Source organism: Mytilus californianus, unplaced genomic scaffold (assembly GCF_021869535.1).
Source record: "Mytilus californianus isolate M0D057914Y unplaced genomic scaffold, xbMytCali1.0.p SCAF_5, whole genome shotgun sequence".
In the NCBI taxonomy this organism is placed as follows: domain Eukaryota; kingdom Metazoa; phylum Mollusca; class Bivalvia; order Mytilida; family Mytilidae; genus Mytilus; species Mytilus californianus.
Genome location: NW_026262701.1, coordinates 12,168,250 through 12,230,301, shown reverse-complemented (window position 1 = coordinate 12,230,301; position 62,052 = coordinate 12,168,250). Strand labels below are relative to the sequence as shown.

Here is a 62,052-nt window from a genome sequence, read left to right as displayed (position 1 = left end):
GTATAAGCCTGTATCAACACATTTTGTATCTTTGAATGCCTAAATATAATTTACACCGGCAACAACGTAACGCGTGTTAACAGGGTCTACACAGAACACAGTACAATCACACAGGATACCCTTGATTTTTTTATATGTACAATATTGCTTTTTCCAAAAGTACAGACACGGATCATTATAATAAACTTTGTAATGCTCGTAAAAGAAGTTGGAAGATACAAAAGGAATATTCAAACTCATAAATCGATAATAAACTGACAAAATTGCAAAAAAGACGAAAGACGACTAAACGACAAACAACAGTATACAAAACACAATTTAGAAAACTAAAGACTGACTTGAATTATTTGGGTTTTTTTTTCAAAATACTACGGAATTTAGATTAACTTAGCTTTATTTGGAAAAAACCTTTCGGAATTTTGGATCCTCAAAACTCTTCAACTTCGTACTTTATTTTGCCTTTTTAAGTTTTTGATTCGAGCGTCACAGATGAGTCTTTTGAAAACGAAACGCGCGTCTGGCGTACACAATATCTATCCTGGTATCTTTGATGTGTTTATTTGTAATGATCACCAAATAATCAAGACGGGGAAAATGTGGTACAAGTTAGTAAAACACGAAGAAGCAATAGTCAGCACTAACAATTACACTAACTCATTTGAATCCATAGATTCATTGGTAATGTAATGTACATGTACGTGAATGAATATATCTTTGTGGTCAGCTACTGCAAAATTGTTACGGAATAATTAAACATACATTTTATAACAAATTTCTGATTCTTTTAACCATTTAAATCTGCTTGTCAACAATCTATAGTTTTTTTTTAATGACAGTTCGCATCATTGAGAATTTACTATACTACTAACGTCCCCAAAAGAAGTAAGGCTAATCTACTAGACATGAAGTATTCAGTTTGCGAACACTGCACTATTAATTTCTTAAGCCTGAATTTCGTTGAAAATAACTTCCAAAAAATCGCCGTTTTGGCTATTTGGGTTGTTTATGTCACCATTTCATAAGACAAGCTCTACTATAATGGTTCAAGTTCACTTTCTCAAATGTTTCGTCAAGTCGAGACACGTTCCGCCTTGTGAGGAGCGAAAGTGATGCAACAAAATAATACGCTGAAGAATAATAGCACAGAGCTAATTTAGATTTGATTTATCGGACATCTTCACGCCAAGCTCTGCAATAAACGTGACACTTTTATAAATAATTTTAACAGCAATATACTATTATCAGCTGCATATGGAGTGAATGTTTGATGAACCAATGGTTTGTCAGAGAGCATATTATCTTATATCTCAAAAATGTATTCTGCAGCTGCCAAAACTAAAATAAAACAATATTGAATGCCGGCGACACAAAAGACTATTGAGGTATTCTATATGGTAATTTTTTTCATACAACTATGAAGAAGAGGTTAATTGGCTGTTTTTGGTTTTTGAGATTGTTTTGTGTTTCCTTATAAGATGTTTACATAATTTGGTTGTGACCTATTTATAGTCGTTTACAAAAAATGTTAATGTGCAGTTTAGAATTCAATGAAACAATCGTAGATAGTGATGGAATGATTATAACTTTCTTTTTGACTAACATAATAAATAAATTCCAGAATGATCATTATCTACGATGCGTAATTTAAACTTCTATCGTGTTCTATAAGTTTCCAAGGCAACTATAAATACAGATACCGAGTTAGACTTTAAAAGAAATATAGAAGATCTCTGGAGTTGTTGTATACGTTGACAGCATACTAGTTTGTGAACTTATTGGATATTCGGCATTTCTATTTGTATAATATTTCTTGTAAAATTGTATAAACAAACTAGTTAAATTTATCATTGTTTTTTTGTGTGTTTGTTGGCTAAATTTAAAGGTGATTTATGGCCGTATCAGGGGTGAATATATACGCATGTTCGTTTTTCAGATTTTTGTCATGGCGTTGTTAGTTTATTATTGACTTATGAGTTTGAATGTCCCTATTTGTCTCTCTTTTTCAATAATCGCCGATTGTTTGGAAAGATTTTCCGAAAACAAGTCGACATGTTTCTACATTGATCTTTCATAAAACACATTGCATTTCATTATGTTTGTTTTACTTATTCTTTGATATGAAATTAAGCATTACACGTCGATTAAATGAAATTCTGAATTTTTCTCATGATAATTCATTCAAATTTATATAATTTTCCTAATAACTTAACAAATGCAACGTGTGGAGAAGGATCTACCTTCCAGAGTTACTAAGTCTTTAGTTTTCTATGTCATGTTTTGTAGACTGTGTGGAGAAGGATCTACCTTCCAGAGTTACTAAGTCTTTAGTTTTCTATGTAATGTTTTGTAGACTGTGTGGAGAAGGATCTACCTTCCAGAGTTACTAAGTCTTTAGTTTTCTATGTAATAGTTTGTAGACTGTGTGGAGAAGGATCTACCTTCCAGAGTTACTAAGTCTTTAGTTTTCTATGTAATGTTTTGTAGACTGTGTGGAGAAGGATCTACCTTCCAGAGTTACTAAGTCTTTAGTTTTCTATGTAATGTTTTGTAGACTGTGTGGAGAAGGATCTACCTTCCAGAGTTACTAAGTCTTTAGTTTTCTATGTAATGTTTTGTAGACTGTGTGGAGAAGGATCTACCTTCCAGAGTTACTAAGTCTTTAGTTTTCTATGTAATAGTTTGTAGACTGTGTGGAGAAGGATCTACCTTCCAGAGTTACTAAGTCTTTAGTTTTCTATGTAATGTTTTGTAGACTGTGTGGAGAAGGATCTACCTTCCAGAGTTACTAAGTCTTTAGTTTTCTATGTAATAGTTTGTAGACTGTGTGGAGAAGGATCTACCTTCCAGAGTTACTAAGTCTTTAGTTTTCTATGTAATAGTTTGTAGACTGTGTGGAGAAGGATCTACCTTCCAGGGAAAACGGTACTATTACATTTTCCCAGCATTAGGTTGGTCTTTTGTGTACCCAAGGCAGGTGAAGGAAGTCAACTTAGGAGCGCTGTGATTGGATGTTAGGGTACAATATATTTTTTTATTTATCTATGAATAACTGCAGTGTGTATATTTACAATATAAATTTTGAAACCTATTGAAATATTTTCTAGAGAATTATTCGAAAAGACTTCAAAAATTTCATAAATTTGGTGTAAAATGACGGTGGGCATGGATAACATTAACAAGCTCCATTGGAAGTTGGTCATGATACTATTTGGCTTCAATTTTCAAAACAGAATAATAAAGTACTAACACCACACATAACTGTTTTATCGGGGTTTTTATTATAAAAAGTGGTAAATTTAGAAAATGTTAGTATTGTCGCCTATGGCAGAATAAATAGTACCGTTTTCCCTATACCGAAGATAGCAAGGGAAATCAAAATCAATCCGACTTCAGTTAAAGTATACTATTTTGAAGCTTTTGGTTAGTACATTTGATTTTTATCACAAAGAATAGAATTTTTTCACTGAGAACAATACTGTGTTGAGAAAAGTGCTGAGTCATCATAATAAGTCAAATTCATGGGTACTGATATAAAACTTTATTCTAGGATTTCAATATTAACTATATTGTATAAAATGCACCAAGCTATAGTTCTTTTGTATTTGTTTTCACCTTTCGCAATGATTAATTCAATTGGAAACACCAGAATTCAAGTCGCGACAAATATTTTTAACTGAAATATTTGCCTTTTTTGCTGTGTAATTCCCTAAATGTATCACTTGGGTATTTCTGTAGACATAATCTATTCAAATGGGAAATTGTCTGGTTAAGTTTGTACTGTTTATGGAGTAAGGCAACATTTGGTCATACTAGAAGCATTTTCAGTGTTAAAATTGTCCATCTAAGAAAAAAAGAGGCCCTCTTGAGGCTAAATTTAGATAGAAATTATACTCTCCTGTGTAAAGAATTGGTCATATTCTTGGCAATTCATGCAGCAAATAATTCAATAGTGCTTCATTTTATAGTTTCTATCTTTTATTATATCAGGCATATATAATTTTTCATTATCTACTGTTTGAAAGGACTTTTGTTGGAAATTAATACTCCCAAGGGACATAATTCAGCTTTTTCATAGATTAATACAGGCAACAAAGGCAACTTTACAGCTGAGTATTTTGCATATTTAATGTTGAAAGTGTCTAATATCTTTGTTCTCATCATCTCAAGACAGAATAATGGATTTTATAACAAGCTCTGAAATTTTGAACCACAATATGGCATATACTAAAGCATGGAATGGAGATTAGTATGAAAAATCTTGAGTTTGTGCTTATGTTGTAAATTTTGGATGAAATGAATACAAATTGAATGGAACTGTTATTTTTATCTGTTTAAATGGAACTGTTTATTATTCTTTTTAAATAAGATAAGATATGATTGGATACAGGTTGTTTATTAAGCCTTATCTGAAAGAAGTAGAGAAAGAGGTAAACCAGCATGTAGGGGTGGGGACATTAAATGATCCATGTTTCTTTAAGTAATGGGAACATACAAGTATTTATTATAGCCAAGGTTTTCACAATAACCCAGTATTGCATTAATGGTGTCAAAAGAATTCTTTATATCTTTATGTCACAGTATAGGGAAAACGGTACTATTACATTTTCCCAGCATTAGGTTGGTCTTTTGTGTACCCAAGGCAGGTGAAGGAAGTCAACTTAGGAGCGCTGTGATTGGATGTTAGGGTACAATATATTTTTTTATTTATCTATGAATAACTGCAGTGTGTATATTTACAATATAAATTTTGAAACCTATTGAAATATTTTCTAGAGAATTATTCGAAAAGACTTCAAAAATTTCATAAATTTGGTGTAAAATGACGGTGGGCATGGATAACATTAACAAGCTCCATTGGAAGTTGGTCATGATACTATTTGGCTTCAATTTTCAAAACAGAATAATAAAGTACTAACACCACACATAACTGTTTTATCGGGGTTTTTATTATAAAAAGTGGTAAATTTAGAAAATGTTAGTATTGTCGCCTATGGCAGAATAAATAGTACCGTTTTCCCTCCAGAGTTACTAAGTCTTTAGTTTTCTATGTAATGTTTTGTAGACTGTGTGGAGAAGGATCTACCTTCCAGAGTTACTAAGTCTTTAGTTTTCTATGTAATAGTTTGTAGACTGTTGTTTGTTTGATATTTTTTTTTACATATTTTACCATGGTATGTCAGTCTTTCTTCGACTAATGATTATTAATGTCCCTTTGTGTCTTCAGTTTTTTTAATGTCCCTTTGTGTCTTCAGTTTTTTCAATGTCCCTTTGTGTCTTCAGTTTTTTCAATGTCCCTTTGTGTCTTCAGTTTTTTCAATGTCCCTTTGTGTCTTCAGTTTTTTCAATGTCCCTTTGTGTCTTCTGTTTTTTCAATGTCCCTTTGTGTCTTCAGTTTTTTTCAATATTGTCTAAAAGTTAAAACGTGGATGACGGGAAGCAACTCAATAATTTTACTCCCTTCATTTAAAAATTAATGTAATAATATTATTTTTAGAAATCTCTAATTATGTTTATTGGTAAAAAGAAGAATGATTAATTGTATAGTGAAGATAATACTCGATGATTTAAAAGTATTTTGTTTAAAGTTTTCTACATTAATTATTCCTTTGTACTTTTCACATTTACAGCCTTAGGATTTCAACATTCCATAAGGCAAAAGTATTTCTAAAATTCTCCTTTGCACTTCGAATGATAATTTAAGATTCCTCTAAAAAGGAATTAAAACTATAAGATTAGCAGTCGGTTATTACCATTCATCATTGTTAGACAATAGACTAGTTAACTTACTTCCACAGCTTTTCGACGGAAAGTGAAGTACAAACTCACGGGTGTGAAGGTCATTGTTCGTTTAGAAGGGTAATCCGGGGCGTAAACACTAAGCTTAGCCTACCTCTTATATGTATTGTGTATTTGCGTTATCAAAATTGTCGATAAATATTTAATTGTGATACCGTCTAATATCAAAATAAGAAGATGTGGTATGATTGCCAATGAGACAACTCTCCACAAGAGACCAAATGACATAGAAGTTAACAACTGTAGGTCAACGTACGGTCTTCAACAAAACCCATCCCGCATAGTCAGCAGTGAAAGGCCCCGAAATGACAAATGTAAAACAAATCAAACGTGTAAACTGATTTATGTTAAAAAAAAATGAACGAAATACAAATATGATTTACAGCAACGAACGACAACCACTGATTTACAGGCTCCTGGCTTGGGACAGGCACATACACAAGGTGGCGGGGTTAAACATGTTAGTGTATAGTTTAGTATTATTTTTATTTCATTCTGAGTTCGATTATGCACGAACGACCAACTAGATTTCTTCGATTTTTATATTGTTCATCTAACTATTACTAATAAATATAAAAAGGCCGCTCATTGAGGGGTCTCTTGACAAAATTTCTAACCTCATCCAATATACCCTCTGTTCAGTGGCTTTTTACATTCCCTACCCTTTTAATATCATAAACCACATAAAAAGTAAAATCACAAAAATACTGAGCTCCGAGGAAAATTCAAAAAGGAAAGTCCCTAATCAAATGGCAAAATCAAAAGCTCAAACACATCAAACGAATGGATAACAACTGTCGTATTCCTGACTTGGTACAGGCATTTTCTTATGTAGAAAATGGTGGATTGAACCTGGTTTTATAGCTAGCTAAACCTCTCACTTGTATGACAGTCGCATCAAATTCCATTATATTGACAACGATGCGTGAACAAAACAAACAGACACAATAGGTAAAACACTTTTGATTATTTTTCAATTAGTTTTTGACCTGAATATGCATGAATTATTTTCTAGTGGACGATATAAAAAAAAACAATCAAACAAGTATCGTTAAGTTGGAAGAAAAATACAACAGAAAACAAAATCAAATCCAATGGCTTTGTTTTAAAAATTGCTGTTTTAATTTTCTTTTTAAAAAAAGTATCTCGGTTGGAAACATTCCACACATATTGCCTATTGTATGATAAGAAGTTTTAAAGTTATTTCAGATTGAATTTTTGACATTCTTAACAGATTTTGAACTAGAGTCTCCTAGAAGATTACATATAACATAAAAATTAATTATGAATAATAAAGGTGTTGAAGGCCTCATTGTGACTTTGAGGTGAAGAACAGCAATAAAAGCGCTGTTCCTTTGCTATAAGTGTTTTTTGCTTTGCATATACTGATTTTGTGTCATGGATGGATACCTCATATCATTTCTTTTCTGTTACAATTCAAATCTGTTGGTCACTGGAGTTGTTTTATTGGCAACCAAACCACATATCCATATGTATCTCTTTAATATTGGTACACCAGTCACCACGATATGTATGGATATATTCTTTTTATAACTAACACGTGTATACTCAGGACCAAAAAACTAGTCCTGTTTTAGAAACAAAACTGAAATTATATCACGTTCTACGTTCGTCATAACTAGAATATTACCTTTACAGTTTTTTTCAATTTTTCATAGAGGTACCTGGTTTTTTTTTCAACATATCCACTTTTGTTCATTGTTTTTTTATTTTTACCAGTTTCTTCGTGTTCATTACTTTGAACATGCTACTGGATATAATTATGAAAATGCATGTCAGGTGAAGCATTCCTATCAGGAAATCCGTACCCTTTTACATGAAATTAAACGAAGCATAAAAAGATGGACGTGAAATAGCCAACAAAGAAACATACAACTAAACGTAAAACCAAATTAAAAGCAAACCTTTGTTTTACTAGTAAAATAATCTTTTCAACAAATTTATAAACTATAAAGACAATACCCAACAAGGAAAAAGAAAAAGAAATGACAAAATACAGAAAAAATTGACAAATAATATGAAACATAAACGAATGTCTGATTATGTCAGAAAAAATTTAAAAAACACGACGATTTTTCCACCCTACTTTATTTAACTTTCACATAAATATTGCTTTGTAATCATATCAATAGTTATGACTGGAGCTACAAACGGTTGAAACATGACTTCCACTTTGTTTACAGTAACAATTTGTACGCCTCTGTCCATTATATCCTAAAGCTTCAAATTTTTGTCCTGGGTTTACACAATACCCATCAGCGTCCTGGCACACTGTAAAAGAAATATTATTAAACGTCGAGTTCTGTGATGATTGCTATTTAGATGTTCCCGTTGCTGCATCATATGCATTTCTCGACTCTTACTGTTTGCTTGAATATGTTCTACTTAATGTAAAATAAATTTGAATCAACACAAAAGTTGTATTTACAGAGTTACAAATACCACATACTTTTAAATACTCACAAACATTTTACATTCGGTATCAGCATCAGCCTTATTTGTAAATATGGGGTTTCTCGTGAAAAATTAATATTTTCACTATTCTTATTGTTATGTTGTTAATAGAACTAAAACACTGGAAAAAAATGTTGTGCCTGTATAACTCGTTGTTGTATGTCTTTGTTTATGTGTCTCTGTTTTTCCCTTTTGTCGCCTGTTGTACTGTACAGGATTTTAGGCGATTCCTGTTATCCCTTTTGACGTATGGTCATATTTAATACTTACAATAGCCCACATCATAAGTGAATGAGTTGCCTGACTTTTTACATTTCATCTTCAAACATGTTGTTTTTCCATAGGTTTCAGTCCATTCTGCGCCAACGTCATGACAGTTTGAAGTTGTGTATTCTTTACAACCTTTAATGAAGAACATATATACCTTGTTTATAACGGTTATTCTATTACATAATTATTCGGTATGGTATCCTCAGTAAGAACCTAACGACGTTAATGCAGGTCTACGGTTTAGTGACATTTTAACATGATCATCACCAGGGAATATAAACAGGTCTACGGTTTGGTCACATTTTAACCATGATCATCACCAGGGAATATAAACAGGTCTACGATTTGGTCACATTTTAACCATGATCATCACCAGGGAATATAAACAGGTCTACGGTTTGGTCACATTTTAACCATGATCATCGCAAGGGAATATAAACAACTCACTTACATATCAATGTTTGAGGTGATAGGCATCATGTAGGTATTGTATTGAGGAGGATAAGTATTGTATTGAGGATAGGTATTGTATTGAGGATAGGTATTGTATTGAGGATAGGTATTGTATTGAGGATAAGTATTGTATTGAGGATAGGTATTGTATTGAGGATAAGTATTGTATTGAGGATAGGTATTGTATTGAGGATAAGTATTGTATTGAGGATAGGTATTGTATTGAGGATAAGTATTAAGAGATGGTTTGTTGGTCTCAACGTACATATTGATAATTCCACGAATAACTAAAGCCAAATTCGAAAAAAGTGAAACGTTCATGTGATAATAGATTCTGAATCAATTTATTTCGTTGTTTTTGTTTGTTTGTTTGTTTGGTTCTTTTTTATTATTCACAGAAAAGGATCATTATTATCGTGAGCTCAACTAGTATATTTAATTAAATGTATCTAATTTGTTTATATCTATACCGAGTATAGGAATTTCAGTCTGAACTGGTGAGAAGAGCTGTAAAAAGATATAAAAGCCATTACACTGCTAAAGGTTTTCAATATGTGTATTGACGTGTATTGCAAGCAAGATGCATCTCTTATGTTCGTTTGTAGAATTGTTAATACAAAACATCAGCAGATCAATATGTAAAGCTTTACTGTTTCGTGTGGGCCTCATTGGCACCATTCAATATCTCTGATCACTATGAAGTTAGATAATAACAAGATCTTTATGTCGTGGACTTAATGTACTCTTGGTAAATTGAATTTTCCATTACGATATATATATATAAATGTGATAGTTCTTTTTTCTCATTCGTTAGGAACCAGAAAAATACTATATTTGATAGATTACTAGGACTGTGATGTTGTACATTATAAAAGGAGGATTATTAAGGATAGATATAAGACACAAATCAAATTACTGAACCAGCCCTCAATATAAATCAGAGAAACTCTTCCATAGTTAACAGCAGTAATAACTTAATTATTCGATATCTTTATAAAATCATAAATATAGAGTGCACTGGTAACCAAAACAGCTGAAATACTTACTGAATTATATAGTTTTACTGAAAGGGGTATAATAATAAATAGAGAGACTAGATATCATATTGAGTTACTCGAATATGCTCTACCATAACATAGTAAACCGAAGCCAGTTTTATATCATGCGTCAAGTTTTACGACATGGAATATGATTAAACTGGTAATATTGTCAGATGAAGGAAAAACAAAAACACTTTTAATGATACATTCAAAATGCCATCAATAACTACTACGTATACTATACACGATATATGATTAACTAATATATACTACAGAACAACGTACGTATCCTACACCTACAGTACTTGGATGATAAATTAAAGATTGATCGAGTTTAAAGCCACGTTTAGCACTATTGGCTACATCTTGGCAATCGTTTTTATTGATGAAGAAAACTGGAGTACCCGGAGAAAACTATGGCCTTCGGCAGAAAAACTAGTAATCGTAGTAAAAAAAAATCGAAACACCCACACCTGCTACGTGCAAGGTCGACTTTCAACCACAATGTTTGACAGGCTAGTAATTGCTGTAGATGGACTACATATACACCTTGGCCACCAAGGCACTTCATAAACTAAAAAACAAAACTACAAATAATGTGAACTTTTACTTAAACATGAACTATTTACACGTATAAAAGCTTCAGACATAAGATACAAACTTAACAGAGTAAGAACTAACCAGATATTTTGAAAAGCATTATGTATTATGAGTTGTAGAGGCATGTTTAATGAAATATTGTTTACCGCCTCGGTCGTCTTGTTTAAGCGTGCTCGCCTCAAGTGATGGAGATAGTGGGGTGGATCCCCGGTCAGGTTAATCGAAATACTTTAAAATTGATATTTACTGCTTCTCCGACAAGCACGGATATTTAGGAGAAAGAGCAAAGACTGGTCGGCTCAGAGTTAAAATAGGGTGTCCGGGTAGGGGGACATGTCTTCCTACCGCTGTTACCTTGTGAACTAGCACGTTAAAAATCCGGCATTTGATTTGCCACTAGATGTTAAACAGCCATACGTATATCCATCTAATATTGTTTAAAGAAAAGTGACTTAGAAATGTTAAAGAATAAAACAGTCCATACCTCCTTTGACATATTTGTATGTTGCCATTCGTCTTAATTCATCCCACTGACACTTATATTGTATGCATCCAACATAGTTTGTGTATCCATATTCACGGCATATTCCGTTTACGACACATCCTGAAAGAAAGAGATTAATAACAAATATATGTTATTTTGATAATTGTTTCAAACTAAGCCAGTATCTTTGACAATACCTCTGAGTTTTTAAGACAATCTATTAATTTTGGTATATCCTTTTTGCTTTTATTAAGTTTTCACGAACTTGCATTGCATATTGTGTAGAAAACATGGTATGTGTCTGTATATAATTAAGATATACCTTCCTTTATACCATGCTTATAACTTTTCTTGAAAATGATTGGATGTAAAGAATTACTTCGTCGACAATTTAAATTGAAGGTTAGAACAGAAATCAAGAGATCATTTGTTGGATAATGCAATCAATAGTTTTGTGAATTGAAATTCAGTTACATGAAGATGCATTTTAATTACTTAAAAAAGACAATAGATGGTAAAAATAACACAATATGAATTCGTTTGTCCGAACGGCTTTTCTAGATTTACCCTCATCAGGAACGCTCAAACCATAACAGTTTAAAGCCAGGGAAAATGCATAGAAAACAATAGAAGCTGTATTACAGAAACATTTTATTGGAGACGCTGAAAAAGATAATATTTTAAAAAATACGGACTATTTTTAAATTTCCGTTTTCCTGTAATTTGTGAAAAATAGTGAAAATAGTTTTAATCCTTTTTATGACGTTTAACGTGGCTGAATTGCTGATACCACGACTTATTTATTATTATTATTTATTTAACTATTAAGGTTTCTCGGAATTTTCAAAGTCGAGAAAATATAAAATGTCGTAAATCATTAAATTTTCGTCAGTACTGTTCGTTGAGAACCCTTGGTTGTCAATGAGCAAATATGTGTAACAAATTAATATTTGACGTAAACAGAATATAAATTCACATTTCACAACACTGTAACTAAACAACGGTGAACCACTCTTACAAATACGAAAACTTGTAGAGCATAACTAAAATGTGCTACACACATTAACATCAAATAAAACAATGAATATTGAACACTTGCCACTTGGTGATGTCTTTAGTAGTCGTTTAAAATTATGTGGGCTGCCAGGCGTTTTGGTTACTGTACATTCTACTTGAAAACATGGTCTGCTGGCTAATGGCCACTTCTCGCCATTGTAACGACATATACCATCATGGCGGCAACCTTTTTAGAACGAAAGAAGTCATATATTCTAACAAATCATTGTGTATATTAAAATCAGCTAAGATGCAATTTAATTTACATCAGAATCGATTGACAAAAACTTAAATACCACTTCAAATGGATCAATAGCATAGTTAAATTTTCTGACTGAAGAAATGAAAATTAAGCATTAAACTATTTTTTCTATACCTCTGTATTTAAACATAGGAAAAGAAATATTTTACTTATGTATGTTTATGTAGCCTCATTATTTATATTGTGTCATAACTATTGTATTTCAAAGCATATTTTAATATAGATGAGCATTAAAATAATGAGTATTTCGCTTCGAAGCTAATGTAAGTAACATGGGTATTCTTACCAACTTTTACTGGTCTTTGTACCATATAAATTGTGTTACCACTTCTCTTCTCTCGTTCACATATATAATCAACGCAGGAACTTTCTTCAGTCCAGACTGAGTTCTCATCTTTGCAAACACCATTGACTTTACATCCTGCTTAACAAGTAAGAAATATATTACCGAAACTTTGTATGGAGGGATTAATATATACTAGTATTAAATATAAAAATAAGAAGATGTGTCATGATTTCCAATAAGGCAACTCTCCACAAGAGACCAAATGACACAGACTAAACTCATTTGCACTGTATCTATTCTCATATTATTTAAAGCAATGAATATTTATTATTTTTCAGTAGTATTAATTGTATCTCCGCTCGATTGGAAGATTTTCGGAAAATCAATTTTACAAATCGTAAAAAGTTTAACCCAAATCATTTTTGGGGCTTTTTATCGCACTTTTACCTATCAAAAATGAAGTAAAATGTTTAAAATCTCTTTTTGTTTATATTAGAATCTAACTTTTGTCTGTAAATTTTATTTTGAAATTGAAATTTCCGGACTTATATATTTTAAAACAAATCTACATAATAATCAATGTTTTATATATATATATATATAAGTTATATCTATTAAAAATTTTAATGGTACAACCTCCTCCAACTCTTTCCAACTGTGGAAATTTGCTGTTTGCCTGGCTTTCACATCTATAGAGTGAACAATCCTCTTCTATTTCTTCATTGATGGCAAGGCAATTCCCGTTTTTATCTTTACAGGCTATAAAATAAGTGTAACGTAGAAAAAATTATATCATGATGTGCTTCAATTATGCAGGTGCCTAATGAGAAGCAGGATCTGCTTACCCTACCGGAGCACCTGAAATCACTCCCGGTTTTTGGTTTTCTATGTTGTGTTTTGTATACTGTTGTTTGTAATTTGGTCGTTTTTCGTTTTCTAATGTCGTTGTCATTTTGTCATCAACTTATTAGTTATTCCATATGCATCTTTCGTCCCTCTTATTTAAATGTTCATACCCAAACTCCAATATCCTTTATTGGTTTCTAAGAATGAATGTAGTTCATTAATTTTCTGATTGTGGAACTTATTGGGATTGTTGAAACAAATTCAGTTAAACTTATTCAGAACAAATAGTTTTAGAAGGGTAACATAAAATGCCTTGCAATACCTAACTACATAACGGTACGCAATATTTTGTAATTGTGTGTCCTTATAAGTAATGACAAGTATTTCATTTAGCAATTGCGATTTGAATAACCAGTATTGTCTATTTTTTCAGGAAAAGGTTTCAGTCTGTTGTACATATTCTTAATGTAGATGCCGCATATTATTATATGAGGTATGTTCAATGGTTCTTTATATCAAAATTGTAATAAAACAATCTGAAATCGAAAAGATTTTTATAGCAAACAAATGTGAAATAATATCACAAAATCATGTTCATTCACAAATCAAATTTTTGATATCTCTAATACTTAATTAACCTCACGAAGTGGTTGATATTCAGATTGAAAACCGTCTTGGTTGCATTATATCTTAATAGAATGGATTACAAGGGGACAGAATTGAAATACTTATTTAAAAATATCGAAAAGTATTAACACGGTTAACGTTAGTAGCTGTCATGAATATGCTTTTCCGTTTCATTTTTGCTGTCATTTTCTGCATATTTACGTACTGTTTATTTTAATGAAAAAACTTCATAATTAATTTGTCCTTCTGAATATTTTGATTCGAGAGCCACCCGTTAGTTTGGTGTAGATAAAACGTGAATCTGACGTACTATATTATATGCCTTGTATCTTTATGAGTTTGTATAGTTGTCAATAAGATGGTAATATCAATTAAATGAAAGTTTAAACACCAAACCTGTATCACTTTTTCTCTAAATCAACAAATTTTATACTTGTGAAAGAAACTTGTGATTTTTGTATTTGCCTAATTAACATATTCGTTTGAAATATAATTCTATATATGTACCATCAGCTCAGTAATTCCTGCATCGGAACGGACATGATTCAAAACTAACATTTCTAAAGTGTCCCGTTGATAAATTAAGAAATTACATTGTATTAAAAAATTAAAAAATCTAAGGATTCAACCCCATTGTGCAAAGTTGATCTTCAATGGATTTTGCTATTATTCTATATCCCTTTTGTTCATATAGCTCTTCATGTTTCTACGTACTTATACTTATCTTGACTTTCAAATGTTCAATTCTAGGGATTCTGATGGAGATAATCCAGAAAAGTGCTTCGGACGCTTGAACTTTATAAAGTGTATTCATATATTAGCAGTGTATACTGAAACCTGTTCACCCAATATATTGTAATTGTAAAAATAAAAAGATGTGTTATGATTTTTTTGCCAATGAGACATCTCTACACCAGCGATCAAATGGCATAGAAGTTAACAACTACAGGTCACCGTACGGCCTTCATCAATGAGCAAAACCCATACCGCGTTGTAAGCTATAGTGTCTGTTTAAGAATCCTACCATAAGTAACTGGATTCATTGAAGCATATTGTGCTTTGTCGGTCGTTTTAATACTACACTCATAATCAACACAACCATATTTTCTCCAAGCACCTTCCTCAACACAATCATTTTGAAACCGACATTCTAAAATATAAAAACAACTGATATAAAAAATGTCTTGGTCTTTGTAATTAAAATCCTTGAATGTCAAAAGTTCTGTTAGTTTTTTTTCGATTGTAAAAAAGGAAAACATTGATAATCATTTTGATATGCAAAAAAGTCTTAGGAAACTTACATTAGAGGAAAGTATCCGATATTAACATAAAATAGCTGTTGTATGTAATATCAAAGTAAACCATTTACGAAACTGGATCATTTTGAGGATTTTTGTATGTCCTTTGAATTAATTACCGCCCAATTTAGTTGCCTGTTCTTTTTTAAAGTTAAACTTAAGGTTAATCAAGAAAAAGAAGCTGCAAGCAATGTCATTCTTAGTAAACTCACAACAGAAGAATTGATAATCGCTCACACACAGTAGAGTCTGAAATTTTAAAGCACCGTACTAAATATACAACCAATTCCTCATAAGTAGCCCCCATCATATAAGTCGAATGATTAATTGTAAGGTTCAAATAAAAAAAAATGATAGCATTGCAGCTCTAACAACCACCTCCACTGTACAACTCTAAATTATCATGTGCGTTGATCAAAGTTAATATCAGAATTAGCTATATTTTGACTGCAAAAAATTATATTTGTCACAATAGTTCATTTGGAACATTGCAAGTTTATTTATATGCCCATCAGCTAAGGTACCTTTGCTTTGATGGAAGCATGATTGGTGAAATTGTGATAACCACTAGGTTATAACGCCTCCCTGGATTTTAATCGTGAAAATTGTTCCAGAGGCACATGTTGTTAGCATTGAAGTCATATCACACGTTTTGGGGACTTTTAGCCTCAAACACTTTTATGCGCAAAATGAAAGGTAACACTCTCAGAGATCCAAAAATGATCTATTTACGTAATTACCTTTATATCATACATTATTTTGATTCCATGAACATCCAATCAAAAATTCAAATCTACCTTCTCCGTTCAAACCTTAACAATCTGGAGGCATCAGCCAATACTACACTGTATATGTATTCTGAAGAAGTTTTATACTTCAATTTGCATAAAAAGAACTACGGGTAGTGAAGAAAAAAGGCAATATAAGAAAACGGGTTTATCATACATTTACATATTAATACTGCAATGCAAGGAGATCCTTGCCTCCTTTCGACAAATCCTTTTTTTTCAGTGCATTGGTATGCCTAATTTTGCTATTTTCTTGCCGACATACCAGCATTGCAGAACTCAATTATTGAACTAATTGTTAAAGCATTAAGGGCCTGAATATGCAAGGAATATATTTTTTTTCTGGAAGTTAAGCTAACAACTATCAGTCGATCGCTATATTGTTAATTTGAGAAAATATCATTTCATATATTAAAACATACTTTGTTGTTTTACTTCCTGTTTGAAAACATGACGGAAACCATTCTTGTACCAACGACATGTGTATTCTGTACATCCACTGTTCCAAGTCATGTTAACACCAATGCATTTTCCATTAAACTTACAACCTAGATTCGAATAAAAGATAATCAGTGTATTATATAACAATCAAAAAATATATACATGTTCAGCTTTTTGTATCTATGGTAGAATATTTTTGTTGAAAGGCTTTCTGACCATTTTTTCTGGTTTTATTCTTGTAGATCATTTTTTTCACTCAATATATATTTACATTCAAAGTATAGTTTTAAAAACAACAAAACTATAAAGGTTGACGTTTGCAATAAGGTCATCTCCTTATGTTTTTGTTCACGTCTTTTGTCTTCTAGAAGCGATTAAAAGCTTGACATATTGTATAAAAACTTGTATTTTGTTAAATATTGTATATCAACCTTCAGATGACTGTAGGTTGTTGGTGTCTTAAGGATTGCAATCTCGTTGATGTTTACTCAAAAATTTCTTTTTAGTCATATTATCAAATAGAGAGTTTATCCGGAAATGTTATAATGCTAAAATTATTATGACAACTCATGATTAGATAAGTAATTCTAATGGTATCGTTAAAATAATTCACTTGAATCGTTTTATAGAAATTAAATATCAGTTTCAACAAGTGCAACAACTTGAGAAACAGACACGACAATGTAACATTTAGGGAACTGCATGAACTACATTAGGGACGAATCAAGAGTGTAAATCAACACTCAGTCAAAATGTTATAATCAAAAATAGGAAAATTTACAGTCAGTTTATTTTACTGAAAGCATATTGTTTTCTTAATTTTGGCTGGACGAATCGTTGGCATAATTCCGGCTCACATTGCAACGTCCTATCAAACTGAGTCTAATATGATACATACCCTATTGTGTACTTTTAGTTACTTGTAGTGAATGCATGATGAGATGTTTATTTATGAAACAAAGAAATACAAAATTCTTCGTAAACAGAAAATAATACAATGAAAGAGTTTATGTAATGTTGTTATTTTAGTGTTATATTTAACATTGCAATTAAAGCGGGTGGTTTGGCTAGCCACAAAATCAGGTTCAACCCACCATTTTTTTCTTAAAAGATGTCCTGTACCAAGTCAGGAAAATGGCTATTGTTATCTTATAGCTCGTTTCTGTGTGTGTTGCATTTTAGTGTTTCTGTTGTGTCTTTGTTCTCCTCTTATATTTGATGTGTTTCCCTCAGTTTAAGTTTGTAACCCGGATTTGTTTTTTCTCAATCGATTTATGAATTTCGAACAGCGGTATACTGCTGTTGCCTGTATTTATGTTAAAAGTTTAAAAATCTCTTATCATTAAATACAATTTTGGAAAAAAAATGAAAAAAATGAATTTTTTAAACTGTTTAACACCGCTTCATATATTAAGATACCTCCATCAACGATATTCATGTAAGTAGCCCTCTTATCTATATCAAAGATACACTGTTTTGTGTAACATCCTTCTGTAACTCTGTCTCCAGCCTTATAGCATTTGCCATTGTATGCACATTCTATCAATGATAATAATGGTGTTTTTAGAACAGTTAATCCTCGAAATAAATGTAGTCGCCATTTAAGATATTAGATTTAGTGTTTGTATTTTGATGGTAACAATAAATTAACTCATCGACCAATTTTTTTTATGAATGCTTATTTTTATTTCAATAATTTACGAGTTACCGTTTGTCTTTTGTGTCTTTTATCATTAGGTTATAGTGGTGTTTTTTTTTAATTTCGTTATTTCACTTGCAGTATCTTCTACTTTTCGTTACAATAATTCCTAAATATATTTTTGTCGACTGGCACGCACGACATTCAGTTTGCTGACGTAAAATACCATATAAGTATCAAAATATTAGTAAGATAACATAATAGTATTAAAATATGAAATAAGATAAATATTAGTATTGCAAACTTGAACATTTTAATGACATGTAGCTTCTGACACCCGATGTTAAAAAAATTACAAGATCTATTATAGACATTGATTCCCCGTATAATTATCAATAGTATTCATATAGAAACAAATAAAATCTACAAAATGTTTAATGTACCTCCAGCAACTGTGCTCATATAAGCGACCTTCTTTTCTTTATCAATAATACATTGTTTCGAGGAACATCCTTCCTTCACTTTATCACCAGCTTTATAGCATTTCCCTTTGTAATTGCATTCTGTCAATTAATAACAGTAATGGTAATTTTTTTTGAAGAAACAACAGACACGGCTCCCTCCGCCTCATTTTTAGACTTATACCTCGAATTTGACATACACAGTCATCTCAGTACCAGAATCTATGACAAACGAGACGATTTTAATTTTAAAATTATCAATTTCCCCCACCTTAGTAGCAATATACTAACTTCACCTACATATGGGATATACATTTCCCAACTTATTCGGTATGCAAGAGCTTGCAGCTCCTACTCAGACTTTCTTAAACGTCACCAGTGTCTGAGCAGAAAGTTGATGAACCATGGGTATGTCAAAAAACGTCTCGTCCTTTTTCTTAAAAAGTTCATCGGAAGGTACCAAGACCTTGTTGATAAATATTCCGTATCAACTTCACAAATAATACATGATGGTCTTGAAGTATAGATTCTGCGTACTGACGCTGTTTATCATCTTAATAACGTGTTTAAGTGTTCTTTTATTTATCTTTATTTATATTACTTTTACTGTTTGGTCTGTTTTTGGTGATATACATTTGACGTGACTCTGTACTTTAAACATCCCGCCATTTTGTTATTGTTCTATTATAATTTTTGCATACTTTGAACGACAAAATTATTGTATATCTCTACCTGTGTGACGTTTACATTCTGACGTCAAACACGCGATTCTACGCCGGGGTTAATGTTAAAATTACGATTCGGTCACAGTGCTTAAAATCCCTAGATCCTTTATGAGTTGAATTGGCATACATAAATAAAATACAAAAATAAGTAAGCAATGAACGAGGTTGTTAAATGTGATATTTGCTTTTTTGTGCTTCTTTGTTAAATATTTGTTTGGTTTTGTTGTGATTAAGATTGTGACACGGTGTTAACTGCTGTACCCCTATTTTGACACTTTTACCTATTATGTTTGTTTGTTTTATTCACGCATCGTTGTCAATATAATGGAATATGATGCAACTGTCATACAAGTGAGAGGTTTAGCGCTATAAAACCAGGTTCAATCCACCATTTTCTACATAAGAAAATGCCTGTACCAATTCAGGAATATGATAGTTGTTGTCCATTCGTTTGATGTGTTTGTGCATTTGATTTTGCCATTTGATTAGGGACTTTCCGTTTTGGATTTTCCTCGGAGTTCAGTATTTTTGTGATTTAACTTTTTATCACCAGCTTTATAGCATTTCTCTTTGTAATTGCTTTCTGCAATTAATAACAGTAATGGTAATTTTTGAAGGCCTTTAAGACAAGGTCTTGTCAAATACTTTACATTAGGGAGCTATCATTTAATTTTTATAGGGAAGGGGGGGGGGGCTAGGATGAAATTACAAAAAAAAAGAGTTTTGAGTAAAAAAAAGGCAGGATGAGCAACTTGGCAAAAAAAAAAAGGCAGGATGACAATTTATGTTTCAGGATAGAGATTACAACTAAATAAAAATGCAGGACAAAATTTTTTATCCTAGCCCCCACCCCCCTTATAAAAATCAATTGGTAGCTCCCTTATTTGAACATGAGTTAAATCTTCTTTTACAAAAAAGATGTTCGCAAATATTGTTGGTATAACATGTTGTGATTATCGCGAACAAGACAGAAATGTCAATTCCGACCGTTAAAAAGGTTTCGTAATCTACTTATATCATTGGCATGACAAAGTAATGGACTGTTTATAATAATACTTCATATATAGAAACTAAAGCATTAAAAAAAAAATTGCTTTAATAATTTTTTGAAAGGAGATTTTGTTTCGAAATGTACAGGTTTTGTTGACAAAAAATATAAGGGGATCTTGGAAAGAAAGCATAACATATCTTACATTAAGTGTTCCTTAAAGTATTATTCACTAGGGATTTCGTTATTCAAGTGATATTCTTAAGACGTATGTATAAAATAAGTTAACATTTACAAAGTGTTATCTTTCTCAACTTATGAATATAAAGCATGAAAGCAATCGGAAACGTTCTGTACTGACCACTTGGTATGTTTACTCATCGCACTTACTTTTCCGTTTTTTTTTTCTTATTATTCACTTTTATTGAACAATGCATACTTTTATTTCGAGATGGCACCCAAGGGTGACTGATCTTCCAATCGGCAGTAAAACCCTTGCCAAAGTGGGGGGTCCCTTTACTATGCGGGATGTATGAATACGGAGCCCCGTAGGGTCAGAATGGGGACGTTAAATCCGATGCCTCGTCTTGAAAGAGTTCCACACGCTCTGCACGTTAAGAACCATTGAAACAAATCTTTGGTGGTCCGTAAGTAACCTGTTGCAAGGCTAAATTTCTGTCCCTATCAAATATACCCTCATTTTCTAGTGGCAGTCCAAAATTCCCGACCTTCATCGCGGACAACCCCTATTACAGGCCCTACCTATTGTATGCATGTTGATTTGTTCTCGTCCTGAACATGCATGAAATACTTGCCACTAGACGTTAAGCAAACAATAAGAAGAGGTTAAATGCGAGGTGTGGTGTGTTTGAGTTTGAAGATATTTTAGAAATCAAAATGTCCAAACTAATGCCAAACTGGATCATAAGATGAAACGTTATTCTGTTGGAGAGGTATGTAAATAATTTATCTTAAACGCAAATTTGTCCTCTTCTGTTACGACAGGGGAATTAAGGCGTTTGGGGAAATAACATACCAATTAATACATAGCATGCCGTTATAAGGGATGACAAAGAGACACAAAAGAAGCAGATCAACTAATGTGTTTTATATAAAATGGTTCGCGCTAGGAACAGTTGAAAGAAAACTTGACAATATCAGCGGCAATATTTAAATACGATCCTTTAGCAAAACATCTTTAAGCAATCAACACTTTAAGGACCGAGGTTGAATAATCTAAATCACTCTGAAGATTAGTACAAGCCACTACACATTCACCAATATAGCGCTGCAATGGAGTATAGCAAATGGTGCAGGCTATCAATGATTGCTTGTTCGGTTTTTCGTGGTGGTAACTCTAATAACATCATTGCATTTGTTGCTATGAGTCTTGAAATGATGATGAAAATATGGAACACTATTTAGAATGAATTTTAGATGAATGCATTTGTGATAGCCTCTTTATTTTGTGTCTATTGGAGTTTTAAAATAAGGATGTATAATAATGTAAATGTGAAATAAAACTACAGAACATATTGTCTTTTCTAAATTTTGATTACATTGAAACGTTATCATACATTATTGAGGTATTGATATGGTTATTTTGATTTCTAGTAACCTGATTGGTTGCTTTAAAGATTCAGTGCTGAGTTGTTAGTTTCTTTGTTTGAGTTCGAAGGACTAACGGATTCGAAATGGACAGATATTTATGTCCAGTAGCCATTGAAGTTATTGAGATTTGGTATTGAATAGGTTGAATAAAATTGAAATAGACTTGACATTTTGACAATTTGTAAGCTGTTGTATAGAAATTCGCTGTATGATTTACCATTATGAACATTTGAAACGATTTGTTCTAAAGCAGTAACTACCTTGCTCCACAAGTTGGGTCTTTTACTTTACTGATTAAAAAATATCCTTAACCCTAGCAAAGCGACTTGAGTTTTATGTGAAGCCCAAAAGTCAGCTATTACACGTTCATATGACTGTTGGAAAAGAAAACGTACTTAAACTATATAGTTGATACAACAATGGTCTGTGTTTGCCTTACCTTGCTCAACTGAATCAATGTTGAATGATACAGAAGTCGCTTTCCTTGTCATGGTACATTTTAACCAATGGCAGGCGGCATGGTGCCACACTGCATTAACTGCATGACATTCACCGTCATACTTGCATGCTACAAATAAACCAAGTAACAAGACTAAAATAGTCATTTATATACAGCTGTTCTATTAGCGTTGTATCTACTGAAGTCAAATATTTAGTTTACTGCAAATTTTATTAGCAAATATAATTTCTTGATTAATATTAGATAGATTAACAATTTCAATAAAAAAAGAATTTCAAAAGCATCACTGTATTTGGTGCTAAAAGTTTTTGAAAGTTAGATAAAAATTTGCACCATAGCTATTAACATCGAAAGAACCAGCTATACCGATAGGTCATTCTGGCATAAGGGAGTTTTTCTTATGTATTAGCTGACGGTATGGCTAAATTTAAGAAACACATTTAATATGAAAACAGTGTTCATTGCATAAAACTAATTGTAAACAGGTTTACAGTATGCGACGCTTGGTTATCAATGAGTTCATACAAAAACTAGATGTGGCGGAACGACACGAATGGTCCCGCTCACAAAAATAAGCTTGAAGCCATTTTTAGGAGTGGACATTTTTAAAGTCAAAAGCTTGTAATTTCGGAAAAAATCAGCGCAGCGGAACCAAACGTAAACTCGATCTGTAACTCATCATAGTAGACTCACAAACTAATAAAGCGCATGATACGCCCGTCACCCTTTTATTCCGTCTTCGTGCTTTTAATGAATTTATATGATCAACTAGAAATACTGTGAGCATTCAATTTGCTCAAGAAGACCCCCCCCCCCCCCCCCCCCCCACCCCCGGCCCCCAAAAAAAAGAAAAAACGAAAAAAAGATGCACACACAGTTGTACCCATTGACACAAAACATGAATAATTTGGCATTATTAAGGCTACCTCAAGTTTGACTAAGTTTGCGGCCTCGATTTTTGATCGAATAACATTCTATAACCGTCCAAAGTGTGAAAAATGGACAGTTTTCAACGAATTAAGTTCCATAACACCACAATTTCATATCAGAAATAAGAAATTTATATAAAAAAAGGGGAATAAAATTGAGACTTGAAATGGGGAATATCTTGTTTCAATAGATATAAACAAGTCCCCAAAGTTTCATGAAAACTGCTCAAAGCGTTTATGAATAAAATCCCATAAATCAGAAACTTAATATCTAAAATTTATGATATCGAAAGGGAGCTTACGCCGATAGATATAAACAATTAACCAAATTTTCATGAAAATTGTTCAAAGCATTTTTGTTGCAAGTGTTGACGACGAAAGGACAGACGGACGGACGGATGGACAACGCTATATCATAATACGTCCCGTAATCGGGCGTATAAAAATCAGCTCAATATTTGAAGGCTTTTAAATGAAAAGTCCGTATAACTGTTATTATCACGAAATTTTCGAAGTCAAAACTCGTAATTTCGGCAAAAATCCGCAGAGCAGTATGAAACGTAAACTCGATCTGTAACTCATCTAATAAAATTGAGAATGGAAATGGGGAATGTGTCAAAGAGACAACAACCCGACCATAGAACAAACAACAGCAGAAGGTCACCAACAGGTCTTCAATGCAGCGAGAAATTCCCGCACCCGGAGGCGTCCTTCAGCTGGCCCCTAAACAAATATATATATACTAGTTCAGTGATAATGAACGCCATACTAAACTCCAAATTGTACACAAGAAACTAAAATTAAAAATAATACAAGACTAACAAAGGCTAGAGGCTCCTGACTTGGGACAGGCGCAAAAATGCGGCGGGGTTAAACATGTTTATGAGATCTCAACCCTCCCCCTATACCTCTAGCCAATGTAGAAAAGTAAACGCATAACAATACGCACATTAAAATTCAGTTCAAGAGAAGTCCGAGTCTGATGTCAGAAGATGTAACCAAAGAAAATAAACAAAATGACAATAATACATAAATAACAACAGACTACTAGCAGTTAACTGACATGCCAGCTCCAGACTTCAATTAAACTGATTGAAAGATTATGTCTTCATCATATGAATATCAGGCACAATCCTTCCCGTTAGGGGTTTAGTATCATACAATCATAACATATATGAGAAGAACATAACCCGTGTCATGCCAACAACTGGTTTTTAAATAAATGTGTTTAGTGCCGATGCAAAAAGTAGACTCAAATCCTTAAAATCACCTCAATATGTAATGGCGTTAGGAAAAAAAGTCCGTACGACTGTTCTTTGCGGAATGACGGATAAGGGTAACACTATACGGCCCCGACATAAGTCGGCGGGGCCATAAAAATAAAGATTTTATTGTAACCATGAAAATTTAGAAAGCATTGGTGACTCTTTTTAGATGTAACAATGAACATTTAGGAAGCATTGGTGACTGACTCTTTTAGGTGAAGTCGACAACACAAGTTTGCCATATAAAAAAAATATTAACGTCAAAACAGGAAACGATGAAAACTGGAGAGCCTTTATGATAAAAAAAAAAGAACAAAAAAATGACTGCGAATTTGTAATTTTCCAAAATCAACTTACTAAAGGTCTAGAACATTATAATAGCATCACCGAAGAGACGTTAATTGTCGAAATGTGAATATGGTGCGAAATTGGTACTATTAATGTTATTATTCATTCTTATAATACATCAATAATAAAACATTTGCATTATAATACAAGTAGAGAGGAAACTTACCACCTCGAAGGAATTTCATTCCGCATTTAGTAGTTGCTGCTGAACACTTGTATGTCAAGCAATTTTTGGTAAATTCAGAACCAATAGGAATACATTTTCCCTTACCATCACTACAACCTGAAAAATAGATGTCATTTGATTTCAAGGGAGACAACAATTATGACAGAGAGCAACCAACAACAACAATTAGATTTCAGACTCCTGCCATGGGATAATCATATAAAAAATGTGTTAGGGTTAAACATGTTAACTAGTGCTCAACCCTTCCTTTTGCTTTGGACAGTTGTGAAACAACACAGCATAAGAGTAAAAGTGAAAATCGCTTGTCTCATCTAATCGGTACTAATAGCAAACAGACAATAAACACAGTGTACTTATCCAAGGTAATATCAAGTTGCATATGTCACTAGTAGGAACTTGGCGAACCCAGTAACGTTGTTAGATATGGTGTCGCCCTTTGGAAGCGATGACAGAGAAAACAAACATATCACCAGTACTTCGAGTAACTCGTATAGTTTTAAAATCAACCAATACGTAATAACGAACAAACAAGTTGTGAAATGACTTTTTTGTCGTTTTTGATCATCAAGTGAAAATAACACTTTGTAAATTTGATGAGTCCGAAAGGAAACGTATAATTCGTCGGCTTGTTTTTGGCAAACACAAATGTTCCTCATTACGGCCAAAATACATGGCAAGTAACACTGTTATTAAATGTTTCTTATAAAATAAACATAATTTTTACAAACATAATATCCTTCACTACATATGCAAGATTTTTTAAATTTCTTTTAGTCAAAATGAAAATGGAATCTGATTTTTGTTAACCAGGCAATAACTACGAAATTTAAAATGCTGTCATTACTTTACCTGCTTTAACCATTCGGAAACGACAATCTTGTGAACCTCGACTGGCAGTACATACTGAATTGTAGCATCCCCTTTGAATATGATAATTAAGTGGCCGACACACATCTTCATCTTTGCAACCTTTACACACAAAAAAATATTTGAGGCACATTTAAATGGCTTTTTTTTCAAAATAATGCTAAATCTAAAAACATTTGATATTTTCTTTTGATGTTCAAACATCTCAACTCCAAGAATAGTCCGCTTACCTGAATTTCAAATAAGCCTAATAGACGAATATTGAATAGATATAAAATAAGGAGATGTGGTATGATTACCAATGAGACAACTATCCACCAAATTTCAAATGAAGTGGATGTAAGCAATTATAGGCAACCGTACAGCCTTCAACAATGAGAAAAACCCATACCGTATGGTCGGCTATGAAATTACGTAATACCATATCTCTACATGTTATCATTTTAGTAAATGTTACCAATGCAAAAATTGACAATTGTATTAAACTCCACAGTAAGTTTGGTGAAAACAATCTTCAATGGGGCGAGCTGGAAATAACTGTTTCATAGTCCAGGCTGACCTGGTACTTATCAAAATGATTGTAACATATTTAATTTATAGAAAGATTTATGTATATACCTCTGTAGTCTGTTTTTACTTGAAACTCTACTTTTACCCCGTTGTCAACTTTATGACATCTCTTTGAATAACATGTTTCACCATATGAAGCCATCCATACTTCACTTTCATTTCGACAGTTGCCTTTGTCATCCATGCAACCTTAAAACACAGTAGCGTTCAACTAAAATATGGGTAATTGATTCTTTCAAATAGTTCATCATAACATGACAAAATGTATTAACAATTCTTGCTAAGATAATAAGTCTTGTTGAAGCAGTTTTCCATAGTTAACATTATAAAAATATGACAGGAGAAAAACTTAACGTTACTGAATTTGATAACTTATAGTAATTCTTGAGCCTGTCTCGTTTAGCATGTTTGTATCCATATTTCAAAGGGGTAAACTGTAAAACTGAAATTTTCGCTGGTCTCTCTGTCATTTACATAAATTGGTTTATATAGGTTTAAAAATTATTTCCATTGTAGAATTGAATCCTTTTTGCAGGGGGGGGGGGGGGGAGGGGGGTCGAAATAAAAGGAATGACAAATCATCTTTTTGAGATACTTTTTATTTGATTAGTCACCTGCTTTCATTTAGAATAAATTAGAAAAAAACAACATTCAGTTCTTGTATTTACATTTACTGATATTTGAAATAAAATAAATGTGTTATTTACATTTTGAATCTGAAAGTAAAGCTTTAAACACAATAAGCAAGCAATGTGTAGAGAATCCCACGTGCAACCAATTTATCGTGATAAATGTGAAATTTGTATACAGTATATTTCTACTCCAAGGTAGAAAGCTTATATAAAAAAAACATTTAAGTCAATAATGATTATTTTGTATTTTTATAGAATAATAATTATTTTGTATTTTTATAGAATAATAATTATTTTGTGTTTCAATTAACTATTAACATTTATAATATATAATATCAACTACTATTTCAAGTCAATTCAATTTGCGATGTTTTAAACATGAACCATTTCACTGTGTCTAAACTACCCCGGCGAAAAATGTTTGGACTCAATAGTATCTAACGTCCGGTACGGTGACGGACAATCAACAGACAGAGAAAGGTAGAAATTCTGTTTATTTATATGTTGTTTTAATGATATTGAAGAATATACATACACATATAACTATTTTCGATAGTGTGATGTAATATTTTCTACAACCGTTCTAGATTTATGGAGAAATAAGTAATAAGGCACATCAAAATGGTGAATTGAGTGAACCCTGCCTCGAATTTGTTTAATTACTCTTTAAATTGAGCACATTGTACGGAAAGAAAGGTACGGAAAGAAAGATACTAACTCGGTGATTTCAAGACTTGTCACTATGAACACCTCAATATTTGCATGTCTGTGCATGGAATGAAAGAAGTGGGTCATGTCAAAATTGAAGCACCCGGTTTTGTCAATGTGTACGACCCGGTTTTGTCCTTAAATTTCACAAAGCAGACCCGGTTTTGTCATAGAAAATAATGCATAATCGCATGACGAAAATTAAAATATGGCGTTCAACAGCAGTTTGAGGGATCGTTGAAAAACATTTTCTTTCAGAGGATAACTTATAAATAACCTTTTTGAATCCGTAAAAACTTGAATTCCTGCTATATTAGAACAAAGCAAATCTCAATTTTGTTTTGTATAAAAAAAAAGGGAAAATGAAAAAGAAATGACGGTTTTGTAACGCAATTAGATTTTTTTATATCAACTATGTAAATTTAAGTGTTCAAACTTAAATAGTGTACGGCCTTGAAAATTTAAGGACGCACATTTTATATGTGATTTTCTGGGACAACAAGATGGTTTTCTATATGTTCCGCTCTACTTAAAGGGAGAGACAGTATGATCGTTTGAAAATAAATATTCAGAAACTAAACGTTCATTATAAAGCAAGAGAATAAGAAAAATGAATATGCATGCAGAATCGCCCAAGAAAAGGAATTTCCATGCGGCGCAAAGGATCACAATAATAGTGCGTTATAAATCTGTTTACCCCTCCTTGTTACAATAATACTAAATATAAGTTAGTATAATAGTCTAAGGCCATCCGGCAATTGCAATGATGATTATTTGATTAGTAATTTTATAAATAAACGTTGTTTTATCTCTTTTTTTTTCTTCTTTTTTTTTACATTAACAAATTCTTTAATGCACTAGTATCAAGTTGTTAACAACTGCCCTATATAGTACAACTATTATATATAGGTTTATCTCTTCATTGTATAATGATTATCGTTCATTGACAAATGTTCTACAATTTAAGCACGTTGGTCAAGTTTAAAATTATCAATATGCAAGGGCGGACCGAGGCCATGATTTTTGAAAGGAGCGTATTCATAAACGGATTTTATACCGCCGAACGTAGAAAGGGGAACTTTTTGTAACGATTTTATGCTAAAAAAAATCATTTATAAATCGTAAAAAACATGATAAAATAATTATTTCTAGCCACCAAAAAAAAGGGGGGGGGGTCGGCGTACTCCCTCTACCCCCTGGATCCGCCACTGATATAATGTAACTATATCGTATACCATCATAAAATTTAATAAACGACGAAAAAAACAGAGACAGCCGCCAATCGCATATTTACTATAGGGGCTCTGTAATCAAATGAGTTAAGCCTTTTTCAACTCACTGAATTTTTGTTCATATGTTGTGCTGTTATACCAGTTTTTTTCTTGTTTGTTTGTGGGGGGGAGGGGGCGCTTACACGTTCAACCTCGCCATACTGCATGTGCCAGTATCATATCCAGGAGCCTGTAAATCGGTGGTTGTCTTTTGTTGCTGTATATCATACATGTATTTGTTTTTCGTGTTTTATTTTGTTCATAAATCAGGTCGTTAGTTTTCACATTAGTTTTTTTTTATAGTTTTCATTTCGGGGCCTTCTTTAGCTTGCTATGCCGTATGGGTGTTTCTCATTGTTGGATGCCATACGGAGTTCTATATTTGTTAACTTTTACGTCATTTGGTCTCTGATGGAAAATTGTCTAATTGTCATTTTCACGGGCTAAACTGCCACTTAGGTTGTTCGACGAAGACGAAGACGAAGACGAAGATATTGGACGTTATAATGTTGCAAACCAATATTTTTTTATAAAAAGAAATAATTCGTTCATGCCATGCTCAATGCTCAGTTTAACATAGGTAGGCATTATATTTGTTAAAATTTTTAAACCAAGCGTTAGCAAGGTATAAAATATTGACAAATATAATGCCTAACTACCCATGCTAAAATGAGCGTAGAGCATGGCATGATATAATTATTTCGTTTCTAATAGGGAAGTTTAGAACTTGTGTATTTCGAAGCGGACATAAAATACACGTTCGAGAGGCAACCATTTTGATTTGAGATATCCAAAACGTTCTAATAGATATAAGAAGATGTGGTATGAGTGCCAATGAGACAACTCTCCATCCAAGTCACAATTTGTAAAAGTAAACCATTGAATGCTATACGTATACCTTATTGAACTTATCTTCGAACTAAATTTAAATGGAAATAAATAAAAATGTCAAAGTACGGCCTCCAAAACGGATCTTTTTCTCTCACTGTCCGTCAATGGATGAACGAATGAGTAAATATATTGTAAACATCGCGTATAGTGTAGTAAAGCATACTATCCTTACTCTTTTGATAAATTGATATGGTAACACAATCATTCCACATCTTCTTATTTTTACATCATTACAGTAGTATAGAAAATAAACAAACATTTGTGAGATGTATTTCTATTTGTATCCATCTGATGAGTTAAGCCTTTTTCAACTGATTTTTATAATTCGTTCTTATGTTGTACTGTTACACCAATTCCCCAGGTAAGGGGGAGGGTTGGGATCACGCTAACATGTTTAAACCCACCATATTCCGTATATATGTACCTGTCCTAAGTCAGGATCCTGTAATTCAGTGGTTGTCGTTTGTTGCTGTGTTACATATTTGTTTTTCGTTCATTTTTTTTGTACATAATTTAAGCCGTTAGTTTCCTCGTTTGAATTGTTTTACAAATGTCAATTCGAGGCCTTTTATAGCTGACTATGCGGTATGGGCTTTGCTCATTGTTGAAGGCCGTACGGTGACCTATAGTTGTTAATTTCTGTGTCATTTGGTCTCTTGTGAAGAGCTGTCTCATTGGCAATCACATCACATCTTCTTTTTTATATCATAAGGGATTAATGTAAGTACATGCTATAAAGTATTTATTTCCATTTAAATTTAGTTCGAAGATAAGTTCAATAAAGAATACGTATTGCATTCAAAAAATGTCTACTCCTTATTTCGAAAAGATCCCGTTGGAAATATATTTTAATACGACATGTTTGTATTGCAATAACATCTTTATATCATCTTTTTGACTCACATATTCACATGGGCAATGTTCAGATCAGTGTTAACGTAGCTTTTCATAAATATGTGGTTTCAAAACAAAACAAAACCGGGTCCTATACTGAGACAAAACCGAGTCCTTATGTAATAAACAATATTGACGAAACAGGGTCCTTCCATTTTGACATGACCCATTTCTTTCGTTCCATGCACAGAAATGCAAAAATTGAGGTGCTCATAGTGACTAGCCATGCAATCTCTGTGTTAATATCTTTCTTTCCGTACTTTTCTTTCCGTACAATGTGCACAATTTAAAAAGAAATTAAACAAATTCGTAGCAAGGTTCACTCAATTCACCATTTTCATGTGCCTTTTTACTCATTTCTCCTTTAATCTAGAACGGTTGTAGAAAATATTACATCACACAATCGAAAATAGTTATATGTGTATGTTTATTCTTCAATGTCATTAAAAAACAAATAAATAAACAGAAATTCTACCTTTTCTCTGTCTGTTGATTGTCCGTCACCGTGCCGGACATTAGATACTATCGAGTCCAAACATTTTTTGCCGGGGTAGTTTAGACACAGTGCATTTGCTTCATATAAATAAACAATGTGTAGAAAGTTAAGATTAATATGGTGCGCGGGGATAATAATTCTACATAAACTGAAAACTTATAACGGCGTTTCGTCTTGCAGCCGATAAATAATAAGTATAATGTAACTGTATGAATTTTACACATAGTAGATATATATATATATCTTTGTAGTATATGTTTCTAGATATCTTTTAGTTTTCGTACCGTTGAAAGTATTTCAATGAAGGATATTCCAATTGTCCATTTATTTGGGGTTTTTTTCTATGTTGTTATTCCAGTTTAATTGACTGTTTTTGTGTTTCGTACGAAATAGATATTTTGAATCAATAACATGTCTGAGCGTCACTGGTTGGTCTTGTGTGGACGGGACGCACGTCTGGCGTGTTGAGTTTTAAGCCTAGTACCTTTTGTTAGCTATTATTCGTGTGTTTCTTTGTCCTATATGTTCTCCCATTTATTTGTATTGTGGTCCTGTCATGTGATGTTGTCGTTTTGGTGTTGTGTTTGACGTTGCCATAAAAGCGGGAGGTTTGGCATGCCACAAAACCAGGTTCAACCCACCATTTTTTAAGATTTCTTAAAATGTCCTGTACCAAGTCAGGAAAATGGCCATTGTTATATTATAGTTCGTTTCTGTGTGTGTTACATTTTAATGTTGTGTTTTTGTTGTGTCGTTGTTCTCCTCTTATATTTGATGCGTTTCCCTCAGTTTTAGTTTGTAACCCGGATTATTTTTTAACTCTATCGATTTATGAGTTTCGAACAGCGGTATACTACTGTTGCCTTTACTTACCACCTGAATCCACTGTCAATATTCGTAAGCCATCTTCCTCTTTGCAAGTAAACCAAGAACAGCCTTTCTTTATTCTGTTACCAACGAGAACGGTGTTGCCATCCCCATCATCACATCCTTGGATCAGAAAAGTAAGTTGTATACAACAGTATATGTTTCAATTGATAAGATCTGCCGGGAACAGCAGTCTTACTTAAGGATGGCTCATTTCCGAAAAGGTATACCACAAGATAGATGATTTCATTTTTTTTTCTCCATTTTGAGCTTTCCGTTCTTATGTAGACCCATTTCCCGCAGTACTTGCGATAATATATGTATTTAGCAGCTGACACAGATGGCCATAGCTTGTGTATACAACCATGACGGCCTTTATAGAGAGTTGCTAGTTATGTAGAAGCTACAAAACCCTGTCCAAATATACTGTTCATCTCTATCTTTTTTCGATATCAAAAATACTATAATAAGAAATGTAGATAACCAGGGATTCATTTTGTAAAATTTAAGAAATTTGCAAGATCGAAAAATGTATTATTGAAAATACCAAGCGGCAGTGTATATCATAAGTCTAAAAGAAAAACGCCATTGCCAAAGTAAACATCAGTCAACAAAACAATTTACTTGACCGTATTGACCCACTCGATCTTCTTCAATAAATGGGGTCGAATACTGTTCAAATGTTGTGTGAAAGTCTCAACATTTTTTGTTTTTGTGTTTTTAAACCTGGTGTCTTTAATAAGTTTTTACTATTAATACGAAATTTGTAACGTTTCAAATTTAGTTTTTCCAAGTTAGGACACCTGCAGATGGACAGTTTATCCAACCAGCATTAGGTGATTTATATCAAATAACAACAGATTTCAGCTGATACAGTTTTATAGCTTTAGCGAAGGTTGCTTGTTAAAGTTCATCTAGTCTTAGACAGATTTTAGACAACTATTAGGTTTTTTTATATTAATGATATTCAACATTGCTATTAATTCGCCCTCACAACTATTTTGATTCGATCACCACTGATGAGTCTAAGAAGAAGAAAAACGCGTCTTGTGTGCTTAATTATAAGCCTGATATCTTCGATTATTTTTTGAATAACTAAATATATAGTACAAAAGTAAAGATTCCAATAATAGTATTCATACCTGTATTTAAAAAAGTTTAACAAAACAAAACTCCAAGACACCATCTTTCGTCATTGTAATCGATACATTCATTACACACATAGGATTGTTGTCATCCAATCAGAACCAATGATCACAACCCATTGGTTTATAGTGACAAAAATTGAATTTCTATACTATTATCATCGTCTTTCATCATTGGAATCGATCCATGCATTACAGGCATAGGATTGTTGTCATCCAATAAGAACCAATGATACAAAATGATTGCATTAGGATTAAGTTTTACATACCACAATCCATTGGTTTGTAGTGACAAAAGTAAATTTCTGTACTATTATCACCGTCCTTTGTGATTTGCATCGACCCATTAATTACAGGCATAGGATTGTTGTCATCCAATCAGAACCATTGATACAAAATGATTGCATTAGGATTAAGTTTTACTTACCACAATCCATTGGTTTGTAGTGACAAAAGTAAATTTCTGTACTATTATCACCGTCCTTTGTCATTGGAATCGATCCATTCATTACAGGCATAGGATTCTTGTCATCGTCATCAAAAGCAAAATATTCAAGGGTGTGTGTCATACCTTCAAAATTGATAAACAATATCAATTTTCATGTTCCTTTACTTTATAAAGGCTGAGTCTGTTTATTTAGAATTGAGAATGGAAACAGGGAATGTGTCAAAGAGACAACAACCCAACCAAAGAGCAGAAAACAGCCCAAGGCCACTAATGGGTCTTCAACGCAGCGAGAAAATTCCGCTCCAGGAGGCGGGCTTTAGCTAGCCCCTAACAATAATGTATACTAGTTCAGCGAAATGGACGCCACACTTAAACTTAAAACTTAAAAATTTTAAAAACACACTAGACCAACAAAGGCTAGAGATTACTAACTTAGGACGAGTCCGATGTTATAATAGGTGACAGAAGAAACTATACAAAATGACAATGGTCAACATAAAAGAGGGACGAAAGATACCAGAGGGACAGTCAAACTCATAGATCGAAAACAAACTGACAACGCCATGGCCATGGCCAAAAAATAAAAGTACAGATGACACAACATAGAAAACTAAAAACTAAGCAACACGAACCCCACCAAAACTGGGGGTGATCTCAGGTGCTCCGGAAGGGTAAGCAGATCCTGTTCCACATGTGGCACCCGTCGTTTTGCTTATGTTATTACAATTCCGGTAAATAGTATAATTCTGTAGGTCACATTCGTGAAAAGGGAAGGGTATTGTAGTTACGACATAAGGAACATATCCGATATCATCTGTGAAACGGTTATTCCATAACGGTCAACCAACTCGTGATGGCGTCTGTAAAATTTACGAAGGTATGATTTCAATTTCACCATTTGGAACATAAATTAACAAAGAACTACTAGAAGTTACTGACATGCCAGCACCAGATCTCAATTAAACTGATCGGAAGATTATGTCTTGATCATATGAAAATCAAGCACAATCCCTCCAGTTAGGGGTTTAGTATCCTGTCATCATAAATTATACAAGAAGAACATTACCCGCATCATGCCAACAACTGTTTTTATTTCCGATGCAAAGGCCTTATGAGTGAATCAATATCAAAATCCAAAAATGCCATGCTTAATTACTTGACAACATTATCGTAACTATATCCCTTCTAAATACAATGTAAGTCTATTTAGAGGTTTGGTTAGCATTTGCATGCAAAATGATAATGTCTAGGTAATCCATCATAGGCAAAATATTAACGATTAAAACAGCTCTTAGAGGGTTCCAAAATATAGTTTTTTCTAATACATTATAATTAATGTGACTTTAAAGTAATAGCAAAATGATGAACAATAGCATGTAAATATAAAAATGTATTCGTCAAACTTTACCCAAGAGGCTTCGACTGTTGTGGTCATGCCTGTTTTAAAAATGAAAACAACACGTTATAAATTTCATGCGTCCAAAGCGCTTTTCTCAATTTTAAGGCTTCTTAGATAAAGAAGCCTATACTTACATGAGTTAAATCATTACGCTTGTCATATGCATGTAGCATGCGTTAATACTACATTAAATCATATCCAGTTTAAATAATTTTTATAAATGTTTAATATTTGGGTACTCTTTATTCATGTACCAATACTATTGTATAAAAAATGAAACGTTTGAAATCTGAAACACTTTAGTCATTTAATCGTCTCTGGTATGGTTTGCATAAACTTGCCACAGAAAAAAAATATTAAATTGTCTAAAGCCTAAGGAATTTTCTTACATTAAGTATACATCTAACTTGTTAACAATAAGTTCGGAAACTATGTGAGCTACCATCAAATACCTCTAACATTGATGACACTAGTAAGATATAAATGCGAGACCACAGGTAATTTCTTGCATCATGTACCTCTAACTTGTTGACAATCGTCCGCCTTACTTCCCATAAACAAAATAAATGGTCTTTCCTTTGGCAATACCAGCGGAACTTCAATATCTCCATCATTTCGGCAACAGAAATAAAATGTAGTGTCTTTTTTATAACTTCCATCAGGCAGTGAACCATTAGTGGTACTTAGATGTTCATAACTATCTGCATCGTCCATGGTAATATATCCCTCTTGAAACCCTAAATAAGCCAGAAAAAGCAAATAAAAATATTTTTGTGAGCAACGATATGCGCCATAGTATATCTAAATATGAACTTTATAAAAAAAAAATTTATCCCTTGCTTTTGAACGCTTGTCTTTCACAAAATCAAAGTTAAGCTGAACAAATCGTATATGTTCAACGAAACAAAGAAAATAATTCATAAAACAAATTGTATTGGTTCGGGACGATTATGAGATAGCCATATTACATGGAAACCTGTCTGTTGTTAAAGATTTTATGTTTTCATTTATATGTTAGGACATTTTCAGCGTTGGTTTGTTGTCTCATTGACATGTACCTCCTTTGTTCATAGAAATAAAACAAAACTTTCCCATTTAAGTTAACAAAAAGCACCTTTAGGACAAGTTCCATTTTTTCTCATGATGCAATATTGTCCTGTTTCCCAATATGTCTGGTATCGAGGACGTATGGAAGAATCATTCACTTCTCGCTTCATACAGAAATAATGTATAAAGACGAAACTACTGTACAATCCAAAGGCGTCAAAATCAAATGATACATAATTCTTCAAACTTCCAATATGCCCTCTATGTCCTTCTGACCATTCTTCTGCAACATCAACTGGACAACCAGACTTTGATTTTAGTAGTCCATAATCACCCTCTGGCCAGTACATAATCTCTAGTGAACAGAAAATAAGATTACAACAGATGACAACTCATTACACATTATATACATTAAGACGATGTGGTATGAGAATACTTTCCACAAGAGACCAGATCGCATACAAGCAACTATAGGTCATTGCACATTGTACATTTACTAGTTCTTGCCTGATTTACACCTCGTCGAAGAAATAATGTTACTTTATCCCTAACAAATAAATTCCTCATAATTATTTTCATTCATATGTATTCCTAAATGCACATATGCAGTTTTATATACATCTAGCATAGAAATCAACTCTAATCGGTACTGGGGTCGTCTTATATTTGCAGTGAGGTGATAGCTGTAGTTGTGTGTTGACTTTGACATAAAAACAGCACTACACGAGTTCTTTCTTTTCTTTGTGTTTTTTTTTATAAGTGATATAGATTTGTATTCATGAATAATTACATTACATGTATGTTTACCCTCTCAATTTTATTCATTACAATCCGTAATTTTGATTTGCTGACAACAATCGTGAGGCACAAAAATGCCACATTTTATTTCCTTATACAATACAACAGCTATGACTGCACGTGCTATCCGTGACAATGTTAAAATGATGCATCGAAAAACAAACGAAAAACTTGACATAACTATTGATCTAATGGTTTATAGCATAAAAATGTAATTATAAGAATTGAATGCTTCTTTTTATAATTTTATACGGTTGTAAAAGCGTTGATCGTGTGCACATTTTAAATATAAAGCGCTTCTGCGCTTCATACAAAAAATGCTTCGGTCAACGCTTTTAAACCCCATTAAAATTTTAAAAAGATGCATTCAATTCTTAAATGAAGACATATTTGCCATTCTTTAACTATTCTTCCTTCCCAGTTAAAATTTGAATTTTGAAACCTAATTTCGTTTTACATCTCACAGGTTTGACACAGTGTTGGCATTTGGGAAAAGTTTTAGTGTGGAGTCTAAGAAAAACAGACTCTCCTATTTGTTAACATTTAAAGTCATTAGAAATTATATAGTGTACAGAATATAACGTTTAAAACATTATTTATCCATTGTGGAACCCAATTGAATAACAAAAATGTCGGAAAGCATCGCCTTCGTTATGTTAACTTTTGTTGCGAATTTTAGTGTTTAAAATCAGATTATGATTAAGATCTCAACCCTTCGGGTGAATGGCTTCCCTATAAGGCATGGTTTTATCATTAAGAGAATTGATACTTTGTTTCTCGTGACTTTCTACATAAAAGTCTGACCATATCCTTCTTTTTTTTAATTTACATTGATTTCAAACTATTTTGTAAGACATAAACGTATTCATTTCCTCTGATAGAGTAAAAGCGTCTGATAATGCTTGTGTGTAATGAGCCATATACCTACTTATTTCATTTATTCGTATTTTATGCTGATAGCTAGATAGTTAAGAATATCTCGTCCACTCACCATTGTGTACCTCTTCTGCCTTTCCACTGTGATCCATGCACTGATAAATGGCACATCCGTCATGCCAAAATTTATTGACTGATTTACATTCACCATTAAACGCACAACCTGTACATTGAAATTTATATCACTTTAATATTTTAGTCATACATAATTGTTTTTTTATAATAATAAAACAATTTTTGAATTAACTTTTACAGTGACTTTTTCAGGCCAACAGTTTTAATGTTTGGACTGATTTCGATCAGATGACCGTCATATGTTGATGAAGGGTCTGGATGGGGGTTCTTATTTTATAGAAGCAATTTATTTTGGACGTAATTTAAGTTCAATGTGAGTCATTCCTCAAAGATCACTTCCAAGGAAACTCATTTGGCCTACAAATAACCAATAACCAAATCCCATGACTTGGAAAAACAAAGACCACGAGTATCTTAAAGGTAACATGTAATTCAATAGGTGGCTTCTCTGAGTTCTTTTAAAATGATTTATCTATCAATTGTACATTCCAAGCCATTGCAAATTAAAATATTTGGAAAATAAAAGTACAAATGCACATAAATATAGAAAAATACGTATCTGGTATTTGGTATCAAATTGAGTGAGCAGTCAACGCTTTCTCATAAAATGTGCCATTATTTTAACAACGAATGCAGAATTCATCCACAAGAATAACATTTTTTCAAATCATATATAAGATAATTATTTAACCGATGCTTTTTCAAATGAATCAATAAGGTTGAAAAATAATAATCACATTCCGTTCGTTCGGAAAAGGTTATTTAACAGATGAAGAGTATATAAGAATCAATTTAGCAAATGAGATGTGAGTAAAATCGAAAGTTCACCAGACAACTAAAATTGCAAATATTTAAAACGAAGTAATAATCCAACCTCGTTTCGCTTCTATAAAACAACAACATTTTATTGTATTTTAAACCATTTAGATTTCGTAAACTTCGAATTTCGTTTTGTCAATATGCACAAGATTTCCCAAACCGAGAATCAAATTCTAAAATATCCTTTAGTTGCGCGGAAGACAAATAGCGTAAGGAAGATACTAGTTTGAAATTATATAAAGCGGGAAACCTGATTATTACCTTTAGAAATGAGCGATAAAGTATAGCATGTCCCTACTATCTGACATTCGTATGTGTTACAGTTTTTCTTGAACTGGTCGCCAACTCTCCAGCAGTTACCTTCCTCGTCTTTACAGCCTTCATTGAATAAATATATTATATATTGACAATTATACAACTGAGGAATCAAGTTTTATGTTTATCATTTTTGCCTATTTCTGGATCAACCTTCCAACGGAACGGTCATAGCCACATATTTCGGCATCCACAGATACACAAATACATGAGGAGTTGTGTTTTCAAATGATGTCTAAAAGAATAACCAATATAATTGTAAGAAATCAGAAGAATTTTTTGATAAGTCTTCAACGTTTTGTAGCTTTGCAAAGCTAAAGTAAAGATTTGGCGTGAATCTTATTATTTCGTTACTCTTACAATGACAACAGCCTAGTTCAGATAAAACAGTTATGTTTTTTATCGTCATTAGTAGATATTTTTCATGTCAATAAATATTTCAAAATACTCATTGCGCTTATTAGGGCTGTGAGATGCATTTTCTGTATTTTTCGGGCATCATTTTTTTTTATTGCATTTGAATGATAAATTCAAATTTTCAACAAGGCTAAGGATTGACCAACAGAAATCTTTTTTAAAATATGTTTTGTCTTTCATTTGATAAAATCCCTGAGGGCTCCCAAAGATTTGCAAGTGTTTTATCATCCATTTATATTCTGTGTTCATTTAGATAATAATGATATTATATTAGATCACTCATCAAAGTGACCATGCTAATAATTTGGTATGCCAGACTACATAAGACTCACCAGTGGCGCTCGAATCAACAAAGTTTGAAAGACATACCAAATACGAATTGAAGAACATTAAAACCATAGGTTCCATTGTAATCTTATATTGATTTTATAAATAATTGTTTTCACTCTATCAAACATACCTCCTTCTTTCAGTCTGTAGATAGGAGTGTTGCCTATAAGCCTGACATGATAAGTAAAACATCCCTCTGTCCATATAGTTCCAACATTTTTACACTGTCCTTTAAACATCACACCTAAAGGGATAACATTATATAAATTTTATATTTTCATTAAATCATTAATTTTGTTGACCTGCGTTTTAGGCATTTCAGATTGTAACAAATACAAAACAAAACTAGGTGGAACTGTTTTATTGGAGTAAAACTAATGGCTCCATACTGCAGAAGTCACCCCTGTAAATAAAAGGCCGAACAGACACATTTTAGTATTTAAAAGGTATTTTCATGGCAAAAGGAAAATAAATATTGCAAATGGGTAGGATTCTTTACAGTTTTCATTATATTTAACAGGTATGATCTGATGGGGAGGGACTAGATAATTTTTAATTATATAACTAGTATTTTATGTGATGAATTAAAATACCATATCCTTTTCTTTTCTGTTACAACTTCGTATTGTTGTTTGACAATGAAATCAATATTACCTTAAACATAAAAATATAAAAATAAGGAGGTGTGGCATAATTGCAAAATTGATAACTATCCATCAAGGACAAAATAACAAGGTGTAAAGTGTGTTTACTACCTTTAAAGTGCACACTCAGGGAAATAACCTTTTAGGGTTGACATTATACAAATGCTGACTTTTGAAAAACTGATATTCACTGAGGCCAACGACCGAAGTGAATATCAGTTTTTCAAAAGTCAATTAAACCACATATTTACCGAAACAAAAGACAGTATTTGTTTTATTCCATATTCCGAGAAAGTACCGAGAGAAATGTATGTAATAAATATTAATTACCAAAACCAATTGTACATCAAACGATTTTAACATCATTATACACGTAAAAGCACTATATAACTCTCGAGACGATTGTTCGAGCATTGGGTTTTGGACACAATTTTCCGACATTTTCCACATTACTTGAAATGTAGTCATTTGACTGCATTTGAAATGTAGTTTGACCGAGTTAACTCGTTTTTATTGGTTTTCCTGGACGGCGCGATCGTTGATGACAGAGCAACATATTTCTTAACACACATGATCGTAAGATTATATTTGATTTTTATGTACACAAATTATATTGATGATAACAAATGCTATGTGTTAAATAAACAAATTCGGTGTCCACCAGTCTTGTGGGGCTGTCGGCTATATATATATAGATTGAAGAATTTTATTGATATGCCCTAAGAATAGTTTAGTAGAGTTGATACATGGGAGTTGCATCGTATTATTGAATTATGGACGTATCTGAAGTTTTTCATACCTCGTACAACAGCTTCGTAGAAACCATTTCCACACCTGTAAGTTGTACAAGGATCTTCTTTTGACTGCCAACGGTCACCATGATCATAACTTATTCCATTCATATAACATGGACAAATAGGCTTACAATGTCCAGCTTAAAACATTCAGTTAAAATAACATCCAAATTATAACATTAGTGAACTTGCAAAATAATGTTAAATTACATCAAATGCAAAGAAGAGAGAATTAAGATTGAGCTAAAAAGTAGGTCAACACCGACATAAGTTCATGTGCTTAGTCTAGTACCCGTCCGGTATTTGAAAAGTTCGACAATATTTTTATATTCCAAAGTCAAACTGAATATATACGGATTTAACCAACCTACAAGTCAGGATAAGTCGTTTGTCCCTGTTATATCTCTTTTCTTGCTCTTTTGTTTCTATTGAGGGGGTCCTACAGAACGTGAGGAAAATAACCTTTCCTCCTTTTGAATCGATTGGACATTAACTTTTCATGAAGGCCATAATTGTATATAATTATTAGAAAATCTGACACTTTTGCAAAGCCTCTTTAAAAAATATCGACGACCCATATATGTAATTATATTTTTGAAAAAAAGAACGAGATAAACTTTATTTTGGCAAAGTATGATAAATTTATTTCTATTTTTTTTTTATCCCCCAAACCCCTCAACATTAAGGTCCAAATAAGAAAACTAGTGTAGACCTGATCATCACAGATTAAACAAGAATGTGTCCATAGAACACGGATGCCCCATTCGCACTATCATTTTCTATGTTCAGTGAAATTGGGGTCAAAACTCTAATTTGGCATTAAAATCAGAAAAATCATATCATAGGGAACATGTGTACTAAGTTTCAAGATGATTGGACTTCATCTTCATCAAAAACTACCTTGACCAAAAACTTTAACCTGAAGCGGGACAGACGGACGAACCTACGAACGAACGGACGCACAGACCAAAAAACATAATGCCCCTAAATGGGGCATAAAAAAGAATGAACATTGTAATGTCTTATTAAAGATAGTTGTCTAATTGGCTAAGCAAAAACATTACTAACTCATATTATAACTGTTTGTCTGATTGGCTAATAAAAAAACACTGCAAATGTCTGCTAACGGTCTAATTGACTATATCAAACATTACTTTTATAGTCCTCTGGCGTGTATCACTTGTACTTTGCTTAGTATTAATAAAACTAGTACGAATAATGCGGTTGTAATGAAGGATATTTTGGATTTACTTTAATTTTCCTGAAAAACGAGATAAAACCCCTATTTTGTAGCATGTTCAATCACTTATTACAAAAACATTTATAAACATGTTTTAATGCGTTATAGAGCATAACTCAATAAGCCTTAATATTGATAAAATTAAGTCCACTTTTATTTGGCACACAAATTGTATTCTAAAAAATTACACAGGTATATCAATATTTGGTACTTGTGAAAGTATTGCACTATTTCTTAATCATTCAACATATTTGATGAATTGAAAAGGAGAGTCAAAATTAAGCAATCAAATGAAGTAAAATTATATAACTCTACTTACGAGCAGATGAAAAAAAAAGTTCTTTATGGGCCTTTTCTGAACTGGATTTGGACAGACCTTTAGCGAATTTGGACAAGGTATCTTTTGAATTGTAACCAGATCTTGAGTTGTACTTATAGCCTTCAGAGTTGGCTCGTCTCCAGTTATATCTTTCTTTTGAGTTATAAACAGATTTTGCTTTCGAACTTAGAGACTTATAATAATCACTTATTGATTTGTAGCCAGAATTCCACTTTTGTCCAGAATTTGAACCATAACTTGATTTTGAGTAACTAGACTTATAATTGTTCCCGTAAGAAGAATGCGAGTTAGCAGCTGTTATGGATAACAATAGTAGTGCTACAGTAACCGTCATCGTACACAGAACACTGCCACTGGGTCATTCTGTAATGTAACAAAAAGAAAATTAAAACATTGTATACAGAACACAGCCACTTGGTCATTCTGTAACGTAACAAAAAGGAAATTAAAACATTGTATACAGAACACAGCCACTGGGTCATTCTGTAACGTAACAAAAAGGAAATTAAAACAATGTATACAGAACACAGCCACTGGGTCATTCTGTAACGTTACAAAAAGGAAATTAAAACGTGGTATACAGAACACAGCCATTGGGCCATTCTGTAACGTAACAAAAAGAAAATTAAAACATTGTATACAGAACACAGCCACTGGGTCATTCTGTAACGTAACAAAAAGGAAATTAAAACAGTGTATACAGAACACAGCCACTGGGTCATTCTGTAACGTAACAAAAAGAAAATTAAAACATAGTTTACAGAACACAGCCACTGGGTCATTCTGTAACGTAACAAAAAGAAAATTAAAACAATGTATACAGAACACAGCCATTGGGCCATTCTGTAACGTTACAAAAAGGGATTAAAACAATGTATACAGAATATAGCAACTGGGTCATTCTGTAACGTTACAAAAAGGGATTAAAACATTGTATACAGAACACAGCCACTGGGTCATTCTGTAAAGTTACAAAGAGGAAATTAAAACATTGTATACAGAACACAGCCACTGGGTCATTCTGTAACGTTACAAAAAGGGATTAAAACAATGTATACAGAACACAGCCACTGGGCCATTCTGTAACGTAACAAAAAGAAATAAAAACATTGTATACAGAACACAGCCACTGGGTCATTCTGTAACGTTACAAAAAGGGATTAAAACAATGTATACAGAACACAGCCACTGGGTCATTCTGTAACGTTACAAAAAGGAAATTAAAACATTGTATACAGAACACAGCCATTGGGCCATTCTATAACGTAACAAAAAGAAATTAAAACATTGCATACAGAACACGGCCATTGGGCCATTCTATAACGTAACAAAAAGGAAATTAAAACAATGTTTACAGAACACAGCCACTGGGTCATTCTGTAACGTTACAAAAAGGAAATTAAAATATTGTATACAGAACACAGTCACTGGGTCATTCTGTAACGTAACAAAAAGGAAATTAAAACATTGTATACCGACCACTGCCACTGGGTCATTCAGTAACATAACAAAAAGGAAATTAAAATATTGTACACAGAACACAGCCACTGGGTCATTCTGTAACGTAACAAAAAGGAAATTAAAATATTGTACACAGAACACAGCCACTGGGTCATTCTGTAACGTAACAAAAAGGAAATTAAAATATTGTACACAGAACACAGCCACTGGGTCATTCTGTAACGTAACAAAAAGGAAATTAAAATATTGTACACAGAACACAGCCACTGAGTCATTCTGTAACGTAACAAAAAGGAATTTAGATTATTGTACACAGAACAATATTTGATTCCGTTTAGCGTCTACATAGTAAATCAAACAAATATTACGGCAATTTTGAACAGAAGAAAGCACTGTTTGTTTTCCGTTGTATGTATTTTAATCTAACTATCTGCTGGATAAAAGTGATTTATCTGACTTTGAATTATTTCACCAAAAGCGAAAGTTCCATGTAAGAACTGAAACAAAATGCAGGAAATAAATTGGCCAGCCAAGAAACAAATGAAAATATATATTCCATCAGAAAAAGATCATCCGGCCCCGCCAAATCATAAAAATCATATGTCGTTCCCTTACCGTGACTAATCACAACCATAAGAAGATCTGATAAATGATGGTCTAAATTCCTATTAATTGATTTTATCATTGTGAATGACAATCAGAAACAGCATATTTTATCGCCTTTGAAGGTTAATCTAACAAACAAAATCAGAAACATTAAAAAACAAGACAGCTGTCGTTGTACAGTATATGTGGTGTTCTGCTGTTGCATCAATTGTTCCCTAGTAAGTACACTGCCCTTTCACAACATCCTTGATGTTTGTAATGTAATCATATATACCTAAGTCTATATCGTACAAACAAATACATATCTTTGCCATACACCTAGAATGTTGAACAAGAAATCAGCTACTTCAAACCATACAAGTATGATATGTGACCGTCAAATTGGGTGTTCCGAAGTCAGAAGTTTAAATGAAATTCTAAAAGAATATTTAATCAGTTACGTCACTATTTGCCTTTTTTCTTAGAAATTGATTTACTGACTCCTTCAATAAAAATTTCTATTCTTTAAGATGTTATGTCCATAATAATTTGATAATTCTATATAACAAGTCTTCTTCAATATTTTTTTTCCAGAATTACTATATGATAGATTGATTGACGCGAAATGTTAAGAGGCAAGTATTATATGAATAGTGAGGATTTTAATGGCTCATGGAAATTTCCGGCTTTGGACGAGACCGAAACTGTTGTTTGAATTTAAACATGCTGTCTCACAACGCAAGTGCATTTATTACCCTACTCTGACGCATTATTCAGACTTAGTTCAGTTTAAATAGTATTTATTATTGAAAATACTATGACGGGAAAATACCAATATATAGCAGTCAAATTTTGGATTCGGATACAAGTATTGAAAAACTTTTATAAGTCGGTCTTCTGACTAAGTTACAACCGCCTGTTCTTTCCCTTGTTTCTGAATAATGCATGATGAGCGAAAAAGTCTTTGGGCTGACCATTTCAAAAAATGAACCCACCACCTCCCGCACTTAAAGCGAGTACACTATCACAAAACTACAGAATTACTGAAAAAATGTCTATACATTCATTTATGATTATAAGATGTTCTATTCATATAAAAAAAACACAATATTAGAATACAAAATGAATGTCACTAACTATTGTATATTTCTGAAATTGTCACTGTAATGCACTGAGAGGCTAGATATAGGTGAGTTACAAATTGGCAGTGCATATATTCCCCAATCTGTATATATGAGTTAAAAAAAATAGTGTAATGAAAAAGTTTTTTTTTTATTTTACAACTGCAAAAAGCTCTCATAAAACTTCAAGTAGAATCGACCAAAATCAAGAAAACTGATTAACACCTACATAATCTCGGTTATAATATTTTATGCAAACAAAAGACCTGTATTTTTTCCTCTATGTTATCAATTTTTAGTACAATAATCGTTCAGCTTAAAAAAGCTAATAGTAAATATAGACAGAAAGCAAACAGGTCTCTTACATGACAACAGATGGTGCATCAAAAGTACCCATAATAGCCATTTAAAGTATTAGCAGATAACTGCATACGCACAATACATTGGGTATCACTTCTAGCAAAATCGCTTCACTTTTAGAAATTAAATATTGTTCAAAGGAGAAAAAAAAATAAGGACACACCCACTTAAGCGAAATAAAAAATTTGAAGTTTGAGCCATCTTCAGAAATATATCACCAAGTGATTTGTATGTTTTAAAAAGAAATGACATTAGTTCTAGGTCATATTTTGGTTTTTGACCTCAATGATGACATTGGTGTATTATGATATGAAATTGCAATATTTTCATAAACCTATAGAGAAGCTGACACATTACACAGACAATGTTGGGTCGGATTGGAAACATATAAATTCTTAGATTAAAATTTCTAAATTGCAATATTCTTTTAAACTCATCTGAATTTGCAGTTTTAATAAGTTTCAGACAAGTATTTGCTATACATTTACATTCTTTAAATTATCTCAATGTAAGAAACTTTGTAAGAGGAACAGACAATTATTTTCATGTCATTGTTAGCCGCTTGTGTCTATTTTATTGAATCTTTTCATAGTAATGATAGATTAGTTATTGTAGATTCAGACTCTACTACTCATCAACTTATAAAAATAAGAAGATGTGGTATGATTGCCAATGAGACAACTCTCCACAAGAGACCAAATGACACAGACATTAACAACTATAGATCACCGTACGGCCTTCAACAATGAGCAATGCCCATAACGCATAGTCAGCTATAAAAGGCCTCAAAATGACAAATGTAAAACTATTCAAACGAGAAAACTAACGTCCTGATTTCTGTACAAAATAATGAAAAACAAATATGATATACAGCAACAAACGAAATCCACTGAATTCCTGACTTTGGACAGGCACATACAGAATGTTGCGACGTTAAACATGTTAGCGAGCGCTCAACCCTCCCCCTAACCTGGGACAGTGGTGTAACAGTACAACATATGAACAAACTATAAAAATCATTTGAAAAGGGCTTAACTCATCAGATAGATACACAGCAAAAACAAGTAACAAAAACACAGAGTGGACTTGGCTGAAAATATATTAGTTCCGATGACTTTATAAATCATATAATAATTTATAAATGTCAACTTGACACATTCCCCATTTCCATTCTCTATTTTATTCGCATTGCGACCTAATATACAAGTTTCCTCCTGAAGATGAAGGAGGAGTTGCGTCATGAAGTGTATTCTGAAAGGTTTTAAATGAGACATAATTCAGGAACTACTCAATGGAGAAAAAATCATTCATGCTATCAAATGTGACACATCATAAAAATATAGATATAAGATAAGGTATCTTTTTCTTCCAATTAAAGGGCCCACGAAGAGAAAAGTAATTTATTACAATGATTTTAATAATTGACACAAATAATTTGGATAATCATATATAAATATGAATATAATCAACTAAATTTTGATATCTGAAGCCACAGCCAGACCAACTCATATATATTTAAGGAATGACTACAAATTTTTTCTGTCTTTGAAAAAATAGCATAAAAATGTGGTGCACACTGAATAACTCGCGTAGCGGTTTATTTAAAAGTACGCACCACATTTTAGAGGTTATTTCGAATAGACAAAAAAACAATATTACTGTCAGTCCTTATAATTTAATTCTAAATTCCATTTTTAAGGAGTGAATCGTGAAAAAACGTTGATGACGTCACGGTCACATGATAAAATTATGTCTATGAGCTGATATACAAAAAACTTTCAGCCAATCAGAAGACGTGTTACATCCAAAATTAAATCATTTATCATAGATCTCTTAGTAACTCTTTTCTCTTAATATGTAATTTGACAAAATATAGTTTTAATTGGACAGAGAAGTTGGAACATGCAGCCAAAGCTTCTTTCCTATAAAAACCCCTAACAACCCTGTTTGCAGGGGGTATAAAACAAATGTCACCAGCTCGACCTCCACAAGGATATGATTGAGAAAATAGTTTAACACAGTCCTTTTCATGGTATTTCCACATAGGAAGCCCAACCAGAAGGATCCTTTTATACTGCAACTAGTTGTGTTTATTTCCTAAATATTTTGTGCAATGTAAATTTCATCATGGATCACTTTTCCGGCACAATCAGAGATTTATTTAGGGATGAAAATAAGTTTGAAATTTGTGTTACCATTCAAAAAGCTATCAATGTATTGATTTAAGTTGCAGTATAAAAACAATGTTAGGTCAATGTCAGAAAAATGTAAACTTTTTTGTATGAGACTGAGGACCTGGGGAAAGGTGAGGTTCTATCTCAGTCACTATAAAAAAATAGGGATAAGGGGAAGTTTCCATACAGAAATGCGTCAATTGTTAATTGAGCTATCAGAACCTGGTAAGGAGCTTGGTGATATAGATACATGTCCAATTTTTAGGTTTGCCATGCAGCAACTTTTATTTTTCTGATAGTTGAACATTTTATGTTTTGTATAAATAAGCAACACTCTGTGTGGTTTGCTAAATAAATCATAGCGTTTATGGTAATGAGTTATTATTCAAAATAAAGGGGAGAAAAATATAATAAAAAAAGAGGGAAAAAATTACTGTAAAAGGTAATTGGGTCTTTTCATTAAATTAAATGTATGTGCTTTAAAGGATTACGTAAATATCACCACACGCTTAAAAAACTGATATTATATAACAGCTGCATGTTATATAAACCTTAAAGTATCGATATACATTTAATTTAAAACTTAATTATAAAATGCATGACTGTATTGACAATATCAATGTAAATAAATATATATGTATATAGTCAGCCAAAAAATGCAGACATTGAAAGACGAGATTTTTTGTATGCAGCAAGGATCGATCACATTCCTTGCACATCGTGCATATAAGTCAAGACGAGTCGGTGCACTAAATAACACCCCTAAATGTATAATACTATTGGTGTTTTTCAGACTTTTTAAAGATAAATAGATACTCCTTTCAACTGAATATTCATGTCGCCTTCTTGGGTTCGTGGCTTGTTTTATAACAGATTTCCAATTTGTTGCCATTAGTCTACGTACCTTGGCCTAATGAATTGAATTAGTCGTGATGAAAAGGATCATATTCTGTGTATTTTTTTCCAAATGATAGATAGAGGGATACTTGTGCATATGGATCTTATGTAGGTATCAATTTCTGCGGAAATCGGGAGAATTACGTGATAAATAAAAATCACGATTTCTATCATTTTTCAACACCAAAAAATTTCATGATCTTGACGAAAGTTTCAAAGTATGGTGTTAAGAGTCTTAGTATACTTACTTAAACCTTGAGGAACGTGTCTAACCACATTCAAATTCAAAGGGTGGCAATAACTGGTTTCATTAGGTTTGTTCGTCAAATCACGTGCAAACGAAATTTTATCATATGCCTTCAAAATAAGCATACAGTAATACAAACGTGAAAACTTATTATTATAACAATTTATCTTATTTTAGGAAATAAACTGCAAAATATGCTTTATTTATGCATCAAGGAATCCCTGATTTTTTTTTCAAATACATTCAACGGGAATGATTGTGGAAAGAGCACAAAAAGGGGCATGAACATTCATTTTCTTTCCTTGTTTTATTTTCAAAAAATATATTTAATTATATAACGTCCCCCTAAAAGTAATCAATTCAATTAGATCCGATTTCGTTTTATTTCCCAAAGAATGTTTTCAGAATATATTGAATGGAAAACTTCCAGAAAGGGAAAATAAAAAAAAATGTGACACGTTGATCAACACTTTGACCAGTAAGAGCAGATACCTTGATAGTGTACTTATTGTTGATAATCCTGAGTTTATCAAGCATGCAAAATGTACTCATAAAAAAACTTATACATAAAAAAGCTAATAATAACAGTCAGTATTGATACAAAAAAAAATTGAGACAAACGAGATAAAGTTCAATTGTGCTATCACAACCTATTTCATAACTTGCACTGTTTCTCAGATAACCGTGTTCTAATGAAGCTGACTTTAATTAGCGTAATATTATTCTTTAGTTACATCAGCTCAATAGTTAATTTAAAGCTATGAATAAAAACTAAATCGTTGAATTTGTTTTTAATTTTTACTTATGTTTATACTGATTTATGAGTTTTCGTTTCCACCAGATAGCAGAACACATAGAAATCATCGGTCGTTTGCCTTTGATCGCATTGTCTGCATGTTGGTCGTGTTTGTTCGTTATCCATATGTTCTTGTAAAGCCGTTGAAAAATATATATTTACCATTTATAATAATGTTTCTCATAGCCATGATTCAAACCGCTCGGTGGTCTCGCGGTAGTGTTTGTCTCGAATGCGGGAGGTCGTGGGTTCGAACCCCGGCCGGTTCAAACCTTAAGACTTTAAAATTTGTATTTGCTGCTTCTCCGTTAAGCACGCGGCATTAAGGAAAAGGGCAAAGACTGGTCGGCTCGGAGTCAGAATAATGTGTCCGGTTAAGGTGATATGTCTTCCTGTGGACTGTTACCTTATGAACTAGCACGTTAAAAATCCAACTCAGCGTGTCGGTCTAGCACAAAGCAGGGTTAATATTCATATTACATTAACATGTTCTCGTCCTGAATATGCATATTAATTTGCCGCTGGACTTTAGGCAGCCATCCATCATCACCATCATCATAGCCATGATTCAAATATTCTGAACAACAAAAACAAAACGATTCCAACTAGAGATTTTCTATTACAGTAAGTGTAGTTATGCTTTGTTCAATGATAAATAATTTTGACATTTCCTGTAGCCAAATAAGGAGTTTCGATGTTGTTGTATGGGTATAGTTCTATTAACCGGTAAATCCTCCTATAAATTAAGTGACAGAAATAAAAATAAACTATAAATGCTATCTCATAGGTATTAAAGATGTACACCTTGACTTCTGGGGATATCTATTTAGATCAAACAGAGAGTTGTAGTAATAACGAGTGGAATCTTAATCTCCTCTTTAACAACTAAACAGGAATTGCCTAAATTTGAAGGTTGTATATAATTAAGTGACATATAATTTTCAATTATTATGATTTATTTTTTTACGTTTATCATATTCAAACATAGACTAAGCAGTATATTGCCAAAATGAAATAAGAAACTTTTTCATTACTTTAGCAAGCCACATGAGTCTTCACTGAAGACTCCAACTATTTATTTTTAATTATTAAATGAATGTTTGTCATAAATCAATGAGACAGCAACCTAACACAAACAATAAACAATAAACAAACAAAAACATCCAGAGGTAATCATATTAATAGTCTTGAACAATAGACTGGTGTCGATACTTGCTCATATTTTTATAACTAGTATAGTAAATATTCGTAACAATAAACAATGACAATAAACAACAACTAAAAAGATTGGATTCGATAACCAGGTTGAACTTTTCAATATTTGGGAGAACTGATAAAAGACTTTGGAATAATCCTTAAGGCACACTGTTTAAAACCAAAGGTTTATTATTAATTAATTAATTTATTTATTTATTTATTTATTTATTTATTTATTTATTTATTTATTTATTTATTTATTTATTTATTTATTTATATCCTTTGCATGCAATTCCTGCTCCTCTATTTGTACCGGTCGTGTAGCTTTTAAACATATAAATAAAGGAAAAGAACCATGACTAGATCTAGTACTGTAAATTCAGAAATTATTGCGATGTTTTTATTATTGCGAAAAATGCGACAGGGTTATAATCGCAATAATTTGAACTCGCATTTTGAAATGTTTTATATGAATTAAACAGGATTTTTCTCAATATCACAAAAATTTTAGTCTAAAATGGCAAAATCGCAATAATAAATGCACGCAATAATTTCTGAATTTACAGTACTTGGATACCGTCAAACCGTTATACAATATCCAAACAAATCCTCTACCATATTGGTTTCGAAATATACTAAACAATAACCTTCAATTATTCTGACTAAAGATAACACAATGTCATTTTTAATAGTCAGACCGCCAGAAGAAATTAAGTATGCTAAACATTTACCTCCAAACCACAGGTCGGTCTGTTAGACAACGTGAACATCGAAATCAATGTTCGGCACTATAAGATTGCTACAAATGGTCCATTTCTTTATATGCTTTTGGGCGTTTTATTCCTATTGAATGACCTTAGAGAACCTGATTCCATCCATGGTTTCGTCATTCCTTTATAGAACGCTTGGTCTATTGATCTCAATCTATATTATGACGGCCTTATGTCGAAGAAGTTCTATTGAATAGGAACACCTTGATAACATATTATATTTACTTATCTTAATCTATTTAATAGCCACACAATACTCTCTGTATCGCAAAAGACAACCAACTGTTTCTTATGCATCATTCACTTCAAATTATCGTTTTAAAGTTACATAAGAAGGGAATGGAATAGATTGTTAAAACTTTAATTTCCGACAAAAGAAAACATATTTTTAAATTTTATTTGTGGTTGAATAACCCACTTTCAATCATACGTAGAATTTATCATACGTTCCAGCAATAAATTTTATCGACTGGCTGTAAGTATTCTTGTGGGCACCAATTGCGCCCCTTTAACAGCAGACTTGTTCTTGTATTGTCATGAATAACAGTGTATGACAAACCTCAGTAAAAGAAGGTCTAAATGCCATTTAGTTGTTAAATTCAACAACACTTACCGTTACCTTGTGATATCTAATTTGTTAAATTATCAATAATTCTCGAAATCTTCCCAAAGGAACTTACTTCAAATAAATCAAGTATAAACAGCAATAACTGTCCTTTCCTAGATTTAGATATTTCAGTTTTAAATGGGAAACTCCACACATAAATTTACGACAAAAGGGACGATATTTTGTTCCCTATTGTTATTTTTTTTCTTTTTTGGACGGTGATGTTCCTTTGTAAATATCCCAACAATCGTCATGCCGGTTTCTGTGGTGAAATTTTGCATTTCAATGAACGTAATCCATGTATAACAAGTAAATTATCAACTCATAGATTTTGCTACCACAAAGTACATAAAACCTTTACTAAATTCTTCCATAGAGTGTACCTGTAGAATACTTATTACAAACGGGTTTTACGGTGATGTTGTTGATCGAGGCTGTAAATACGATCCGGGTAAGTCTAAAAGAGTACCAATTTAACATTGTAAATAGATCTATGAATATTGTCTTTTTATCGGTATAGACATTGATTTAGTTATCAATAAATAAAGGCTTAACTAAATAATGCTATTCACTTTTGAAGGTCAAACATTCTGTCGATACCTATATTTTGGCATTGCACAACATCATGTTTTTCTCTGACAGATGACGTCTTTACGCTAAAACCATTAGATGCTGGATGTGTACTGATTGATAGTTTAGTCTTAAATACATATTTTTTTATTAGTTCTTCTTGGCTTGAGCTAGCTTTCAAAGTCTGAGTACTATCAGATCTGTTCTTTGTGTCTTTAGTGTTTTGTTACTTGATTTTGTGCTTTGTATTCGTTCCGATGAGTACTATTCCAGGTTAGGAGAGGATTGGGCACCCGCAAACATGTGTAACCCCGCCACATTATATATGTGTCTGTGCCAAATCGGTATCCTGTAATCGTTGTTTTTACAATTTTTACAAATTTACAATTAAAAAAAAAATCAATATTCAATTCGAAACATTCATGTCCGGAAATGAATTCCGCTCATTTCAAATCCCGCTTCCGATTTTCTTAATTGATGACAGAGCTTTTCTTTTGCCTATCAGTATATAAATATTTTATTTATCTGTTACTATTTTATGTAAAGGATCCTGAAATGCAGATAAACACCATCCTGTGTGGATATCGATAATACGTGTCAATATATCGATCTTTGCAATGGCCTTTGATACTATCTCATCAGATGGTCTGTAAGTAGTTGATGGTATCGTCATAAATTGAAAACTAATTCAATAAAATATTTACATTTCAAATGGCCAAACATATACAAATCAAGTCTTTATAAATGCAACACAAATGTCTATCAATTTTTATTTCAATCCATATTGCAGTGCAGTTTATTCAGCATATTAGGTTACATTACATATATTTTATTTTGCATTTTATCTTTATTTGATACAATTTTTAAAATTTGCATTGTTTGTCCCCTTGCTTTGGATTAATGGGAGTAACAATGCTGAGATGTGTTTAGACGCCTATTGCCAGGAAACCTTCCGTTTTCTGGAATATATATAAAAATGTCTATGCGTCATGAGAAAGTGTTTGATTGTGGAGATAAAAACTCTTAGAATTGAATGGCCTGTCTATTAAAATTGTCCGAAAAATAAGGAGATGTGGTATGATTGCCAATGAGACAACTATCCACCAAAGCTAAAATGAAGTGGATGTAAGCAATTATAGGCAACCGTACGGCCTTCGTCAATTAAAAAAAACCCATACTGTATAGTCGGCTATAAAAGGCCCCGACATGAAAAATATGAAACAATTCAATTGAGAAAACTAACGGCCTAATTTATAACAAAACAATTTACGAAAAACAAATATGACAGACATGAATCAACGACAACCACTGAACTACAGGTTCCTGACTTGTGATAGGCACATAAAGAATGTGGCGGGGTTAAACATGTTTTTGAGCGCTCAACCCTCCCCTAACCTGGGACAATGGTCCAACAGTACAACATAAGAACAAACTATTAAAATCAGTTGAAAAAGGCTTAACTCATAAGAAGGATACAAATAGAAAAACATCCAACAAAACACAGAGTGGACGTGGACGGGTACTTATACATCCCAAAAACAAAAAGACACGAAGTACAGATCTGAGAGTACTTGCAGTTACTTTTTGTAAAGACGTCATTAACAGTCAGAGAAAAACATGACCTAGTTAAAAGGGATTCTCGGAAAATGTTAACGCGACGGAAGGCTCGCTTATGTGTAAAATGTTCAAAAGTGTTACTTTCTATGTTAATTTTATTTGAACGCCCTCTTTCGATTCATGGTCTTTTCAGGAATTGTTCTAATAAACATATGTAATCATAGTAGTCTAAGTAACCCAAAGATTAAATGATTAAAGAGTATATAAAGGTCATTTTAACATATATTTTTTTCCAATTTACTTCTCAGTGTCTGTATGAATTTCAGCATTTTAGTACGTGAGTACAAAGATGCATGAACATCAATTTATACAAATGTGCATTTTTTTTTCAAAATTGACTTAGTCATTATGTATCCTTGAAAATTCAATCACATTATGTGTAATATCCTGAAGGTTTATATCAGTCAGTTTTTTATTCTTATAGGACATACATATGTTGCGAATACTGATTCCTTTGTATCTGTTTTATGTATTTCTTTCATTACACATTCTAAATAGAGTCATTTGCTTGGCTGTTTGAATGAACGCCTACGTAAAAGTAAAAAAAAAATAACTGGTCTAATTTTGATGTAAATCGAGTTCGATCAAATATCAAATGCAATTTAATTTTTCAAACGTATATAATCTGCATAACTGATCTGTATCAAAGGCGTATTTCTTTGATCTCAATACATGGAAATAAATTATGGAGATTTGCACTTTATGACATTACAATACATTAAGGTAGACACAATATGCCGCTGCTTATTTGTACTGCACGTGCTACAAATGTCTGGATGAATTGATATACGTCTTCGTCTTTGGTTTCATTGTATCTGTTCTTTACGTATTGAACCTTTTATATCACATTGAGCCGTATTTTTTTTTTAAATGTCAACTTGGGCGGTTCGGTCTTGAACAATTAACACAGATTTAACCATTCGATCGTTGTCGTCAACATAGCCATTATAGTGGTTGTCAGCCTTTCTTCAAAACAATGATAAGGACAGAAACTTTGCCTTTCAACAGACAACACACGGACACCTCAAAGAGTTGTTGCAAGGGTTTTTTAATATGCAGAGAGTGGGACACACCCTTAACGAGGCATCGGATCTAACGCCCATTTATGACCAGACGCGGCTGCGTATTTATACATCCTGCTATAGATAAACGGAACCACTCTTTAGCTTGATTTTTCGTTACATCCTAAAAGTACTAGTGGGGATTACCGGTGCCTTCAATCTTTCCTCTTCTGACTTGTTGTACCCTTTATCTCTGACATTGAAATTAAATAGCTGTAAGATTTTCACGATATCAAGAAGTTTATTTTTAATGAAGTTTCGGTGATAGGCTGGATCTTTACAATTACCTACAAGTTTTACATGATTTCTCAAAATTATTGTGATCCTGCTCTCACATTTAATTTCTGACTGGACAAACTCAGACAAGAACAAAAGCAATACTGTATAGTCCACATTCAAGGGTCTTAAGTATCCCAATTTGTATTAAAAAAAATAGGCATACTTCTACGTCATTTGTCTCTGGTAGAGTTGTCTCATTAGCAATCATACCATATCTTCTTAGTTTTAAGTTTTATATAACAAATTTGTTATTTGAAAATAAGAAGATGTGGTATGATTGCCAATGAGACAACTCTCCACTAGAGACCAAATGACACAGAAATTGACAACTATAGGTCACCGTACGGCCTTCATCAATGAGTAAAACTAATACCGCATATAGAGTTAGCTATAAAAGGCCCCGAAATGACAAATGTAAAACAATTCAAATGGGAAAATCAACGGCCTCATTTATGTACAAAATAATGAACGAAAAACAAAAATGATAAACAGCAACAAACGACAACCACCGAATTACAGGCTCCTGACTTGGGACAGGCACATACAGAATGTTGCGGGGTTAAACATGTTAGCGGGCGCCCAACCCTCCCCAAACCTGGGACAGTTGTGTAACAGTACAACATATGAACAAACTATAAAAATCAGTTGAAAAGGGCTTAACTTCAGATCGATACAAAGCACAAAAAACAAGTAAATGTATGGTCATATACAATGTCATCTGGTAAATTGGTATTTTTAATTTGTAGTATGTACTACATATATAAACAAAATACAAATACTTAATACTTAAGCCTGATTTTTATGACTTGTATAGTAGACCTTAAAACTCCTTGTCAATATTAAGTTTTTTGAGCTTACTATAATCATGTTTACCACTACATATGATTCATCTGCTAAGGTTTACATTAGAAAAGTGAAAATAATAAATTTACATGCATACACACACATATAAGGGTTTTCTGGTCGATAATTCAAATTCAATATCATAAATATATAGACAAAATTACGATTTTATGCAACTATCCTTGTCACACTTTCGTTTGGTAGAAAGATTATACTTGTGAATGAAAAGTAAAAGCAGATTTGAACATTCAGTTTAAAAAAATATTGTTTTCTGTTCTCTGAGCTACTTTGAACGGGCATGTTCAAATCCTCTCACCAAACGGACAATTCTATAACCTGACATTTGTCTATTATCCCATACGAGGCAATTCTATCCACCAAAAGGGGGCTACCAGTTTTGTGTATTTCTTTCATTACACACTCTCAATAATGTCATTGACTTTGCTGTTTGATTGATGGATGGTTAATAACGTCAAATGGCAAATTTAAATGCATATTCAGGACAAGAACATGACAATTTGACATGAGTATAAAATTTACTTTGTACTAGACTGACACGCTGGTTCGGATTTTCAACGTGCTAGTTCACAAAGTAACCAATCCACAGGAAGACATGTCACCCTAATCGAACACATTATTCTGACTCCGAGCCGACCAGTCTTTGTTCTTACTTCTAAATGTCGCATGCTTAGCGGAGAAGCAGCAAATACAAATTTTCAAGTCTTTGATTTGACCCGGCCGATGTTTTAACCCCGACTTCCAGCACTCCAGGCGAACACGCAACAATGAGACCACCGAGGCGGTTTGGCTGTTTGAATGGTTGTTGGGCCAGTCAAAGAATATTAAAAATAGATCAATCAGGACCCCAGAAGGTGCGATAAATATTTTACCATATATCAGAAATTTGTAAACGAACCATGTGGTAAACATAAATAAATAAAAAAGAATGTGTTCATGGAACACAGATGATCCCGATTGTAAATATACGACAAATTCAGCAATTTTTTTTGATTTATAAAGGGATATAACTCGAGAACAGTGAAAGTGATTTGACCCAAATTCAAATTATGATCTGTGTTTGGTGGTAATAAGAATTGTGTATAAGTTTCATAACATTTGGTTCATGCAAAGTAAAATTAGATCGCGGCGGGAGCATAGATAGCAGCCACCAACACAATTAAACCAAGTATCCATAAATCAAAGTGATTCTATTTTTTTTATGAATATGCTTTCTCACTACAATTACTAATTAGGATTGCTGAAATTCCGTAGAACAAACAGCAACACAACATGTAAATGATATGAAGTACAAAATTACATATATCTCCGTACATTTTGGGGAAATAGAACTCCCTCAGCTCCGTTGAGGTGCTTTGTAATGTGCAGAAAAGGTGTGGTAATAACATATGTAATGGTGAACAATTATTCATTCCAGATAAGGTGAACATTATATGAGATAACTATGCATGCTCAAATCTAGTGAAAAATACTTTAAAATACATGTTAATTTCCTTTTATTTAAAGCTACGTTGAATATCACAATATACATTTAAGCAGATAATATTCTGTAATGTGATTGATTTTTTTCTATATTGCGCATTTATTAGAATTAATCGTTTTAAAGAACCAGAAATGGTAATTCATGTATACTTTGAATATGCATGACCTCTAACACATATATACATGAGTTCATGTCATGTAATAAAGGTATATTAATATTTTTTTTCGGAGTGAAGAGGTACTCGTAATCTCGTTAAAGAAATAAATCATTTGATTAATTCAATAAATAGCAATAGAAATTGGTTTTGCAGGTATATGATGCAAATCACTACAGAAACAATTTAAAAGAAAAATACAAACAAGAATAAGTATCCATGAGCGCGCGCGCACTATCTCATATCTAGGTTAAGTGAACCTTGCAATCGGGGTCAAAATCTTATTTGGTCAAATTATTTTAAAAGTTTACCTTACAAAAAAAACGGGTGTAATAAGTTTCAATTTGATGTTACCATAACTGCACGGTAAGCTACTAAAACCTTTACCCTGAGATTGTACTTATTTCTTATTATCTCATCATACAGTTTATTATCACATCATACAGCTTCAAACAGTTTCAAACATTCACATCATAATGCACATCTGTATTTAAGACCGGAAAACAAGCTGATGCTCCTCTATCTAGAGTCAAAGGGACTGAAAAATCAGAATCAAAAGAATGATTTCCAAGGGAGAAAAAAACTCAAAGGCCAAAAAATATGGTTAAACAAGTGTAGACAATTATTAAAAAGGACCTTCACTCAAAATTGAGACTCATCCCAGGTGCCATGGAAGGGTTTGCACGTTGTTCTTCGCATCAGAAGCCCGTCGAATTGCCCTTTTTTCATATCTTTTTCATAATGAACAAAACCAGTGTTGATTCTTCAATTGTTTACCTATGTGTTTTACTATTTAAACTCAAATTAGAATGCAATAATAGATCAAATATGCATGTACGCTTATGGACAGGTTAGGTCTTCAGTTGACTAAATATATAATATGCTAACATTAAAGTGTCAATCCTTTGCGGGTAAATTCTTGAAAGGCTCGTTTTTTTGTTGTTTTTTTTTAAAGTTTATCAAATATATGAACAAAATGGTGGTGTGGGGCGAACAACACGAGTCAGTTGACTAAAAGATGTTTTAATATAACGAGCCCTTCATCACACAGAGTTTCACAACAAATTCAGTGTTTAGCAAGATCGACCCATATTAAAGATAGAGTTTAATATCATCGATAACGTTTTTTGTAGAAATTGACACGTGTCTTTGATGAAATCAAAGCTTTCCGCACTCAAATATTCATTTCTTGAATTCATTTGTCAAGTTCGTTAATTTGCAATAGTAACTAAAACTGAGGAAAAAGCTCTCTATTTAGATTGCTTTACTCTTCGTTTCGGTTTGTTTTTTGATGGCCATTTTTAATATACATGTTGGATTTTTTTTTCAAGTGTAACTACTGAAGCTAGCTTTCCAAGAAGAGCTTCTATGCATCTTCCAATCTTATAAAACAAACTATATCCTTTCCATTCGAGTTATTACATGGCTACGTTGTATTCCACTGATTTAACAAGCTATACCACTAACTTCAAATTGAATTTGACCCCCCCCCCCCTTTTGCAGTATTTTTTCTTAAACTTGATGTTTTGCAATTAATGTCATTTAAATATTTTGATTTAACATTCAATAGTATCGATTGAAACTAAGACATAAACCTGTTCTAGATTTTTATCATGCACTTATTGTTAATTGATTATAAAAAAAAATTAAATCTCTTTAACTTCCCAGCACGTCACCACATCAATTATTACTTATTGTCAAATGTCCATAAAATAGTAACATTTTAATCACTGGTGTTTAAACAATAAAAATAAACAAAACTTACTGCCAAATATGAGATTATGCTACTATGACATCCTGAATATGTCTTTAAGAATCCTCCAAGGATACAAGTTGTGATATATAAAAATTTAATATACAAAAATATATCATTTGTTTGGTATATTGATAAATTCATCAACAAAATTGTATATTAGGGTGACAGATGTCTTTCCGTCAGTGGACTAATAGTTTTCGCTAGATTAGGCATTGTAATTGGTCTAGGATATGTAAAAATGAACAGCACATTCAACAAATGACGAAAGAAGATTATGAAAATGATATGTATTGATTTTATTTTAAAATATGTTAATATGGGCGGAAAAGTCCATTACAGAAAAAAGACAGTTCAGTACACAATATCGTACGGGTTTTCATGAAGCCATTAATAATTTTCTAAGATTTCCAGAAAAATAATTTGTAAAGGAAAATTAATGCAATTTTAATTGTAACTTTTAACATGTTGAATTACAGGAGATAGCTGATAGAACTGTCACAGAAGAAAAAAAACTATTACCATAATTGCCATCTGTTTTATGTGGAAAAGGAGGAAAGCATTAAGGGGCAAATTAATATAAAAAAAACTTTAAAATTGTATATCTTCATTTTGTATTACTTCAGAAGATTGTAATTGTAATAATTTTCAATGGTGTTTTTTTTTTTTTTGGGGGGGGGGGGGGAGGGGTACGTGTTTAAGGGGAGTATTACTTTGTATTATCATTTCTGTGATTTTGTAAAATCATCAAATTAAACATAGGTTACAATGATTACTTAAA

General features: G+C 32.5%; 1 protein-coding gene across 1 annotated transcript; it reads right to left on the bottom strand.

Annotated features, from left to right (window-relative positions):
- Positions 1-7,887: 7,887 nt before the first annotated feature.
- On the bottom strand, positions 7,888-61,421 carry LOC127702553 (uncharacterized). The gene is made up of 24 exons (XM_052206796.1): positions 61,284-61,421; positions 43,258-43,641; positions 41,704-41,838; positions 40,391-40,504; positions 39,460-39,576; positions 38,360-38,467; positions 36,638-36,925; positions 36,042-36,260; positions 34,104-34,247; positions 32,538-32,654; positions 26,821-26,961; positions 26,185-26,304; positions 25,315-25,431; positions 22,586-22,714; positions 18,805-18,924; positions 18,142-18,261; positions 16,704-16,829; positions 15,220-15,345; positions 13,359-13,481; positions 12,723-12,857; positions 12,218-12,361; positions 11,119-11,238; positions 8,542-8,673; positions 7,888-8,088 (listed from the first exon to the last, which is right to left on the bottom strand). Exons 2-24 carry the CDS (start codon positions 43,610-43,612, stop codon positions 7,943-7,945), a joined length of 3,396 nt encoding a protein of 1,131 aa, XP_052062756.1. The 5' UTR covers positions 43,613-43,641; positions 61,284-61,421; the 3' UTR covers positions 7,888-7,942.
- Positions 61,422-62,052: the final 631 nt, after the last annotated feature.

Coding starts and splice junctions, on each gene's coding strand:
- LOC127702553 (XM_052206796.1), bottom strand. CDS start 43,612: ATGACGGTTACTGTAGCACTACTATTGTTATCCATAACAGCTGCTAAC. Junction 16,830..18,141: donor CATGAATATCGTTGATGGAG/GTATCTTAATAT, acceptor ATTCGAATCTAG/GTTGTAAGTTTAATGGAAAA. Junction 8,089..8,541: donor CACTTATGATGTGGGCTATT/GTAAGTATTAAA, acceptor TTTCTTTTACAG/TGTGCCAGGACGCTGATGGG.